The sequence below is a fragment of the Phaseolus vulgaris genome, chromosome 3, assembly GCF_051622355.1.
Source record: "Phaseolus vulgaris cultivar YP4 chromosome 3, ASM5162235v1, whole genome shotgun sequence".
Classification (NCBI taxonomy): Eukaryota; Viridiplantae; Streptophyta; class Magnoliopsida; order Fabales; family Fabaceae; genus Phaseolus; species Phaseolus vulgaris.
Genome location: NC_143500.1, coordinates 38,269,145 through 38,330,092, shown reverse-complemented (window position 1 = coordinate 38,330,092; position 60,948 = coordinate 38,269,145). Strand labels below are relative to the sequence as shown.

Sequence of the window (60,948 nt, the reverse complement as noted above, 5' to 3'; positions counted from 1 at the left end):
TAGAGTAAATAGGTACTAAGTTCTAAAAATAAATGCAGTTGAAAATTATTCTAATTTATTGGTCAGCGCAAGCTAGAACGACAATATTTAGTTATTATAATAATTAGTTATTGCGTTGTGCTTAAGTTGACAGTGAGATTTTATTTCCTTAAAAAAAAAATAACAGAATTTCTTTTTTCGGATACATGAACAGATAGAGATTTATGTAAAAATATAAAGAACAGATAGAGTTATTTGCTAAACAAAGAGATCCAAACAAAATAGCGTTATTATTACCTTAACGTTTTTTCGGGTAAAAAAAAAAAAAAACTAACAGTAGTCGGTGCAATATATCTTAATCTTTGCATAACCATGTTAAATGATTATGATGGCTAAAGTTAAAAGTGATCAGTTATTAAATGCCGATTACGCTCTATAATTCGATGTGATATATATAACAATTCAGTACAGTGTCTGCTTTTTCAATCCTTCCAAACGTTGAGGCAAGAGAGAGAGAGAGAGAGAGAGGAGAGAGAGAGCTTCTGTTATGCGAGAGTTACTTCCCGCAGAAGGTTCTGTGTGGAATCTATAAAACAAAGATGGGGAAAAGAGAAGAATAAATGCATAGGAAGAGAGAGAGACGGGAAGAGAGAGAAACGGTATAATTTTAAATTAGTTGATGCAGTGATTGATTTCTAAGAAATCATCAAAAGGGGGGGTTTCGTGGTAGCCTTGTTCTTCTGCTTAGCCGAGATTCTGGAAAATCAAAATCTCCACGTAATCTTCTTCTAACCATCTTCTTCTTAATCACTCCAAGATTTTCGCCATACCCTTTTCCCTCAACAACCAAACAGACTCTTCTGTACTTCTCAATTTTGTTATATATGCGCTATCACTTGTTGGATTCTCACTTTCCTTCACGAACCGGGTTCCTGGTGGGGTGTAATTCGGGTTTTTTCTTCGCCCTTGTTTTTGGGGTTTGATAGCTTCGTCTCTTTTGGGGCATTTTCTTCATTGTCGCCTTTTCACAACGATAAGGGGTGTTTTAGTCTCGGCCTCGTTGATTGTTGCTCACGTGGGTCTGTTTTCCGAGTTGGGGTGCTTCTAACTAGGGTTTTCGAGGGGATCCGAGGTTAAAGTTCGTGTCTTTCCGCGAATATCTCTGTTGGGTATGTGCAAAGTTGAGCTGTTGTTGCAGTGTTAAGGGCTGAATTGATTCATTAATTCATTCGAAAATTTAGCGTAAAATTTGTTTGGTTGTTTGTTTTCTTCTTCCGTTGGTTGGACTCTTTTCCGGATACAGTAATCTGAGAATTTATTAGGTTCCTAATTGTCCTTGTTCCTTTTCTATAAATTTTATCGGGTGAAGTGTAAAATTGTGTGGTAAAAAAAAGGTTATGCTGGATTTGCCTTGGTGTTCTTCCGTGTTTAAGCTATTGGTGGGGGTGTGATTTGAACCCTTTGTTTGGTTTTGATTGGTTTAATTTTTTGGTGGAGAAAGGGATTGTGATTCATTCTTGCGTCGATTGGTGGAGAAGATGAGTGGCAGCGTGTCTGGAAGTGTAGTCCATCAGAGCCAGTTGCTTGTTCATATTGCTGAGAATGGACACTCTTTTGAGTTGGATTGCAATGAAAACACACTTGTTGAGGCAGTTATGAGGTCTATTGAGTCTGTTACTGGGATAAATTTCAGTGATCAGCTTGTTCTTTGTTTGGATATGAAGCTGGAATCACATCGGCCGCTATCTTTGTACAAGCTTCCATCTGAGGAGAAGGAGGTGTTCATATTCAATAAAGCAAGGCTTCAAAACAATTCGTCGGCTCCACCGCCGGAGCAAGTTGATATTCCCAGTCATTTGGAGCCTCCATCGCCGGCATCCTCCCATGATCCACACCCTCTCGATGATGCTTCAGATCCTGCTCTGAAGGCTTTACCTTCTTATGAGCGGCAATTCAGGTACCATTATCATCGGGGGAATGCTATTTATAGTAGTACTTTGATGAAATATGAGCATTGTAATAGACTTTGGAGAGAACAGATGGTCCAAGAAAGAGCAGTGGAGGTTGCAAGGGGTAACCTGGATCAGTATTATCGAATGATTAACCAAAGCTATGCGGATTTTATGAAACGTTATATGCAACAATACAGGTTGCATTCTGATCTTTTGGTGAATTTTGGGAAGAATGTCGAGAAACTAAGATCCATAAAACTCCACCCTGCTTTGCAAACTGCTAATCGCAAATGCTTACTGGATTTGGTCAAGGAGGAAAACTTGAGGAAGTCACTGGAGAATTGCGCCAGCTCCCACAAGCAGTTTGAGAATAAAGTGTCACAATTTAAGCAGACTTTTGGGGAAGTGAAGCGTCGGGCGGAGGAATTATTGTCCTCCAGGGCTTTCTTGCCCATCAAGAACGTAGAGCAAACAATTAAAGAACACCAGAGATATATAAATGAACAAAAGAGTATCATGCAATCTCTGAGGTAAGTTTTTATATTAACATTTTTCAACTATTTTTTGTGTGCTGTCTTGTTGACGAAGGATCGAAGGTTAATGTGTATACCAAGTTTGATAAGGCATCCTGTTTTTAACTTGTCACTTCTCTCATGACTTCATTATTCAAAATCTGGTTCTCAACTTGTCATATTTTGTGTTAGCACTTAGCAGGCCTGAAATAGTTAAGCACCATTTCTGCAAAGTTCTTTATCCATTCCTTGTTGATTATTTAACGTGTACTTAATGGAATAATACTTGCTGTACTTAATGATTATTGTAATTTGTAACTTAATTTATATCACTTGTCTTCTGAGATATTTTCATCATGTCAAATGTTATCAGAACATCTTATCAATTATATTTTTACGGGATTTTTGCAGCAAAGATGTTAACACTGTAAAGAAACTGGTAGATGATTGTCTATCCTCTCAATTGTCTTCCTCACTTCGTCCTCATGATGCAGTTTCAGCCTTGGGTCCTATGTACGATGTTCATGATAAAAATCACCTGCCCAAAATGCAGGCTTGTGATCGTGCAATTTCAAAGCTACTAGATTTTTGCAAGGAAAACAAGAATGAAATGAATACCTATGTGCACAATTACACACGAAACATAACTTACGTTTCTTATCTCATCAAAGATCAGAAGCTACAGTTCCCTGTTTTTAAAGAGGCAATGGCTCGTCAGGATGGTTTGTTTGGGGATTTAAAGTTGTTCCATGGTATTGGTGCAGCATACAGAGCTTGCCTTGCAGAAATAGTGAGACGAAAAGCTTCAATGAAGCTGTACATGGGCATGGCTGGGCAAATGGCTGAAAGACTAGCTATAAAACGTGAGGCCGAGCTTAGAAGACGAGAGGAGTTTTTGAGAGTTCATAGTTCATGCATGCCTAAAGAAGTATTAACATCTATGGGATTGTTCGACAGTCCGAACCAGTGTGATGTCAATATAGCTCCGTTTGATGGTAGTCTGCTTAATATTGACATATCAGACGTGGATCGTTATGCTCCTGAATATCTAACAGGAGTAACTTCCAAGCTGGAGAAGCTAGGAAGCTTTAAAGGTTCAACTGCTTTAAGTAGTGATAGCTCTCATTTGACTGAGGATGTAGATATTGCTGCTGACTCAATTGAGAGATATGATTCTGAAGGCTTGCCAGATGGCAGTGAATTGATTGAAATTGCTGGAACCTGCAAGATGGAAGTTGAGAATGCAAAACTGAAAGCTGAGCTTGCTGGTAGAATAGCTTTAATATGCTCACTCTGTCCCGAGGTAGAGTATGAGTCATTGGATGATGAAAGGGTGAATAATATAGTAAAAAATGCTAGAGAAAAGACAGAAGAAGCTTTGCATTTGAAAGATGAATATATTAAACATATTCAGTCCATGCTTAAGATGAAGCAGATGCAATGTATGTCATATGAGAAACGAATTCAAGAATTGGAGCAGAAATTGTCTGATCAGTATATGCTGGGGCAGAAAAATTCCAATGTAAATGATGTGACTGACTTTCCCCTTGTGGCTGGGAAGGAAATAAAGTCAGAATCTATCAGCGGGGAAGCTCACATGCCTTCTATATCTACTTCTGAGCCCATGGATGAGGTTTCATGCATCTCAAGTTCCTTGGATGCAAAGCTTGGTTTGTTTACAGAACATACTGGTAAAGTGTTAGATGGGGTGGATGAAAACATGTTGGATTCCTCTGGAGTTCAGAACCCACAGTTGGACTCATCTATGATGGAGCATCATAGGGAAGAAACACAAAGTGCTGATAAAGATAAGAAAGACAAGATAATTGGACAATTAGGCATGTCATTAACACACAGTTCTACTGGTGAGAACATGCCCGTGTCACATGACCTTGTACCTTGTGACTCCACAGTTTGTCAAGATTCGGAATCCAATGTAAATGATGATAATGTTTTGTTGGAACTACGAAGTGCACTTGCAGATAAGTCAAATCAATTGAATGAAACTGAAACCAAGCTTAAAAATGTTATGGAGGATGTTGTTGTGCTCAAAAGGGAGCTGGAAGCAAGTAAAAAACTACTTGATGAATCTCAGGTAATTGTGGAGTTGAATCATACCCATCATTTTAGGGTTGCAATTTTTTTTTTTAATTCTGTTTTGTAATTCTCCTAAACTATTTATTATTTATCTGTTTATTGATATCTCTCACTTTGGCTATTTTAATATCGTTTTTCAGTTTCTAATTTCTGTCCCTGTTTTCTTCCTTCGATTCATACATTACAGAAGCATGCATTCTATTGGTTATTCTTCTGAAAGGTGTTCAAAATTATTCTTTCAAAAACCAAATAAAGAATTTTTTTTATCATTATATTGCTGTTGCCTTGCGACACCACTTTCTTGTTGTATTTTAGTTTCAATAGATCCATTAAAATGATTATAGATGTATTACTAATAGCAAATTTCCCAAGCAATTTATGCATTAATTTTGTTGTTCTATAATGCCATGCGGAGTTTTAGTTGACTCTTGGCAGTTGGCAAGAGTCTTCTGTAGATACATGTTTTAAATCTGTTGGGTATTTTGGTAAAAAGAAACCAAATTAAGTTTCTTTATTAATCCTTTTGGATATTGGATTTGAGATGAAGTTGAATTCGTATGGTGAATTGAGAATTTCGTTCAAAGCCTTGTGTAGGATTAGAAGGATATTGGATGAATGAAGTGTACATGTTGATTTTTTTTTTCCACAATGGCTAAGCTTCATTAACTTAATATACAGTGTTGGTTCAGTATTGTGCTTGCCTTTTATATTCTAATGTACTTTTCCACTTTCACTACAGATGAATTGTGCTCACTTGGAAAATTGTTTGCATGAAGCAAGAGAGGAAGCTCAGACACAAAAAAGTTCTGCTGACAGGAGGGCCTCAGAGTATAGTTCACTACGTGCATCTGTTATTAAAATGCGCAGCTTTTTTGAAAGACTCAAGACCTGTGTTTATTCTCCCGGTGGTGTGGCTGGTTTTGCAGATTCCCTACGTAATTTGGCGCAGTCTTTGGCCAAGTAATTTCCTTAAACTATGCCCATTCCCAAAGATAAAACGATTTATTTTATGGTGGTAGACTTGTAGTGATGAACGCAACTTTTTCACTTATTAGAATTTGAAATAAGGCCCATATTTTAGTACTCTGTTTCTTTTCGACTCTCAGATTTTCAAAAAATTTTATTTCTATTTATCTGTCATTTATGAAGTTCAAAATTACATTACTTATTCTTTTATCGATTATACCTTTATGTCTTCTAATTTTTAAGTGATTTACACATGTATTTATTGTGTGTGGTGCGGGGGAATAGGGAAAGAGGTAAAATAGGAATTTATACAACTATTTTATTAAAATCAAGAAATTTTATTGTATTTCTAAGTTCATGCACCTTAAAAGAGTTAAAGAAGAACGGAGGGAGTAGTAGAAATGTTCATTCATGAAGTTTGATGGTAATGAGCTTATCTATAATAGAGGAATTCATTCCGCAATCACATTGATAGTTTGACGTTTTGAGAGTTTCTACAATTGAGTAAACAGTTTTCGCTCCTTTTGTTCTCTTGCTTGGATGGGATTCTGATATAAATATTCCCAACAAATGTCCTTGTTATTTTTCATGAAATGGAGAAGATTCCAGGCCTTTGTTTTAGACTGATGTGCTTTCCAGTAATATTTTATATTCATTCTCAATGAATTGCGACTAAGAAGGATGATTGGAACATTTTTCTCTTTTTTCAGTTCTGCTAATGACAGAGATGATGATGATATTGCTGAGTTCCGAAAATGTATTCGTGTCTTGGCCGATAAAGTCAGTTTCTTATCTAGGCACCGGGAAGAGCTGCATGAGAAGTACTCAAGAACGGAAGCTGCTAATGAACAGCTTCGGAAAGAATTGGAGGAGAAAATAGACCAGGTCAAAACTTATTACAATAAGCATCAACTTGAGAAACAGGTGATTTATTATCCTCAGTTTACGGTAATTATTAGCTTCTTGTTTTCTTAACGTGACAGTAAAATGTTTGACCCTTCGAGATGATGAGCTAGTTTTTATCTACAAACCAGTGCCTGATGATCACTTGATTGCATGGATGGTTTTTTACTGTATTTTCTACCCATTTGAAAATTCTGGATTGAGTTATATTCTGCTTGTGATTTTTGTACAGGCAAATAAAGAGAAGATTTGTTTTGGTTGCCTGGAAGTTCATGAGATAGCTGCCTTTGTGCTCACTTCAGCTGGCTACTATGAGGCAATTACCAGGAACTGCTCTAATTATTACTTATCTGATGAATCTGTAGCCCTGTTTGCAGAACATCTTCCAACCAGACCTAACTACATTGTTGGACAAATTGTGCATATCGAACGCCAGATTGTGAAGGCGGCACCGCCTCGGCCTGAGCATGATAGGGCTGATAAATTTACCCCTGAAAAAGGGACTGACTGGTTGACCTTGAATTCAGGATCAACTCCAAACCCATACGGTCTCCCTGTTGGCTGTGAATATTTCCTAGTGACAGTAGCCATGTTACCTGATACCACCATTCATTCATCCTCTCCTTCCTGATCCTGCTTCATCCCTGGCAGATTAGACGTGATGGAAGAATTCAATTGTACATAAACTACATTCAAAGTCCAAATGCTCTTTCATTATGGCTGGTTTAACCATTTGTACAGCTGATAAACCAATTTAGTTTCAATCTTCCTCTGTAAATATTTCAACCTTTTATGATATTTTGTATAGATTGTGAATATTATTTACAACTTTTTATTTGGACTTTTGGTGCTCTTTTCCAAAAATGATATTTTGATATCTAAAAAGAAATTTAATTTAGAATTCATTTTAATAATGTTATATATATATTAGTATTTTAAGATAAAAGTTGAAAAATATAACTAAACTATTAATACTAAATGTTAAATGTTTCTTGGTGGGTGAAAGCTTTTTTCTTTTTTTGCAAGAAGTACTTTTCAAATCCACTTGATTTAAGTCGCTGTAACAATGCTCTTTCATGGTTATGGTCAGTGTTCTGAAGCCACAGTTCCCCCCACCTAACAAACCTAACAACTTATTGCCATATAAATATCTCCAGGTGGCACACATCTCAGTCTGATGACATTCCTTTAATATAAAGTCAGGTACGAGGATATCCACTAACCTCCAGTCTCAAGTATGATAAAAAGTTGATTCACCATAAAAAGTAGTTAATTTAGTTGAACAAATTTAATTTAAAACTTTTACATCTCCAGTACAATAACCATTGAAAATAAAGTTTTCATAAAAAGTTGCTCTTATGATAGTATTAAGTTAAAAAAAAAATTATTTGTTTATATTGAAAATCAAATTTTATATTTGAAACTGAAGAGAGAAACTTTGTAGAACAAACCTTGAGATAATAAGACATGTTTATACATAAAGTGAAATTCATTTATCTTCTAATACAACATACCTACCTTCCAGTGGGTTGTTAAAAAACAAGAAATAATGCAAATCCCGGATTCTTACACATGATATACGCACGATTTGTTTACTGTTGAGCTCACATCCACACATCAGAAGGCTGAAAAGAATATACCTGTGTTTGCTAGCCTCTTCATCACTAAAATCTGATGTTGTTTACCATAGTGTATGCTTTCAATACACAAACACACCAATAATTCAATGAAAATGAAAATGAACATTCAACCAAACATGTGTTTGTATCATTGTATTGTAAAAGAACAATCAAAGTAGCTTATATGCAGAGGCATGAGAATAAATTACAGCTAGTCAACGAGCTAGGTCCCGTATCAGAACAATATGCCTTAAGTGCCATGATATCTGACCACTGGATTTCCATTTTGCTCTTTAGTTCACCTTCAAGAACTTCCCAAACTAGCTTTCGTTTAGCAAAGTAACATTTTGCCAATAGCAAGAACTTCACAAAGAGATCCTTGATTTAAAACTCAATGAAAATAACACTTTCCTAAAATTCTTGATACACGTAGTTAAATATACCTCCCACGAAGCAATTCTTAAAAGCGAAGCTAGGAAATTTTAAGCCTTAAGCTTTTCGACAGAGCCTAAGACTTCCCTTTTTGAAACCGGAGCTTAAATTTTCATTGTGTATATTTCAATAAAAATATTCCCTTGAGAAAGCTTCATCTGTATGAAATGTAATAGCAAAGGGTTCTTCCCAGTGGGCTAGGCTCATCAAGTAGTACTGGGGCGGAGAAGCGGAAGATGTACTATTTTCCATTGCTAAACGATTTTAGAAACATGCACAAGAACAAAAGGAAGTTATCAAAGTGAGCATGAAATGCTGAATCGGATTACAAATCGAAACGTTCGTATATCGCAAAAACCCTTAAAAAGTGAGAAAAACGCGGAGAAGATCAAACCAAACACGAGAAAACGGAACTTTTGTTTTAGTTGGATTGGGTTCGCAATTCGCGGAAACACAACAAAACATTCTTCATGCTTCTGAGGTCCAGCGCGTGCAAGTGATCAATGGCGCGTGAATCTTTCAGCGCGGGAATTTTCGAGATCTTTAAAATATTTCTTTATATCTCTTCCTAAAATTTAAATTATGAAGTCTTTTTAAGATCACTTTTAATTAAGATGTTAGAGTAAGATATATTAGTAAAACAAAAATTAGATTAGATATTATATTCTACGTCGTAAACAAGATTTTGAAAAGATAGTGCAAAATATCAATACGAGAAGGAATGGTGATGGACAAAGAAGTATGGTATATGTACTATCAAATCGTATTCCTTTTTAATCATTTTCTTTTTTTCTGTATAAAATTCTCAGAGCTGTTTTTAAGATAGAGAAAATATGGGAACGGCTTTTATATTTTATTAATTGAACATAACAATAAAATAGATATTATTTTCCGTATTTTCGCAAAAAAAATCCGTACCGTTTTGCTGATTAAGGAACGGTACTCCGTGCATCATAATTTTTTACTATCCTTTTTTATTAATGATATTTTTTGGAAATTTTATTAATGATTATTATTTTTTTATCAATGATCATTAACTATGCATTTTACTTTTCAAAGCATACCACTTTAGATGATAAAATAAAATGAAAATTAAAGTTATCGGCAATAAGAAAGCTTAATTTGATATCTTCAAATGAAATTTCGTGTATAAAAAAACAAATGTACAGCTACGCAAACACACATTTGACTGGGATTAATTAAAATTTAAAGAACTTTTAAGAAGAATGCTAGAAACATTATTTTTTATTAATTAACTTTATTAAAAACTTCAAAATCAAGAAAGAATCTTTATACTGAATTTATAACGTTCAATGAATCTCAATCAATAAAAAATATATATTAAAAATATAATTGGATACTTTACATGAAAGGAAAAACACAGTACCCAGGTTCAAGTTATCAACTATATTCCTCGTTAAAACAATGATGAACTGTGTATGACTTAAGTTTTACTTAAAAAAAGCTAGCTACACCATATTTTGCATCATTATTAGATAGAATTATTGAGTAAATTCCATCTAACAGTAAATAGTATTTTTAAAAGAATGTATTAAAAGTAATTTTGTTAATATCCCTTGTCAATGATTAGCAAGTATGCAGTTTTTTTCAAGATCCTTCATTACATCGTAAAAAAAGAAAAAAAAAATCAAGATATAAGCAAGAAGCAAGCTTAATTTTTCTTTAGCAATAACCTGAATTAGAACTTCATGCAAAAAAAATTAAGAAAATTGCACATCCTGAGAAATTCACTTATCATATTGTAAACTAATAATTTGAAACCCTAGAGTAAAAACCCGGAACACCTTGTTTCAACTTATCAAATATGTGAAGTAAAAAAATGCTAGCTACACACTTTAACCACTCTTCATTATTAGATAGAATTCATATGATAGATTCCACATACATAAGTATATCACATAACAGTAAATAGTAATCTGAAAACAAAGTAATGTAGAGTAGTTTGTTAATATTCCTCATTCTACTTAACTCACCAAATAGATTATGATGCTCACATGATTTATCACGGCTTGCCAAACAAATGCAGAGAAAAAGTGGAAGATGGTAAACAAATAGCAATACTGGGATGTCAATAAATACCAATTGTTACATGACACAGGAAGGTGAATCACATTCTGAAGATACTGAAGTCTCAATTAGCCAAAACAAACTGTATTCATTTGAAAGCAGATTGGAGGCGTCACAATTCACGACTAAACACAGCTAGGCTTTTGACTCAGTTTTACAAACACGACATCTATTTAGCATTTCTGTTTACTTTCAGATATGGCAAGGCTCCGATTACGTTGTCATAGTCGCTCCTGCTGACCGGGTGCTGTGCAAGATGATAAAAAGATTAAGACACGAGAAAACCAATCCCATAATTTAATAAAATAGTCCAAATCCTAGCCAAAACTTTTAGTAAAAATAACTCAAGGTCAACAAGCATAACAGCTGAATCCAGCTGTTATTCTAGAAATTCAATTGCTGTTGAGATGGATATGGATTAGGTAGAAGTCCCTAGTTCAAGATGAGAAGAAGCCCCATAGGATTTTCCTAATCAGTGTGGTATTCATTTTATCTCTTATAAAGTAATAAATTCAAATAAGCAACGGTAATATTAGTTCAATTGATAATTTCAATCAGCTTATAAAGTTGCATACTACTTCACTTTCATGCATGCAATTTATGGATAGCTGTATTCACATTAATTTATCAGATAAAATTGAAGAAGTAAATCTTTGTTGATATTGGACAAGAAAATCGTGAATGCTTTGTTAAATTAGGATTTTGAAATGAGTACAGAGCATGTGCAACTTGGAATAAACTGCTCAAGGCAGTTCAGTGACAGTGACTGAGACTTTGGCTATGCAAGCTCTGACTTGGAGGACAAAAAAATAATCAATGACATGCTTTGAATATCAGATGCTCCAAAAGGCTGTTCATCATACATATCATCAAGTTGAAAACTATGTTACAATCTCCAAATTTCAATTATACACTACACAGAACACTCAAAATAAAATAGCTACTTCTGAATAGAATGGCACCTTTGCAGAGTTTTTTACAACATCTCTACAGAGGAAATTTCAGATTATCATACAAACAATGATCAAGAATGCTAACAACTGAATGACATTGATTAAAGAATTAAATATGGAAAGCTTTGACAGGGAAGTGTTAGGAGTGCACCCCTCGCCCCCATCATGACTTCTTATAAAGCTTTCTTTTTATTATTCCTTAACCAATTCCCATAAAGCACTCATTAGTAGGACTCTACAATAATTTTCTGACAGAAGAAACCCATTACAGACAAAGTCCACATGTAGGAGACCCAAGAAATAAGCATTCAAAACTTGAATTTGATATTTGGTGAATGTCCCATTGCACAAAATTAGAATTCATCAAGAAAAAAATGGATTAACATTTCATAGAAAAGGGAGGGGGAAGGTTGAATTGAGTATTTTTGAACTTATTAGTTGTTGCAAGCTCTTTCTTCCAAAAAATTGACGCATAAGATAAAATTTGCTTATAAACATATAGACATTGAATGCAACAAACTACCATATGACATCCATTAAATAAGGATGAACAAAATGCATGAACTGAACTGAACTCTAAAAGTGGTTCATAAAAACTAGATTGAACTGTATACTTGTTTAGATGAAATAAACTGGACAATATATTTTGAGTGAACTGGACTCTAAAAGTTTTTCAGAAAAAACTAGATTGAACTGTATACTTGTTTAGAAGAAATAAACTGGACAATATATTTTGAGTGAACTGAACCAAACTAAACTATTTTGAATTGTTTGAACTATTTGAATTATTACCAATAAACATATTTTTCTCAAAGCACTTATAACAGAAGAAAATAAGAAAGAAAACAAAATAAACTTCTCTACTTCTCGTATTAACTTTTCCAAAAGAAGATTTTTAATTTATATGTACCTAAGCCATAGTTTATGGAGAAGGTTTTGTTCTTTTTATTTATTTATTTCTTTTATAAGTATAGATGGGAAACAGTATCCAAATATATATCTAATCTTGAGTTTATCTTCTTGTGAAATGGGAGAGCATATTAGAAGACGGAATTGACCCTCCAATTTTTGCTTTGATGTCCCAAAAGCAACCCTATTCTTCTAATCTCACAATTAAAACCAAAGCAAAGAAACTAGCAAACACACTAAGGTTGTCAAGTTCTAATGAAATGCGGTCCAAACAAGCAAATCTAACACAATGCACAACCAAGCCCAAAGGCAACTAGGTGAACAATCTAACCAGTCATTGGCCATCACAGAATCCCAGAGAATTCACTAAAAAGGGGTATTGAAAAGTGCGATGGGAACATTGAGTTGATTGGTTTAAGCAAGGAGAAAGTAGAGAGGAGGATAATACGATAAACATGATCTAACCATTTTGGAGAGTCGTAATTTGCGCTTGGTGTTCTTCTTGACAAGCAAATGCTGCTTGCCAGCTCTTCTACGGACAATTTTGCCACGCCCCGTCACCCGAAACCGCTTTGCCGATGCCTTAATCATCCATGAACCAAATTCAATTTCGAAAAACCCCAATGAAGTGGGAAAAATAGAGAAAGAGAGAGAAAGAGACCTTGTGGGTTTTCATTTTGTAGCCCTTAGCGGATACAATGGTGAGAGGGCGAAGTGTTGGAGAGAGAGGGGAAGGAGCTGTGCATAGCTTTTGGCGAAGAAGTGGAGCGGAGATGGAAGCTGAAGAACTAAGGTTGAGTAAGTTGGTGTTGTTCAATGCAGGGAATCGAACTGAAGTGTAAGAGAGACGAGTGAAAGAAGAAGAGCAAGATAAAAGTCCCAAGGACACAGTAGCCATCTTCAGTGTGAGGTGAGGTGAGGTTCGTTGAAGCCAAAGTTCTGGTTTATGGATAAAGAAGTTCTACTCAATTTTTTCTCCCTCACATTCACCTCATCACAATTTCTTTTAATTTATAACTTTGTAATATTTAATAGTTATAAATATATACATTATTTCATCACATTTGACAACAAAGTCAGGATGGCCGAGTGGTCTAAGGCGCCAGACTCAAGTTCTGGTCTTCGAAAGAGGGCGTGGGTTCAAATCCCACTTCTGACATTTCTTTTTGTGATTTTTCTCTTTCTTGAAAGTGTAGATCATCGTGTATTAAAATAAATATGAACCTATATAATTTGATGTTTTAAATATTCTTTAATCAAAATTAATAATGTAATTTTTTTTAACTGGTAAAATAATACATTTTACTTAATACATAGTTGTCAATTTAAGATTAGTATTATAAAAAAATCAATATAAACTTCTTAAATGTTTTATAAAAAGCACCACATACCCATAAAAAGCACTAAACAATGCTTGAAAGACTTGTCTCCCACAAATCAAAACTAAGAAACTAAAATGAGTTAGACTTGTACATTTTAACTAAAATTAGAAAAAGACAACACCAAATCCAATTCCGCAATAGGAAGGGTGTATCTTTAAAAAGAGAAAGGGAAAGAAAGGAGTGAACTAGAGTATTGAATTGAAGGGAAAGTTGAAAAAAATAAGAAAAATATTTATAAAATTTCAAAAACGATAATTTTTATTCTTTCAAATTTCTGTGAAGATATTTGTGAAGAAAGTTGTTTTTTTTTAAATTAATTATATATAAATTGATTATATATAAAATTTATATATTATATAAATATAAGTATAATACTTAATATATATTTTTATATTATAATAAAATGAATAATTATAATAGTAAAAATAATTTAAAATTTAATAATTAATATATATATATATATTTTAATTTTAAATTGTTTATAATTATTTTAAATTTAAGTCATTCATAAACTTTCATACCACCAACACATCACTCAAAAACTTCGATAAACTTTCTTCATAAATGTAGACTAATATTTCTCAATCCAAAATTTTCCTTTCAATCACTTCAAATTCTCTCACTTAAATTTTCTCCTCAATCCAACAAAAGTAATTAAAAGATGCTGAGGGAGAAAAACAAGATAAAGGTCGGATAAGGAACAAAATCTGACAGGCATATCGCTTAGCTTAACAAAATGCAAACATTCCCCTCACACCCAATCGTCCAGGGGCTTCAAATGACAAGGAATGGTTACAAGATTTTACATTTATGCATGGAATTTCAAGAGGAATGAATGGTAGTACGTGCAAAACTAACAAAACCCCCATGGAGTACGATATTGCATTGGGTATTATAACGTTACTCTACAAAAGCATGAAAATATGACTAATTATACTGGACAAATATCATTATTAGGAACACTTTTTTCCCGATGGAAACTCTCAACCAGCTCCATTCTGTCATCTTTATAGGCATCAGTCCCGGCAAAGAGAAAAGTTGTCTAAAAGCTAAGGAATTGTAAACAAATTATAATTCTGGTCATAGTTCACAATGATGTCTGAGTTTAAAAGAAAATTATAATTTTTAAATTTGAAGTTCCAGCCTTTTCGCATGCTGTCAGAACTCTTCCCTCCCCAGCACAAAAACATAAGTTGGTATAACATAGTTAATATGTTATTTCCAAGTAAAAAATGAAGTTAATACGAGTTCACAATAGTGGAAGGTACGGAATAGAAAATGTAACGGGGCAGACTTCCGAGACACAATACTTTTCATTCATAGAATCATTCACAAGCTACATCACCTGAGTCTTCAAACTCCTGTTCGCTTTTCTGCATCCAAATATTGAACTCCAATGGATGTGGATACTACAGGTTGCCTCCTTCTAGAAAGAGACTAGACATGACGGGCATTTGCAGACAGCATGCTTTCGTAAATGAAGACAAATAGTATTAACATAGAGAAAAATGGATAGTTTTCTGTCAAAGGGGAAGCACTACAGTAGATTTGAATAATTGGAGACAATGAAAATGAAAAACTAAAAAACAAATATTACAGCTCTAAATTGAGTAAATTAAACAGATACAGCATCTCATAAGCAGTGTAGTCCATCTCTAGAGTGCAAAAGATGACGAAGATAAATCCTCAGGTGTCACAGGATCATGAAGCTGCACCACAAGCAAATATATAGTAAGGATAAGGTAAACTTAAAAACCTTGGCAGTTAACACTAATTTTTCTATTTATAATATCTTTTGAATGAATTTATTTGTCATATGCTACTATTAGATGCAATGAATGGGATACACACAATAATTGACAAACAACAAAACAGAATCATTTAAGTACAAGTCTCTTCGTTCCCATCAACATTTTATTTACTTTAAATTTTGAATGAATTTGCTGAAATTCAAAAGACAGTGCATGAAGAAGGGCCATAATTTTAGCTTCTGGTGGTGCATCCTCTACCCAACAAGAACTTCCATGCCTAAGAGACTAAGCCGCTAATACATGGGTTACCTTGTTCTCTGCCTCCTAAGTCCTAGCATGCAAACAATTTAAGTTTCTAAACAGAGAGGACAAAGTTCTGGAATCGGAAATTAAGAGAGCAATATGTGTGTCTGGACAATTCCTTTAGATAATCAGGTGGAGACGTTCCAAGTCCAAGCTACCAGCCTCCACAAATGACATCCAAGAAGCAAAATCCCCTTAACGTCTACACAAGTCACAACTCAACAAGATTTAGGCTAACACTCGTAACTAATTTCTAGATTAACATTGTATGATTGGAGACAAAATTTTGAATGATAACTACACTTTTTTGCAGCAGACCTCACAAGATATAATCAAGAAGCAATTTCCCACATATATGGCAAGCAAATACACGCACCCCAAATGTTCCAATGCATAATGAAGAAAAATAACACTGAAAAATTCATCATTGTACAAGTAGTAAATACTGAGTTTTGATCTAACCAAAATGTCCAATAACTAAATCAAACTACCGCACTCCCATAGTGATTCAGAAACGACTTACAGCTTTTGCAACAGTAAGCCAATGAAAAGCTCGGAACATTTCATCGTTATGGGAAGGAACGTAGTCATGGTTCCAATAGGTTATGTCCTGAAAAGTTGCTTTGGTGTCCCAAGAGTTCGAGTTTTGTTTAGAGGATGCAGGCGAAGTTTTCTTAGCCAAAACAAAACCTACAGAGCCACACACAGGAGCAGAAAACATTCATTCATTTGCATCATTTTTTGTCAACAACAAAAAACGGTTAAATTTAACAAATAAATATGAGAGAGATACCAGAGTAACCCTGAGGAAGTTGGAGAGTGGTTCCCTGGAGTAACCTTCCTCTGAAATGCGCTTCTTGTAATGGCAAACCTTCGTCAGAGACGCCGTTGTGTTTGGGTTTGAAGTAGTGTGAAACGGAGGCGGGACCGTCGTGCTTGACGCAGCAGGGGAGTTGATGAACGCGGCCGCTCAGATCTTCTCCGTGTGGCTTAAGATCTACAGTGGCGTTTTCCATTTCGGCTTTTGCTCTTCCAATCCACACTCTTTGGATTCCCTTCAGAGAGATACAACACTGGACGCGCCTATTTTGATTTTGCCGCTAAAATCAAACCCCAATTTTTAATTAACATTCTTTCCTCTTCCTCTGTTTTCCCCTCCTCTTCTTATTCCCTCCCAAATCAAACAGGACTTAGCCAAAATTAATTAAAGTTAAGTTACTTTAAGAAAATCAAATTAGATGAGTAATTTAAAAATAAAATTAACAAATTGTAGTGAAGTCTGAAACTAAAAAAATTAAAATTAAAATACCACTAATTTTAATATAGTGAAAAAAAGTTCGAATAAGTTGAGTTTGTTATATCTTGCTCTCAGTTGAGTTGAATAAGTAGTTGTTGCGTAATTAGGAGTGATTGGTTAAAAATTTAATATATTTTTAGAATTTGAAAATTATAAAAAAACACGGTACAAAAAAATAAATTAAAAATATATTTCATAATTCATAGATAAAACTTAAAAAAAAACAAGACTAACCTTGTATAATCAGTATTCTTATCACATAAAATTCAATAAAAATATAATACATATAATCACAATCTCACTTCCAGTTTAAAAGGGAAGAGCTAAATAATTCAGGGCATTCAAGCTATACAACAATACTATCACTTTCATTTATTTAGAATTCAACAAATACATGTAACATGTTACTGCTATCACGAATTTATCTTCCTTACTTTATTGGTTTGTTTGTTGCAGATAATATGGAGTAAAAAGGAAGAGATGGTGCAGAAAATGGGTGGGCTTCACATCAATTTCTTGGAGAAGAATTCACAAGATCAAAAAATGAAAATATGTAATTCAATTCTGTGCGTTTTCATTCTTTCTTCCAAACATAAATTAAAAAAAAAAATCCTCGTGTTCACCTGCGCATTTCTTGGAAACATCTCATTTCAAACGAACAAATAAATAAAAATCCAAAACTCGGATACCTTGCTCTTCAATTATTTATGATGGTAATTGACCTGACAGGGCAAGTCCATAAAGGAATATCATGCATAAAATAAATTCAGCTTTTGCTCAACTTAAGGACACTCTCTAAAGAGCACTGACTATGGAATTGCAGTTTCAACTCTTGTTTTATGTGATCAGGTTAAAGCAGTGACATCCAGGATAAATATCCCACCATCATTAGCAGCAACGGAATGCATTCTAGATAATTCTGGTGACAGTAGGAATTGCTTCTATGAGTCACTTTTACGAATGCTACATATTGTACAATCCCAAAATCCATTTGCGTGCAAATGGCTTTACAGAAGGAATAGAACATTGGAATACATAAAAAGCACAAATAGTCCGTTAAAAGCTCCACTCCTCGTATCAGTTGCAAACTTATCCTTTTTGAAATTCAAGCCACCAAATGGTAGAAACTCTGAATGTTATTGCCTTGTCAATATGGCCACTGCTTCCCATTCTAAACTACATATCACATCCTGCATAGTAGTCGTATACCATCAGAAAGGAAGTTCCCACTTACATCTTTTACTCACTTTCTCTTTCTAACATTTCTATTTTATTAATTTTAACAAAAACCATTTACAATGTGTTTGTTTCTCCATTTCAAAAATCCTTGGATGCCAATCCAAGGATTTGGTTTCACACTTTCCTAGCAACCAAGGATAGGTGTGACAATGAAGAAACAAGCACACCTGATCTATTTGTAAGAAACGAAAAATTAAGAGCTAAAAGAAATAACAAAATAATTCCGTCATAATAGTAATGCAAAGAATATTAGCTGTCAGCGACTTACAGATGGATTATGTCGATCAATATCAAAGCTGTTGATTGCACAAGCTTCAGCTAGAAGCTCAACAGGTTCCTCGCCTATACAATCAGACATCACAGAAGCACCAAATGTTAGCTTAGTTCAAATTACAAAATTGCCACTTCATTTTTACTGTTTCCTGTACAAATATTAGAAAACTGAAAACAAAACGAAAATAAGGTGATATTTTTGTAATTAAAAGCAAAATATAAGCAATGAAAACAGAACATTAAGAAAAAAATAAATTGTTCCTAAATTTTCTGGTTCCACTGACTTGTAAACAGACCGTAAATTGCACTTTAACATGCTGCAAATTGCAATGAACATGTATACCTTGCTCAATCACAGCGAGAATTCCATCCTCTGAGCAGATCATGGAAGGTAAGATCCGGGTTGATGAAGTGTTTGATTTTATGCAACGGTCATACTGAACCTCCCAAACCTCACTTTCAGATATTGACTGGACCATAGAGTTGCCAACCCCAGTCCCAGCCCCTGCACCAGAAAGCATAATTGGCTGTTGCTGCCACCTAAGATCCCAAGCAAAAACAGTACCCAAGGAGCCACCAGCCTGAGAATATATTATAATCCCAGAAATGTCAGCGGCATACAAGAAAAAGCACTAAGCACCTCTAAGGCTCCAAACCGCCAGTTTGATTTATTAAAATCTTATACAAAAAAAATCAACTATCATTCATTCTTTTATTCATTTATGTCAGAGCAGTTGTTAATACAGAAGTGAAAGACTGCTGATCAAAAAAAAAAAAAAAACAGAAGTGAAAGACAGATAACAGCTCCCATAATGTCATTAAACCACCCTTAAATTTTGTTAGATCGCAGATAAAGCACAATAACAAACAAGACATCATAGAAGTGCATTTTAGTTGTCCTGGCATTATGCAACATTCATAACTTTAGCAGGATAATACTTGTATTCATTCAACTAGAAGTATACTGCTGAGCATAAAGAAACAACAGCATCAGCCATCAAATGAGAAAAAACTATATCTAAAAACCAAAACTATCCCCCAGCTCTTTGCATGAACATTGACGAGGCATGTATTTGTTATCTTATAATCAAATCCACAAAATAACAAGTGGAATACAAGCATCTCACCAGACAGGTGTGCTTCCGTGATGGATGAATGTCAATGGAGTGCACAATCCCTGAACTCATTTTTTTATCCCTGCAAACATAATTACACAACAACCATCAGGCAGATTTCTAACACAAAGTAATAAACTTCTATATGTATATCATCACACACACGTTTAGCCTATGCTGAACTAGTAATCATTGGAATTCAGAAAATGTTCAAGAGAGCCACGGCATCCATGCTCAAATCACTGGTGAAATAAATGCGCTTCCACTTCGGTAACATTTTTCTCTTACCAGTTGCCCTTAAAATTAGAAACAGGTCCTCCCGGTTTCCGTTGGTCCCACCACTGAAGGCTGAACCCGTAACCACCGGTAGCAAACTCCACAGTCGAGGCCCACCTCGCCGCAGTGTACGACACCAAACCACCGCTATCATACAACCTCCGGTAACTCAAATTCGAATCCCCAACACCAACCAAGTTGACCTTCCCATCCTCCCCGGCGGTGACGCACTCGACGCCACCATCCATTAGGTCGACGGAAGAAGCGGGAACAGAATGCAGCGCGCCCTCGGGAAGCGATATCTCAGAGTTGAGCGAGTCGTCAGAGGGATCGGCGAAGAGGAAGTGGAGAGAGCCGGCGGCGGTGGAAGCCACGATGAGGGGTTTCCGAAGGAAGAGCGAGGTCTTGAGAGAGGAAATGCGGGAAGGCAAGGACCATGAGAATTGGGGTTGGAAGGAGAAGGGGTTTGGGGTGAGAGAGTGGATTTGGATGGAGGAAACATCGGAATCAAAGTCAAATAGAGCTAGAACCGCGAATCGATCCAATGGAGATAGTTGAGGAAGCCAACGGACTGCGTCTACGTATTGGTATTGGGGGAACCTGTGTATTGCCGTAGCTGCCATTGCCAGGGTTTCTCTGCAACTGTATCAACCCGGTCAAAACCCAAACCCAGTGTTTAGTTTTCTTCTACAAGTGAATATTTTACACAAAAATTAACAAATATAATCAACATTTTATACTTTTTTTATAAAATCTACTATGTAATTTTTAATATATTTTATCTTTTATATTTAATATTTTGTAATATTGTAAAATAACAATTAAAATATAATTTTTTCAAATATAAAATAAAATAACCCGGAACTTATTTTACAATTTTCATTTTCTCATAGTTTTATGACTTTTAATTATATGAATTTAAAAATATGATAAAAGAATTATGATAGATAACTACATTGAAAAAAATTACATGGTCATAGATGGACAAGTAATTAAGACAAGTTTCTCTTCTACTAACTTTAGTGAAGGGTTTCTGTATTAATCAGTTTGTCTCCTATTTATCTTTCTTGTCCATCTTCTGAACTATAATAAATGGTGAAGGATACAAAAATATTAATAATTAATTAATATTATAAAATTAAATAGGATATTTTTTATAAAATGAGAAAAAAATACATATAATTATCGATTTTTGACTTTTTTTTTTTGGTTTTTACTAAAATGGGATCCGTTTAAAAAAAATTACTAGTTTAGGTAAGTCGTGTCAAATTGGCACGACTTTATATGCACAAATCCTCTCAATTTGACACGACTCTGTCATGTCATAATGAAGTCGTGGCAACTTGGCACGACTTTTGTCCTGTCATACTGAAGTCGTGCCAATTTGGCACGACTTCTGCCACGCCATAATTTTTTTTATTGTTTATATATTGGGTAGTAAGTTATGTAATGTTAAAAATTAATTTGATACATAATTTTCTAAAAGGGTTAGATTTTCTAAAAGGGTTAGTTTTAAGGAACAAAAAATTGGATAATTGTGTATCACAATTATTAATTTTTTTTGTCTGAAGTAATAATTTTTTTTATCACAATTCAAATAATCCATTTTTTAAACTTGTTTATTTTTTTTAATGTCATTTATATTAAAATATAAAAAGGTATAAGTATTGTAATTATTTTGAAATAATTAAATAATTTAAAAATAATTATATAAATTTTAAATAAGTCAAATAATATAAATAATTTGTAATTATTTTGAAATAATTAAATAATTTAAAAATAATTATATATCCAATTTTTTGTTCCTTAAAACTAACACTCTTAGAAAATTATGTATCAAATTAATTTTTAACATTACATAACTTACTACCAAATATATAAACAATAAAATTTTTAAAAAAATTATGACGTGACAAAAGTCGTGCCAAGTTGACACGATTTCGGTATGACAGGACAGAAATCGTGTCAATTTTACACGACGTTAATATGACATGGAAGAGTCGTGTCAAATTAAAACGATTTGTGTATATAAAGTCGTAGTCACCAAATGCATATTAACAGATTTGAAAAGGACGTCGAAAGCATTAGTGTACGACATCATGGGTTCAGCAAGAAAAACCAGGAGAGGTTTATGTAGGTTAAGTAAACTAAGCAACATCTCCACAGTTTTGTGGTTTTCCAATCCTCTTACATTCCAAAAAAAATGAAGAGACCTTCATTGCGACGTTGTAGAGATTAAAAGTAGTTTCTTCATTCCAAATTAAAAGTAGTTTCTTCACCATGGATAATTCTCCAAGATTTGTCACCAAAATTCAAAATATTCTTTCCTATAGTCATGGTTGTTTACCTTTCCATTATTTAGTAGTGCCTATCTTTGTTGGTGCTCCAAAGTGTCGGTTTCTTCAACCTTTGGCTGATAAAGTTAAATTGAAGCTCGCATCTTGGAAAGGTAAATCTCTTAGCATGATGGGTCGAATTCAGCTGGTCAATACAGTGATTACTGGATCTCTAGCTTATAGTTTTAATATGTATAAGTGGCCTGTTTCACTTATTAAGCAAGTTGAGTAGTGGTGTCGGAATTTTATTTGGACTGGTGATATTATGAAAAAAGGTATTGCTACCGTTAATTGGGGGAAAATTTGTTCACCTCTTGAGGATGGAGGCTTGAATATCATTAATCTTCATCATGAAAATAATGCATATCTTCTTAAGCTTGCTTGGAACTTTGCTTATAGCGACAAACCTTGGTCTTTACTCTTGAAAGCCAGGGTTCTTAAATCAAAATATGAATTTTGAACGGTTTATAAATCTTCCTCTCTTTGGCCTGGAATTAAGCAATTTTATTCTACCATACTTGACTATACTTATTGGACTGTCGGTACAGGTTCTTTTATTAATTTCTGGAATGATAAATGGTGCTCTACTACTTCTTTAGCAAATATTGCAGGGTTATCTGGTGGTGTTAGCATTCCGGATACAGTCTCTCAATTTTGGACAGGTTGCGATTGGAATATTCCCTTCTCTTTACAGCAAATGCCTCTTTTTTTTAATCATATCATGATTAGAGAGGAACAGGATATTCCTAATTGGATTCTAAATGAGTCTGGTCGTTTCACTCTTAAATCGGCTAGGACTTTTTTCTTGGAATCAGGAGTTCCAGGTGGTTGGGGTAAATTCATTTGGTCTGCATCTATTCCGCCTTCCAAAACTCTAGTACTCTGGAAAAATTTTCATGGGCGACTTCCTACAGATCAACATATTCAGAATAAGGGTTTGCATATATGTTCTATGTGTTCGCTTTGTGAAAAGCAAGAGGAATCTATTCAACATCTATTTTTTGAATGTTCTAACGCATTGCATATTTGGAGTTGGGTACGACAAATTTTTCTTACTTCTCATTTCTCTAATAAGGATGATATACTTTCTTTTATTAAGAGTGATGGTAGTCCTTTGGTTAAATTGATTAAGCTTGCGGTGATAACCTTTTCTATATGGATGATATGGCGTATGAGAAATTATGCTAGATTTCAGGATAAGATTGGGGTTTCTAAGGCTATTTCGATAATTAAAGATTTAACTTGTCTAGTGGGAAATTCGTCTAAAGCTTCAATGAAGAATGATATGTTGGACTTCAACGTGATTAAGTTTTTCGGTATTAAGACTCGTAGTGGTAAAGTTCTTCGTCCTCTTCCTATTAGATGGGAATTTCCTTCACCAGGCTGGGTCAAAATTAATACTGATGGGGCTGCTAGGGGGTATCCTGGTCTTGCTACTTGTGGAGGTATTTTTCGTGGGAGTATGGGAGAATTTATTGGTGCTTTTTCAGCGTTTCTTAAAGTTCAAACTGCTTTGGTTGCTGAGTTTTATAGAGTTATACATGCTATGGAGGAAACTCAAAAAATGGGACTTACTAATGTCTGGCTTGAATGTGATTCTGCCTTGGTTTGTGCTGCGTTTACTGCTAGGACTAATGTTCCGTGGATGCTTTAGAATCGATGGAATACTTGTCTTAATTTTTGTGGGACAATCAGGTTTAGGGTAACTCATATTTTTCGTGAAGGGAATGCGTGTGCTGATAAGTTGGCTAATTTAGGATTTATTCATAGAGAATCTTTTCATTGGTATAATAGACTCCCAGCTAGTCTGTTCTTAGAATTCTTTATGAATAGGTATAATATACCTATGTATCGTTTGTGTTAACATATGGGTTTTGGTCTAATCCCCCCATATTTTTGTATTTTCTTTCTTTTTTCTTTTTTTTAATAATATTTTTTCATGTGATGGCAGATGATTGTTGTTACTTGAGGTGTCAGCTTAACTGAGAAGTTGCATAGTGATGCCTAACACGAAAACTTTATAAAAAAAAAATTAAAATTAGCACGACTTGTTTGTAATTTTTTTAAAACGAATCCCATTTTAATAAAAACAAAAAAAATAACTCCATCACGTAAAAAAAACCATAATTATCACCAAAAGAAAACTACTTATTAAGTGAAAATTGTTTTCAGTGAGACTCGTGTTGGAAATTACGAAACTACCTTTTGTGTTTGTGTGACTTAAACTAACATGTTTTGGTTACTGTGAAAGCCTGTGGATAAGAGGAAATGGTAGTCACTGGTACGAGGTGTGGTGTTTTGTGTCTCAATTACTGTGTTCCTGTGAGGAAATTTGGAACAACGTTGGCAAAAAGGAAGGATTTTGAGGAGAATGGTAAGCCCCAACAGCGACCCTTTTTTCCTCTGAGGATTTCTAAGTCAATTATCTCTCGGGGTGCCATTGGGATGTTTGGATTAGGGTTCATTGATGCCGGGTAAGTCAGTTAGTATGCTTTCTTTCTGTCTGGTTGAGTCTTCTGATTCATGCTAATGCACAAATGTTGTTTCAGGTACAGCGGTGATTGGTCCAGAATCGGAGTAATAACACCACAGAGTGAAGAATTGCTTAAAGTTGCAGCTTTTCTGGTTGTTCCCTTGTGTATTTTTCTAGTTTTTTTTCTGCCCACAGACTCAAATTCTTGAATTTTTCAACTGAATGAAGTGGTGAGTTTGGTTGAAAATCTTGTAAACACTGAATCGATAGGCTACGATAGTTCATCTAAATCTCAGATCATAATTAGGATATGAGTAAGATCCTTCTAAGCCAACTGAGTTGGAAGGTGAACCAACAGGATCCAAAAATGCTAAACGTTTGAAAGAATGTTACTTGGATGATCAATAGAAAATCATAAGAAATGCTTCTTGAATAATCACTGGGGAGTTGCTATACCAGTTCATAGATTTAAAGAAATTTTTCAAAATCTCTTTAAAGTTAGATTTACTATTGGACTATAGGACCTAGATAACTACAATTGACATCGTCTGTAGTAATGAAACGAGGTTTCAAAGATGTATCTTTGTTTTTCAAGAAAGAAAATGGAAAATTGATTAGAAAGATAAATTTTTGTTCTGATATACAAGAGTTTCAAAGACAACTTTTCTCCACTTAATTCTTGATTGGGGTCTTGTTTATGCTAAATATTTAAAAGTTAATGTTTGTTTATATAATTTTTTTTTCTTTTAATTCATCGAAATATTTTTAAAGATAAAATATAGTTCTGAATTTTAAAACAGAAAATATTTCTTAAATAAAATAGAGTTATGAATTTTAAAATACATTAAAGATAAAATAGAGTTATGAATTTTAAAAGAGACAATATCTCTTAAATGCAATGCAATGATTGATTCTAAGGTTGGTTTAAAATATACAATATTAAAATATTTATTTATATATAATCAATAAAAATAAAATAATTTTTTTCTAAAAGCTAAAATTTGTATATATGAATTATCAATCTTACATGTTATTAAGAAATTTCAGAAGTTTATAATAAAAACAATATCTATTTAATTTTTAATGTTTTTGAAAAAATCATATTAATTACGTCGTAAAATTCTAGCATATCTCTAATTTTTTATATTTTGAAAGTATACTAACTATCATTCTTGTTCCAAAAGCATAATGATGACTCTTAAGTACAAAAGCAAAAGTTTCTTATTGTTGGTATTTTACCTAAACATGTAGTTAATAATTAATGGTTTGGAACATGCCATGTTCCTTGGTTGCAACACTCTATTAATTCTTATATTCTTTAAAGCATTGTGTCGATGAAAACAACAAAAACATCTCAAGATTTCAAAAAAATATTACCACGAGAATGTTTGGATGATTTTTGCATTGCAAATATACAAGAAGAAATGTATACCAACAAACAAGAACATTATATTGTAAAATCATGTAGAGAAAGTGATTTTTTATATTTTTTTTAAAAAGATTTAAAGGAACAGTGTGATAGGGTATGATCAAATGTTATATAGATATTTTGACTAGTATCAATAGGTTTTTCTCTTTATTACTCCAATAACAATAACAAATTTACATTTCTAGTGAGGAATCAATGATTCTTGCTAATAAAGAGGAAAACAATAGTCATTGTAATGGAGGAAGAGGAAGAAGATATATAGGGGCTGAGACTCTGGATGAAGAAATTTTGATTTCAAACAATCTGACAATTGTTATACAAAATATAGTGTTCCTTTTATTTGGAATATGGTGTTCTTTCTATTTACAAGCAAACATGAATTATTAATTGGGTCTTTTTGATGTTTGCAGGTTCAATAATGATAGTGAAGAGAATTTCACTTGCACTTAAAATTTAAAGTTTCACTTTTACTCCTAAGCAACATAAAACATAAAACTTTGTGGACACACTTGCAATATTCTTCTACTCCTTATCTTAAATATTGTTTTTGCCATTGTAGATGTGTTATATGAAGTTAAAATCTAAATCTAGTACCAATATAAAAAAAAAACTTTAATGAATACTATAAAAAGGATCGAATATTTCTCCTCAACAAAAAAATTATTAAAGTTCTTGTTTTTCAATCTAATCTACCAAATTGTTTATGGAACTTTGTTGTTATTTGTATTGTACACTTAATGAATAGATAACAAACTTTCTTTTTAATAGTAAGCCTCTCCTTGAAATTCTTTATAACAAGTTATCTAATTTTTGTTATCTTAAAAAATGTTTAGTTCGATCGATTTTGCATTTAAATTTATTAAAAAGAAATGAAATCTCATATCCAATAAGTGTTACTAATGGATACATTTTAACCAACTTAAAATTTAGATGTATTTTTATATCCAAAAATGTTGTTTTTTAGGAGCATATTTTTTTTCTTCAATAAAATGAATCACAATTTTAGTGATTTTACCTATAATGAAACATACTTCAAATGAGAATAGAAAATGTTTCATATATCCCAATGCCAAGATTCACAATGACTAATTTTAATTCTAAAATTGTTAATGTTGATATTCCTCTTGTTGAACCTGAGATAAACTTTTGACAAAGAAATAAATTTACAAGGATAAGTTTATATTATTCTTAGACAATCTAATCTAATGAGAAAACCTTATTAATTATAATATTATCATTGTATAGTGATTTATTTTTCGGTTTCACCATCACCATCATTTGTTAAGTAATCTCATTTCTTCTTCTTTTTTAAGTAAATGATCTCATGTACATAAATATTTTTCTACTACTTTATCTTATGTTCTAAACCCTCACACTATGAAGATGTTGTTAAAGATAATTGTCAAGGAGATGTTATCAAAACACTTGTTTAGAATTGGGTTTTTCCTAATCTTCCTCGAGGAAAGAAAACCAATAGTTGTAAATGAATCTTTGAAATAAAGTATTTCATTGATGGTTACATCCAAAAGTATAAAGTCTCTTTGGTTGCTAAAGACTTCACAATTTGTAGGTATTGATTATTTGAAAACTTTTAAGCTTATAATCAACATAACCACATTTAGAATATTCTTGTTCATTCGTGCTACAAAAGGATGGTACTTATATCAATTTTATATAAACATATAATTTTTACACTACTTGCATGATAAAGCATACATGAAATTTCAACCAATGTTTTCTATTTCTAAAGAAAGTTCAATTTGCAAACTTCAAGATCTCTGCATAGTATGAAACAAGTCAACAAGCAATTGAATGAAAAATTAAGCTTATTTCTTTTTCAATATGGCTACATACCATCAATGACCTATTATTATTTCTTTACTAAGCCTACATTCATCATTTTACTATTGTTCTTGTACACGCGGGTATCTTATAATTGTAAAAGATGATTTGGATGAGACTAATATCATCATAAACATAATGTGAATAATGTTTTTAAATATTTATAAACTTGAAAATTTTGACATATTATCAAGAAATAGAAGTGGTCACATCAAATCAATAGATCTTCTTCATGATATTGGTTAACATGCTCTAAAATCATGCTCCACACCAATATATTAATAGCTACATAAAGAATTTAGACAACAAAACTCTTTTACCTTATTCTTCATAATAAACATAATATGATAACTCCCTCGTAGTGAATCATTTGAGTCAATGTGTTGATACTAGAAATTGTGTATCAATTGTTATTTTTTCATGGCATCTCCAATCATTTCATGAAAATTAGAAGACAAACTATCTCAATATCGTCCTTAGAGACAGAATATGAATCAATGACTTAAGATACTTATGAATTATAATGACTTAAGATACTTATGAATTATAATGCATAATTTTTTTTATTGAACCTATTGTGTTATGTTGGAACAATAATTTTGTTCTTAATATTGCTAGTAATAATCTTGACTTCCATTAGAGTGTTAACACTTGTAGTAAGATTATAATGTTGTTTGGTATAAGGTTGAATTGGAATTTCTAAATTTCATGTGTCTCAGCATCATCTCAACTAGCAAACATTTTGACCAAGTTTTTTACTTTCCATCTTTTCAACTAGTCTCAATTAGCATGTTTAAGCTTTATATAACAAGCTTGAGGGAAATATTAAACAAGACTATCATTTTCGATCTTTTCAACCAGTCTCAATTTAAGCTTAGCATGTTTAATCTTCATATAATAAGCTTGGGGGAATATTAAATGAAACTTTCATATCATCCTCTGTTACAACTTAACAGTTTCCTCTATCTGTTTTTTTTTTCAGTTTTGTATCCATAATATACAGTTGTATCTTTTATTACAATTAATTGATTTTTTTTGTGCGCATTTTTGGACAACCTTTCTTCCTTACAACGAAGTATTATTCATAACAAGACAATACACTGAAACATTGAGTGCTTGAATATACAACATTCTTCAGAATGCCCTTATTACTAACTTATTACTATCTTTGCAGTTGTGATTACATTTTCTATATGACTATTCCAATGAATAAAAGTTGTAAGAAAATCAGAACTGCTAAAACACAACATCACTGCTACTTTGCTGAGTTAAAAGAAAAAGTTGAAGTGTCACTCTCTATTACCCAGTCATTTCTCACTCCAATAGTATGACAGTTCATGCAACAGAAAACTGACATAATAAATGTTTTGAGGCAATATTATTAATTGACTAATAGGCACAAGTAGGTGACCCCAGTCGGAAATCCAATATGACTAGTGTGGCAACACTGTGGGCCAGTGCGCCAAGAACAACAAAAACATGAAAAATTTGATGGCTGTGACCTGCTATATCAAATGCTCCTGGCTTCCATCGTTCTGGTATTCTAGTAACATAAAATCCAGCTCCAGTGGCATATAGAATGGCCATAACAAGCTCATATCCAAGTGCAACAAATATATGGGGCTGACCCCAGTGCAGGACAACAGCATGAGCCGCGGGAATTACACCTGAAAAGCCCATAGAGAGGAATAAGGTGGCTCTGAGGGGTCGGAACCGAGGGGTAGAAAGTGAAGGTGCAAGCAGGGTAATGATGGCAAGGACTCCCAGTAGAGATATTGCCCCCAAATAAAATAGCCTTGCGTAAGGATTGCAGAAGAAAACATAGTAAATAGGAGCAAAGAAGGAACCGACAATCATAAGAGAAATGCCAGCATAATCTAGACGCCAGAAAAATAGGTTAAAGTCTTTTGAGTGGCAGGCCAGAAGATGGGAAAGAGAACTGCAAGCAAGGCACCCCATTCCTCCAGCTAAGAAAACGAACCATGGCCATCGAGGAACTGTCTCCAGCCCAGATCCTCTCATCTCACCAAGAACGGATGAGTCCATAACCTGTCTAAAATGCAAATCCTGCAAAACATAACAGAGAAACCAGACCAACAAAAGGTACAATAGCTAATAAGTTCTTAGTTATATTATGTTAAGGGCCCACATTGTCCATAACGATAATTATAGCAAAGTAAAATCTAGAAAACATGTTATAACATTTTCTACAAGAAGATGAGTAAGATAACACTATCCTCTATAATGCAATATAACAGATTGTAATGAACATATAAAAGTAGAAGAGAATGTCCATTAAAAACAATTATGCTTAAACTTCCAGAGATAATGTAAAAAATCTCATTACTAAATGAATGAAGCTAAATTGCAATATTGGTCCTCTTTTTCATTACTGAATACTGATTCCTATGTTGTTCTCCAATTTTTTCTGCCATTTTAGTTCTTAAATTTCAAAAATTCACAATTTTGATATAATTCTAAATTTTTGCATATCTTTATTTCTTTTATTTTATTTTATTTTTCAATGGATTAAATTATTTCTGGTAGTATTTTAAATGATTTTTTGGTTTAAAAGATTCAATTGGATCAAAATAAAAATAAATATAAGGCACACAAAATTAAGAATTACACCAAAATCATAGTTGGAGAGGTATTGATGGATAATTAAATGATAGATAATTAAGTCAAGAAGTTATAATTAATGTTAGAAGAAAATTGATATAGTTGGAGAGGTATTGATGGTGTTGCTTCTAATCAAATTTTGATTATTCTCAGTAAATTAAATAATTTTATTAAATACATTGTATAATAGGATGAAACTTAAAATTTGATTGGAAATAAATAAATAATATATAAGATTTGTCCTAAATGTTATTGTACAGTCCTTTTTTGAATCTTCTAAATTTCTTTAAAAAAATAAAGTAAATGCATTTAATGTTAAAGATAAAAAAAAAACTTAATCTGCCTTAAATAGGAAGATTAATAGAAAAATATTTTGGAGATTTTGAATTGGTAAAACTACAATAGGTGCTTTTAGCATTGTTTCTACTTAACATTAAAATTTTACTTTAATTAATTACTATAAATATTTCATACAAACTCTTATTACATAAATTTACCTAATAAAATTCCAAATTTCTAGCTAAAGATAACAATAGAAGCACAAGAGTGACTACATATGAGTTTAGTTTTGTTTCTAGAATTGTTCAATAAACAATATCTGTTACATTTATGGTGCAATGAGACATAATAATGTTTGTCCTTTCCCAATTTATATGCATAAAATAAAATATTTCATCTCTACCATTTTGTTTTCCTACCCCATACACCTTTAACTAATTTAATTTATATCATTACTTTATCAAACAAAATACCTTCTTAAATTAATTTTGCAATACATGCATCATAAATTAATAATCACTGTCACTATTAACATTATTATATGAACAAATTTAAGATGAATTTTTTAAACATTACCAAGAATGCGTCACTGTGAGAGCCATTAATTTCCGCTGTCGTCAACGATCCGAGAGCCGTGGAGAATCTGGCGGTACCATCTCACATTCACACAACATCAGTTCATTCATTCACACTCAGTCTCATACCGAACAACACGATACATAAACATCAAAACGACGGGCTGATCCTGCGTTTAGCATACCTGAGCCAATTCCAGAGCTCCGCGGTGGTGCTCATCGCCGCCATTACAGCGAATATGAGAAAGCCTCCTACGTGCCTGCAGTGGACTAGCTCGAGCAATTAAGCATCAAGCAAGTGGAACAATCGCACTAAAATCGAAAAGGAAAGAGTGGTGGAATTGAATCGGTCACGTACGTCCAAATGTTTAGGGTTTCGTTGTGCCATGCGAGGATGCTCCACAAGGCTTCCTTCACGGGCCACTCGGAGCGGTAATAGTCCAATATGAACTCGCTATCCTTTAAGTACTCCGGCAGCTCCTCGAACTTCACCAATCGCCGTTCGAATCGCTTTGGTTTCGCCGGCATGACTCCGCCGTGTTTCTTGTTGCCGCTCCGGCGAAGGCTTTTCATCCTTATCGTCGCCGGCGAATCTTCGCTCTGGGGCAGATCTATTATACTATTTGCCCCCTTCAAAGACACCTACAGCCCACACTTCATTTCTACAATATCTTGAACATAAAACCGTGGTAGAAAAGATTGATTCCTATGCCATTAACCTTTTCCAGAATAAATTACTATTTACTCTACCAAGTATAAATAATTTATTTAGTTCTACCTGTATTAAATAATTTAAAAAATAAATTATTAATTTCTTATTTTATAAACAGGTAAAAAATTATGTATAATTTATTTTGAATTTATAATATCATGACACATTTCGTACATTATAACCAATCAAATTATCGTTTAGAATAAGAATTTGTATAAATAAAATAAAATATAATAAACTTAGTTGTGTCAGCTAGACTTTCAAAATTAGCATTCCAGTCATTTTAGCTCTTATATTTTAAATTACTTAATTTTATCTAAATATTTTATAAAGTGAATATATTTCATTATTTGATTTTTGTCACCAAAAAATTAATAATCTTTTACTTATCAACCACTTTTAATTGCATATAATGATGTGACAAATTTAATTATTTAATTTGTTTCAAGTTGAACAATTTATGTCTATAAACATCAGGTATTATTTTATAAAGTAAATAATATAATATTAAACACTGTTATTAAATAAAATATAAAATATGAAAATCGTTTAAAAAAATAAAGTTGTTTTTCATTCATTTTCATTTACTCTAAATCTCTTTTTTATTTTTAGTTGTTTACATTAAATAAATTTAATTTTTATTTTAGTTGTCGTCTATTTATATCTATCTTTGAAAACAAGTTAAAAATAAGTTGGCAATTGATAATAATATCTTTGAAAAGCAAGTTGACATTATTTTATGAGATTCATGAATGATATAGAGATTGAGTTCTTCTCTTGTCAAGTCATATCATATTGGTACTTGTGAATGAAGTAATACACGAATCTCTGCAAAAAATATGATATCATTTTTTAATTATGATATTAAACTTAATAAAATTATATTAATAAACAGCACCCATTAATTAAACAGCATCAGATAAGTGCTCGTAAATGAAGTTTTTTAACCGAATCGATGTAATTTTAGAAAAAATTATTGATATACACAGATTTGGAAAAAAATTAATTATACAGGTAACTCATGTTACCATATAGTTATTTCATGTTAGTCTTTCATGATTTTATTGTAAACATACCTTATATAAATTTGAATATGTAAGAGTCAAGTCGTTATCGTTTGATACAATTTAAGAGAAAATTTGTGTTTGACTCATAAAACATTAATTAAAGTTAATCAGTGTTTTTTAGTTTTAAAGAAAGTTGTGTTTGTTTTTATATTAAATTAAAATTGTACACCTTTTACATCATTTATGTATATGATTCTTATAATTTAGTGTATTATTTTTTTAAATATTTAGTACTTTAGTATAAATTATATATAAATATTAATTGTAAAATTAAAAACTAATATTATGTAATTTTGGAAATAAATAAGAGGAGTATGTAATTTTTATCTACACAATTGAAAAATAAATATTACTCATGTGATTTCCATTCGAAAAAAAGAGAGTATGTTTTTAGTTATACAATTACTTTCTTATATAAAACTTTGAATTATCATTACTGTAGTAAGAAAAATATTAGATCAGTTATAAGAATTAATATTTTTTTTCTATTGTTCTATTGTAATCAAATCACAAGTCTTACTAAAGAGAGAAAATGTAAAACAAAAGAATCAATGTATAAAGAAAACAACTAAGAATAAAATAGATGTTAAACACATGTAAAAAATAAACAATAAATAATCAGAAAAGACAAAATAACATAATTGATATTAATTTCCTTCTACAAGTCTTATATTCATCTCCTTTTATATCCTCACAAACTAGGAAGTAAATGAATGAGACTCTTCTTCAAATTTTTTCCTAATAATGTGATAATTTATTTCTAACATTCGGGTATATGAATTAAAGTGACCTTGTTATACTCCTTTCGCTTAAAATGTTTGTGTTGGTCACAACTCTAATTAAAGCAAAGACATATGTTAGTTCAAACAAACTTATATTTGCAATATAATGAAAAATGAAAAATTTTACCCTCATGATAAGTTTTTCATTTTTTGGCTTTTTTTTTTTGAATGAACAAAACCATACTATAGAATAATTTGAATCAACTGCCAATGGGATTTACGATGAATGACAAACATAAAATAGAAGTTAGAATACTAACCCTTCAATTTATGAAGCCAAGTAAATATGTCTTTGAGAGTCACTCATCCATGTTTGTATGTATTGCTGGATTTGAACCTTTGTGTTCACAAATTTCTGGATGGATTGAGACTCAAGAAAATCATATATTTATGATTTGTCTTGCTTCATACTCAAGTTATTCATGTACCTAACACAATGAATTATAAGTTAAATGTGATTCTTACACTACGGAAAATTTAGACAACATTAAATGACTTACATGAATAATTATATCATTGAAATGTTTAGCATGGAGGTTCCTCCAACAACCTCCAATGTGTCCAGTAAGGAGATGTGTGGAGAAACAACAATACTATTGAGGTTAAATACTATGTTCTCCAATGTAGTTGCAATGATTTTCTTCTCAACTTGGGTAATATGGTAAGACGATAGATATTAAACCATGCTAAACTTTTACCATGTCATCATCATCACTAGCAGGTGCTCCCATTACCTGCTTACCACGACGCACATGATTCTAAACAAAAGCAAAATGTTAGATGAACATTGATAGAATTTATAATAAAAATAAATAAATAAAAAATAACGCAATGTACTACATGTGGTCGTGTTGAGATTTACTCGACCAAATGTGAGGGCAAAGTAAAAAATGTGACAAAGCCTCCCCATTAATTGAACCTCTATGTTAGACAAAGGCAATCGAGCCGAAGCATCTTGAGTTTCATCCACCACCACTCGCGTCTAGTCACACTATAGAGGGACATCATGGATGTTTAACCCTCCCTTTATTTTTTGTTCATATGCGATTAGACGTAGGGGATTATCTTTAACATATAACTCACACTAGTTTGGAATATCAGTGTGAGTATAATCCCCTTAGGGATCTGCAAAAGCAATAACCAAATTCCCTTTCGTGCTCACTCGAACAACCTTAGGAAATATAGATGTGCCATGAGTCTGTTGTTGAGAATGAATGGACTCTAACTTCTCATTGAATTCTTACCGTAAGGATTGCTGAATTTTATTAAGTTTCTCTTCAAACTGCATCTCAATCCTCTACAAGGCATCTTGACTGAAAGAGTGGTAGTGGACCAAAGTAATCTCATAGTCCCCACAAACCACCAATATACCACACACATGTCCTAGGTGTTATGGTTCCTTTTGACCACGGGGAACAAATGAGTCATGTGTTTCCTGCTCAACCAAGGAATCCTACAACATAAATATAAACAATAGTTAAGCATAAAATAATACTACTTCACTTAGGAACAAGGGGAAATGAAAATGATAGTATATATGGGTGTTTATATTTAAATTCTTTTGTAATAATTTGGGCAAATTGTGAAGTCACTTGCTTGTATAATTTCGTGCAAGCAACCTTCCATATCTCATAATGATGTGAGTTGATTTTAGGATTGCACATTTTATGGTGGTATTTCGTTTATGAGTTTTTGCTTTAAGCAGAATATGGTGAAAAACCCAAAGAATATTCCCACTGGACACGAACTTAACCAAGTGGTTAAGTAAGTGTGAAGGTTCACTTCTAAAGGGCAAAGAGAAAAACACAATAGAAGGTGATGATGAGGTGTGAAAATTAAAATAACATAAGATGGAAGGAAGCAAGATGATGACCGAATAAAAAATGAAGAACAAGCAAATGGAAATGGAATTATGGAAGACGTAATGGAAGAAAGAAAAAGAGAAAGATGTGAGAAATCTTATGGAATGGAAGATGGATCATGCCACTTGGAAGGATGGGAGCTTCCAAGATGAGTGGTGAAGAGCCGCCACTTGAAGTGCACTATACTCACAAGATAAGACCCAAGAACCTTTAGCAGACTCAGCTCACTAAACACTCTGACATAGTTTCTTTTCTATTCAAAATTCAATGTGTCAAAATACAGAAGGCAAGACACCCTTTATATAGGAGAGAGTGACTTGGGGAGCAAGAGTGAAAGGGGTAGGGATGTCATTTGTGAGAAACCTTCTAGAAGGTAGGTCAAAGAAACCCTAAACCTAGGTGCACGTGTCATGAAAGGTGGGTTTGGCACAAGCCCAATTTACTAAGCACACCCTACTCAAACAACTAAACACACCTTGCTCTAGCTTATTCTTTTATTTGGACCCCCAAAGTGAGCCCAATTTATTTATATAAACATGTCTTTTAAAAAGACCAGAAGAAAGAACATTTGATGCTTTGGCCTATGTCCAGTTCTTCTTTTGTTGAGGTCCTTCTGAAGTTTGGTGGGGCCTAGTCTTGGATACAAAGATGACTAACTTAATTGTGAAGTGTATGTTGTGTCCTTAGTCATCTGTTTGTCAAGATAGTTTGTAGCACATAACGTGGAGGTGGAGGTACAAGGTCAACTCACTTTAGCCCAAATACCTTTATTCGAGCCTTCATAGGGCAGATGAGGTGCATCATTAAGCTTATGCCTCTCTGGACAACTATTCTTTTTTCTTACAATTCAAAACAAAATTACGAGATAACTAAAAAATATAGGTAAAAGTTTGTATAAGTATAAAAATTGTAGAAAACTAACATGCTAAGAAGCTTCCAATCGACTGACACGAAAATACATTTAGTCCTCCTCAATTATCTAGTGCTTGACACAAGGACTCACATCTTTATGTTTTTCAAACATATACTCTCGTATCAAGAAAGTCTTGCAATCCTTCCACCTGGCGGCAATGGTTGATAATACCTTCTTTCTAACCACTTTCCTGTTTGGAATGTCAAGATTTTGCTGTAAAAAAAATTAAAACATTAATCAATTGAGAATGTTAGATAATAACGAAATTAACTAATAAGGTGTTAACATAAAATGGTGTAATACATTAATATCCTACCATATGAGGTTTTTCTCTGTCTCTTCAACCTCAACCCATGATGGAATGACAATAAATACATGTTTTCGAGCTATTAGACCTCTATAACTACTAAACTTTGGGCCTAAGGGCTTACCCAAATGAGGATCCATGTCGACCTACATCATTTCCTTTCCAATCTGTCCCACGATGACTTGAGCCAATCGGGTCAAAAATATACCTGGTTGGTGATAAGTGTCATATTTCAGTAATATTTCATATTAAAATACAGGCACTTATAGATATTAATTGATAAAATAACTATAATATAACTCCTAATTTATGAATTTATTTATTTTTACATATTTTGTGATTATAATATAGATAAGAACGATTTATTCTCAAATTTGTGTTAATTTCAGGATTCTAGGGGAAAAATGATGAAAAGGTAAAAAGAGAATATACAAATAAAAAGGGAAAGTTGAAACACTCCAAATACTCGTCCAAACTCTTCTAAGTCAGAAGCTCTCAGAGGATCCCGCCCAAACAAGCTCAGTCACGCTCAAGCGAGATTACTCTAGAGACGTTGAGCATGTTTTCGTTTAACTCGCCATAGCGAGTTCAATCACGTTCATACGAGAAGTCACTTAGCCCAAACCCAACTAGGTTAAATATGACGCGTGAGACACAACCCTAAACATCAATCAGGAGAATAAGAGGTGTGATGAGCATATATTTATTCACACTCACTAGCCTTATTCATAGATTATTGGACTATAATAATAAATAAATCCATTGTTTTAATTAATATTCTTATAATTGGGTTTATTTGGGCCTTAACTATTATTATTGTTAATTTTGTGTTTTTAGAGTAAATTATCCGGAGGAAGCATCTACCTTTGTGAATGGGCCAAATATGCAAAAGTCCAAGTTGCTTCTTGAACCAAAACAGAAAACAAATTCTGAGGAGAAGAAAGAGAAAATAAATTCTACAATATCTCAGAAACAGAATTGGAAGCAAATCTTCTGCAAAATACAAGAATTCTGGAAAGATGGAAACTTAGAAACGGTTAACAAAATATAAACTACAATATTCTCTCAAGATCCTTGGAGCAGAAAAGCCTATAAAAGGACACAAGCATCAAGGAGAAAAGAGAGAGCTTCATAGGGTTTTCTTAGTTTAGTTTCTTCTTAGTAATTCTTTTGTTTTGCCTCCGCGTGGAAGACTAAACCTTTTTGGTTGATTCATTTGTAATTTCCCATTGAGTTCTGAGGTTTTGTTCAATAAAAGTTTCAATTTTTAATTCTTTATAGCAGTTGTTTTTATTGTCTAATCTTCTGGAAAACTAGTTTTTGTGAGAGGTTGTACTTGAACGCATGATTGAGAGTCTTCCTTATCTTAAACTTTGGTTTCTTAGTTAGTTCACATTGTTCTAATTAATTTCTTGGGCGCATGATTCAAGGGAGAGGAGGTAAGCATTCCCATAGAGTATACGCATGGAACAAAGTGGGTATTGATTAAACTAGTAGACGCATGCTTTACTGGTGAGTTTCAGTTGAATCAGATTGGCGCATGTTCAATCTGGTTTAGCTCTGTTGGAGGATTGAGAAAAGATTAATCTTTAGAGAACCTGTGAAGAATTCAATGGTGGAAGAACTAGGGATCAACCGCTTTTTATTTGCTATTTTAATCTCTTTTATATTTTTTGCACAACTATCTCAAACCCCCTTTATATCTTTATTGTTATTGCTAACTTTTATTGCCTGCAGATAGATTTTAAACCCTGATCAACTGATTTTACTATTGGATTCGTTGGGAGATGACTTGGGGACATTTGTCCACAATTATACTATCATCTCTCTAGTGTTAGACAAGTCTACACTAGAATCATATTAATTTGACAGCAAAACGACAGCTATCAAGGTGATAGAGAACCCTAGAGGTTGAAATCGTCAAGGAGAAACATCTTGAATCTTCTTTTCTTTCTTTCCATACTTGTAATGACGAACATGAGTGGTTTATTCTACCATTTGGGATTCGGAGTAATTTTTTCAAACTGTTATGTATTGATGTGATATTTAAATATAATATTTTGTTCTTGATTGATGATTGGTATTGTCATTTTATTTGTAATGCTTTTTTATCATGATTTAGATCCTTAGATTTGACTGAAAAGTATCTATAATTTTTTTACCCAAATAATAATGTTTGACATATTTGAATGCTAGAAAAAGATTTGAAATGTTAATTATTATCAACATCTAATTGTAATGCTAAAGAGTTTTTATAAATATGCAAGGAATCAATATTTATGAGACTCTTATGCGAGGAATCAATATAAATGAATTTTATATGGGCATCAACATCAATCAAATGATAGAATATTACTATACTTTTCAAAATACAAAAGAGTTAGAAGGATGAACCCTAATCCCAATTTTTCCAATTGAACCAACAAACTCTTTAACTTGCTTTCTTTATAACCAACAAACCCTAATCACACATAACAAACTTCCAACAAACTTTAATATTTTGTTTTCTATTTAGTGAATCTTATACTCAATAATTCAATTGTTTCTTGTGGGTTCGATATCCGTCCTTAGAGACAAATTATTACTTTTGATGCGGTACACTTGCCTTGCCATAAAAGAGTCATCAGTCGACTCTCTCCACTTCCAGATCTAGAGTCCATCATAATCTTTAAAAGCAACAAATTTAGTAACATCTCACAAAATACATCTTATATTTAAACTTTCCCAACAATTTTCCTACAATATATCGTATAAATTACCTATACTTTAGTCTCTAAGATTATAAACAAATCAGTGACTTGATAATTAATTCACTCCTAGGGACTAAAATAATTTTTTCCTAAGTCCCCATCAATTTTTCCTGTCCCTACCATTTTTGCATTTCTAAAATTTAAGTTTAAATTTTAAACATTTAGTAAACCTTCTAATATATTAATTTTAACAATTAATTTCAATATTCAAAATTTCAAATTTCACTACTACAAAAACAATTTATAATGACTGTTAAATAAACAACATTTGAAGATGATTTTATAACCTTCATTAGTGGAGGTTTCGTTATAAATCAATAGATTTTAACTAATTGTCATAATAAAAAATATTATGACACTTAATTCAGAATTGTCGTTAATAAAGATAACAAAAGTAATTTTGAAACCACTTTTAACGACAAGTCTACCTAAGAAACGTCGTTAAAAGTCATCCTGAAACAGTTTTAAAGATGGTTCTATTTATGAATCATCGTTAAAAGTGATTTTTTTATAAAAATAATTCAAATATTCTAATATTCAAATATTACTATATATGCTTTCGTTCTGCATAATGATCAAATTTCCAGAAAAATAATGCATTTTAACGAAATTTTGGATACATATAATATCATAATTTAATATAAGTACAATAAAAAGTTCAACAAATAATTATATATGAAAAAGTTCAACAAAAAAAACTAATAAACTTCGATTCATAGAACTAGTAAATTAAGAAAATATAAATCAAAATTGTCAAAGATCAGACACCCCAAAACTTAGAATGAACACATTCAACATATACATACACATATTTATAATAACATTAATTTAATTAATTAAATAACAAACAGTAAAATCAATAATAACCAGTTTTTAATTACACTTTCACGACAAGAATGTTGCATGGAGGAAAGCAAGAACAATAGCTTGCCGAAAACGAGCGACAAGAGCAATGGCACGCAAAAACGAGCAACAGAAAAGCACGAATGCAACGCATGGTGCTCGACGCTTGATAGAGCAGCGGAACAATGATGGAGGCAGATCGAGCGGCAAAAATGCATTATAGTAGCGCGTGGAAACGAGTGGGATGACACTTGATAGAGGAGCAGAACGGTGGTGGAGGCGGATTGAGCGGCAGAACCGCATGGCAGCAGCGTTTGGAAATGAGCGGGACGACGTTTGGCAAAGGAGAGAAGCGGTGGTGGAAGAGCGACGACGTGAGTAACGATGCTTGGTGGTGGATAAACGAGTGAAGATAGAAGAAGAGTGAAGAGAGGGCACACAAAGTGAAAAGTGAGAGTAAATAGTGATAGAGCGTGGGATTTATTTTCGGCGTCACTTTCAACGATGGTTCATAGTAGAACCGTTGTTATATGTGTTCAGAGGTGCTTTTAACGACATTTCATAGTAGAGTTGTCATTATTTGTGTCTCATTACTAGTTTGAAATCAGGAACCATGTTAAAAAGTTTGAAAAATTATAAAATTGTCACCATCTTTTCTTTTATGACGGTTTTGCAATAAGTTTCATAATTTGAGGTCTTAGTTTTTATATTTTGTACTAGTGTTTATAAATCTAAACAACATAACATGGTTTCAACATCAAGAGTAAGCAATAATAATTTAAGGGGAAAATTTATGCATTGTCGTGATTAAGATCTCCAAAAACAACCATAGTATCAATTTAAAAAAATGGAGATTTGGACACTTAACCTCAACGAAATGAAGAATGTAAACACAATCAATTAGACAAAAATGTTTACTATGCAAAACCTATCAGAGAGCACAAACAAAATTGTTCTTTAATTCACCAATGGAGCCTCCAATAAAGTCATCACAATCGTTGCCAGAGAAGAGAGGTAAAAACGACATTTTTGCAATGAAGGAGTGAGATAAAAAAACAACGCAAATAATTTAAAATGAAAGTTTTACGTCAAACTCTTTATGGTCCAATGTAAACAAAGATCATCTTAATTACAAAAATGTCGTGATTAAGATCTCCAAAAACAACCATAGTATCAATTTAAAAAAATTGAGATTTGGACTCCTAACCTCAATGAAATGAAGAATGTAAACACAATCAATCGAACAAAAAATGTTTACTATGCAAAACTTATAAGAGAGCACGAACAAAATTGTCTTTTAGTTCACCAATGGATCCTCCAATAAGGTTGTTGCTGCTAGATAAAATAGGTAAAAACGACATTTTTACAATGAAGGATTGAGAAAAAATAAAACAACACAAATAATTTAAAATGAAAGTTTTACATCAAACTCTTTATGGTCGAATGTAAACAAAGTTCATCTTAATTAAAAATGTCACCATACTTTTTTTTATCACTTGTTTTTTGGTCCAAATAAATTATCTACATGAAAGTAAGACTAGTGTTGGCTCATAAAAATTAAAGTCCTCCAATGTATAATTATTCATTAACTAAAAACATTCCTGATCTGAGTGCAATAGAGAAAAGAAGTTGAGAGTAGTAAACGGGTTGTTTGGTATTAGGTGTAATTTAGGTGAGGTGAGTGTTTGAAAATGAGCAATGGTTTGCTTACCAAATTTCTACTAAACAGAGATGCATGACTAATTAATGCACATCTTTTTTTGGGTGATAAAACTCATATGTGGTTTACTCATTAACAATCAAGTGTGCAACATGCATGGCACTCCATCTAACTCTCTCCATCCACTATATATAAGAAGCAATATGATCTAATTCTTAGGCCCCCACAACCAACATTAAAGTGTGTAGAAAGCACGCAATTTCAGAAAATGGTGGAAAAAAGGGACACCCCTAAACCCTAAAACTGCATCACCCTTTTAATCCATCACATGGGGTAGTTACACCTACATCGTAACATGGGGCAACTGCTCAGTGTTAAATTCCATGTCTAAGGAGACAACATTAGGTAACTTACTATTATATTTTTCAATTTTCTCTTTCAAAAAACTTCCAATAAATGGTTCAACCACATGTGCATCTTTATAATTAGGTGTAACACCTCATGTTTATATACTTCAAAATCACCCTCTTTAGTTAACCTATATCACTTTAAACATAAACATATAATAATGTGATGTTTTTTATTTATTTATTGAAGTGTGAATTAACTCATTTGAGGCAGTTTAAGAAATATCTGTTGTGAAATATGCAAATGCAAGTTAATCTGCATCGATGAAATTAATGAACTATTGTGTGGATAAACTAATATAAACATAATTAAGATGAAAAATAAAATACAATTGTTGACTGGCTTAACACTGACGTTTACAATATTAATCCCAGATAGTTTTTCATCAAGGTCTAATTAAATATGTAAATTAATTTAAGTTTATAAAAGCAAAGTTATACCGATTAATAATTATTTTTATGATTTAAAAATTATAACTCGTACAAATCAATAATTTACATTAATATAATGCGTGTTTAAATACCAAATATAATTTTCTCATTAATATTTGTATAATGTGAAATGTTTGTTAGATATTTAAATATACACATTTCAAGTTAAAATTTTAACTAATGTACCATTAAAATAGGCATGTTTTTATGCATTTACAAAAGCAAAGTTGACAACTACCTAAATCCTCAGAAAGAAAAAACCTGAACATTGGTAGCAACTTTACTTTAAGCCAATACATCACGTAATTGTAGTCTTAGCACATGACAACTAGATATTTTTAAATCTAAAATCTCGTACAAATATCTAAATCACCACCTATTGTATTCAGTGTCTAATATATTATTGAATTATATATATCAAACCTTTTTTATCTGTATGTTTTGTACATTAATTGAAGTAGATTAGAATTAGCCATACTTAGTATCTCATATTTTAATAAAGATCACGTTAATTAACACTGTTAATTCTCTTTAATCATTCATTAATGTTCATATGTTATTAGTTAAAGTGGAAAAAAATTATGAAAAGGACAGGAAAGAAGATAACATAATTAAAGTGGCAAAATGTTTGTGAGGAACAAGAAATAAAATACAAAATGGAGAGAGTAATTTTAAGAGTTTTCGAAATTACAAATTTTTAATATATAGAAATATTTTTTCATGCATACAAATTAGGCATTAAACCCACATACATTTTAAAGTTAATCATTTGTTAATCACATCATATAATTTCAATAAACTATTTGAAGGTAGATTCTTAGACCCAATTAAAAGACAAGAGAGATAATAAGTGTTAACAAGGGAGAAAAGAAAGGATAATTAAGAAATAAAGTGATATGAAAACGTATTGAAAGGTACATGACATGCAGAAAGTGAGAGTGAAGACAAGAGGGAAAGAATTTAACATAGAGCCGATTTTACAGACGGCCAGAAACATCCATCTTTGAGCCGGCTATCCCCATCTTTGCCAGCACAATCTATTCTAACCCCATCCTTTCCCCATTCCTTTATAAACAAACCCTCTTCACTTCAATCACTTTATATTTCATATTCATATTTCACACACACATTTCTATATATATAAACTTTTTTTCCATCCATGCAATGCACCATTAATATCATCAACATCCATCCATCTGTATCTTATTCTTCTTCTTCTTCTCTTGCATGGTGCAACCTTTTCCATGGCCAAAAAATCACACTCACAGCTCCGAATCCAGAAAAACAATGCAACCAACATTGCCAATAATCTTAATGAAATCAACACTGTCCCCACCAAGGTCAAAAGAACCAGGAGAAGTGTCCCTAGAGACTCCCCTCCTCAACGCAGCTCCATATACCGAGGAGTCACTAGGTTAGTACATATTCTTCAATCTCAATTACTTCTTCGATTTCAGTTACACCTATAATTTAATTTCATGGGTGTTCTTCATCAGGCACCGATGGACTGGTCGATACGAAGCTCATTTGTGGGACAAACATTGCTGGAATGAAACACAGAACAAAAAAGGACGACAAGGTTTCATGCTCTTTAAATACTTCAACGTGTGTGTGTGTGTGTGCAGTTTGAATATGTTTGATGAAGTTAATTTGCTAATGTTTTTAATCTAATTTACTTCCATGTGGTGTTCTCAATCTTCTGGGGTTTCTTCACATATATAATTAACTCAGTCTACCTTGGTACGTATATTCGATTATACATTGATTAAAAAAGAATCATCGTGATCATTTACATGGATATTAAGCAATTAGTTCTGTAATTCAGGTGCTTATGACAATGAAGTGGCAGCAGCACATGCTTATGATCTAGCAGCACTTAAATACTGGGGTCAAGATACCATTCTTAATTTTCCGGTACTTAATTATATTCTAATTATACTGCCCTTTTTGTTAATCTACATGTTCTGTGGTTTTTCATATTATATATGTATATGCATCTTGCTTGTGAATTAGTTTAGAACAAAACACATCAAATTTGTGTTTCAATTGCAGTTATCAAACTATCTGAATGAACTGAAAGAAATGGGGGGTCAATCACGGGAGGAGTATATTGGATCACTGAGGAGGTAAATCTCTAGCAAGCTTCTTTTTATGGTGATGGACATAATTTTTCACCAAAAACTATTCCTTATACACAGAAGAATTTATTCAATATTAAATTGCAGGAAAAGCAGTGGTTTCTCTCGAGGGATTTCTAAATACAGAGGGGTTGCAAGGTAGATTTATATCTATATTATGCATAAACGATAACCATTTCATATTTACATCAGTGGTAATAATCATCTTAATTATATATAACTAATCATATTTTGGTGACTTGTTTTTTTATGATCAGACATCATCATAATGGAAGGTGGGAGGCTCGGATTGGCAAAGTTTTTGGTAATAAATATCTTTATCTCGGAACTTACGGTACGTTCATCACCTAAAATACTTTTAGCCAGAAATGAAATGATAAGAAAATACTGCATTATCATTAGTAATTAACACAGGAAAATGCTTTGGATCTTTAACGTGTTGTTTGTTCTCTAGTATTTGCTATTATATACGCAATGGCAACACTTAATTAGTGCAGAACATTGATGCTGTTTAATTAAAAATAAAGTTTAACCATAGTAATTATCATTACTGATATTCAACGCCTGATTTCTCAAAGATGAAGCTTTTATTTTCATTTTGATGAATCCTTTTGGTACACTTGCATAAAATTCTCCCCATTTGAAACTTATATGAAAGAACTTTCACAGTTAGTATATTGTAAACCAAAAGCATCCAGAAGTAAAGTACGAGTTCAATAAATCTCTTCCATTCATCACATTCAATTCCGTTATTATTTAATCAACTTATTCCCATGCCATGGGTCTGCATGGGTCATGTATGGCAAATTTATCAGCAGTATTCAATGGGGGCAGGCAGAAAAGCCACCAACTCTTAACTGATTTGTTAACTTAACCTTTTCCTGCTACGCACTACACAATAACATGTCATTTTCATTAATAAACAAAGTTTAAATTGATCATATGATAAGCAATCATTGTAAATATCTTAAATCTATATCATCTTTAATTTATATACAATTATCACAGCTACCCAAGAAGAAGCTGCTACGGCCTATGACCTCGCAGCTATAGAATACCGTGGACTCAATGCTGTCACCAATTTCGATCTCAGCCGTTACATCAAGTGGCTTAAGCCCAATAACAACACCAACAGTAATGACCAAATTAGCATTAATCTCAGTCACATGAATAACAATTGCAGTAGCAGCAACTTCACCCCAAACCCTGATCAAGAACAAGAGCAAGAACTAAGGTTCTTCCACAACCAGGATTCACTGAATACTATTGTAGAAGAAGCCACATTGGTGCCACATCAGCCTCGTCCATCAGGTGCCACGTCGGCATTGGAGCTTCTTCTGCAGTCATCAAAGTTCAAGGAAATGATGGAGATGACATCTGTGGCCAATATGTCCGCACAGATGGAGTCTGAGTTGCCACAGTGCGCGTTTCCTGATCACATTCAAACGTACTTTGAGTATGAAGATTCCAACAGATATGAGGAAGTGGATGATCTCATGTTCAAGTTCAACGAGTTCAGCTCCATTGTGCCGTTTTACCACTGTGACGAGTTCGAGAGTTGAAGTGAGGTTTACATATATTTAATGCATGCAGGAAAGAAAATCTTATATATGTTTCTTTATTTATTTAATTGGTTGATTATATCTGTTAAAGACCACTCTCGAATCTTTAGTCAAGTTTAAGGTTTTAGAAGAGGTCATCACCATTCACAAAAATATTATAATAAGTGGACTTATTTTCAATTACTGAATATGAAAAAAATTTATCTGTTAACCATGCTTTTGATAACTCTTTTATACTAATAATAACGTTTAAGTCCATTGATGATGTTTTGACGAATAATTAAATAAGTGATTATTAGTTTTTAATATGTTATAAAATAACTATGATGGTTCATTTTGTTGTGGGTGCTGAGGGCAGAATTAAAGTGCTCCATCAAACCTTATCAATGTCCTTACAACTTATCCATTCACATAGTAATGTTTACCATGATTAAACCAACAATCATGAAAAAAGGAGATGGTGTGAACCATTTGAGGCTAAAATTGAAAAGTGATAAAAATAATGTGGGCACTGAAGAATTTTGCTGTCACAGATCCCTAAAAAAGCATCCTAATGCATCTTATTTTGGCATGTAATAGTCTTATGTCCCACCACCATCTCCATACTGGAGAGTGTAAGAGTACTGGTTTTTCTGACTGGAACAGCTGGCATCTGATGATTGTATTCAATTATAGCAGCTTTGGATGGGGTAAAATATTAGATGAATCTGTAACCAACAACATGATATTGACAAATTTTGGGGCTATACTGGATTTTCTGTTTCATAAACATGATGTTGAATTAATAGAGAAAAATGAATTTATTTGTCTGGGGACAACGTTTGCAGGGGCTGCAACTGATCTGGGGAACATCACTGCCAGTGCCAATCGGCATATAAATTCCACTGCAACACCGAATCGTTTTTTTTTACGAAAGAAAGTGGGTAAAACCTAAATGAGAATATTTGAAAAAAAAAATTAGAAGATTGTGCAAATCGTGATTTAGAACACCATTTACAAAAAATGGGCTGTCAATTTTCAAAACCATTGCAATCTCATAAGTTCCCTGCATTCTTTATAATATCCCTATATTTTCTCATTCCTAATAATTAAAATATGTAATATATTTATAACTCTTTCACGTTTCAAAAAAATATATCTTTTTTCATAAAATTTTTAAATATATACACAAATGTTTAAAATACAATATTCAAAATAAAATAAATATTTTCATCTCTACCCTCTCATTGAGAAGTTATATCATTTGTAACATCATCTGTTCCCGTGTAAATACGCAATCATCACAGATTAAAGAACTATTTTTAAAGGGTAAGCTAACTATTTTTAAAAACTTTTAATATAAATAAAAGTTTAAATATTCACATAGAGTCATCAATTTTCATGCATTTCCACATAATCATCAAGTGTCTAACAAAATTTCACAATTCATTTTTCTCATGTTACACTTTTACTGACTCACAGTATCTCGACTCTACTTCTGGAAGACTCATGTATTGAACTTGACATCAAGAGACATGCACCTGTCATACTACTCGCTGTGAAATCCACACAGTCATGCGCATATTCATCTCAATGTTTCATCATCTCATCATCTCATATGACAGGGTAAATCCATTTGATCTGCTCTGATATGTTCTTTCAAACCTCAGACTCAGCCAAATGGACCTCTTTCGACTTCACCAACTGAATGATTTCATCTATGTGATTCTATTATATCAATAGAGTCATGATCGTCTCATTTACAGGACACTTACAAATCAATACACTCTAATAACAATCTCAACACTATATTTCCTTTCCTGAAAATACTATGTCTTGATCACACTTTCACATCATTCCATATCTCATGTAACACATCAATGCATCATTCAATCACATCATATTTTAAACTTTTCTAAACAATTCAAATATCTCAAAATTCACTTAAACATATAATTAAGTTCCTTTAGTCATATTTATAAATAAAATTTAGAATTTCCACTTAAAAGCAATAAGCAATAATACACTGTGTTTTCAAAAGCAAAATAAAAATTTTAAGTTTTTTTTTACAGAGAGTCTAACTTTAGCGAGAATGGGTCTCGCTTGAGCAAGATTCAACCCGAGAGCACCTAGAATTTCATTTTAGGTCTCGCTTGAGCGAGAATGGACCCGAGAGTACCCCATCTTTCCATTCTATTCTCGCTTGAGCGAGAATTAGCTCGTATGAGCAAGATATGCAGAGAAATCTTCATAATTATGTCTAATTTCATCATTCCTAGCCAAACAAAACAATTTCAATAACTCACTTCACTTCAAAAGTAACATACATTATATCAACTATATAAATTAACCAATTTTTCATATTCAAACAAAAGCATCTATCATAAATCATCCATATCAAAATCAACATATTCACATTTTATCTCAAACAATATTCTGCATTAGTTATAAACAATCAATCTTGCAAATAAAATTTGAAACTAGTGACCACGTCACCCCCACATCCAGATCTTCTAGCCTAGGGTTCTATTAAAAATATAAACTAGTTTCCCTTACATAAACTTAAGCAAACACTCACTAAGAGCTCCAAACCTACCAAAAGCTCAAGGGTAGCTTAACCTGCACCACATAGTCCTTTAAAAAATTTAACTATATGACTAATACCCTGAGCTAACATAGATTAACCCTGAAACTAAAAGAGTCGCATGCAAAGCCTGTGCAAAGACAAACCTAACATGTTCAAAATTTAATTCATAGAGAAAAGTAACAATGAACTAACTCTATTAAAGATTCTGATCGGGCAGTCTTGTAGTATTCACTACCAGGAGTCTGATGGCGGACTCTGATCGTCAAACTGATGAGGAGATCAGAATCTTAGAGAGAAGAGAGAGGAAAGGAAAAATGATTTTTTAGAGAGATGATGGTTCTTTTATAATGAAATCTGAATAACTGAATTTCTATTTATATGCTCTTTTAAATTTAATAATAAAATATTCAGGTATTATTTTAATTATACCACTTCTACTCTAAATCTATTTTTCTCGGTCCTTACGTGAAAAATCAGTTTCAATATTTTAAATTTTTTTAAATAACTCGGGTTTAGATTGGGATAAAATATGTGAGGATTTAAGAAATTGAACTTATGAGGTTTGAGAAAGTGAATATGTGAAGATTTGAGAAGAAAATGGGAAGAAAATAAAGGTTGTTTGGATTGAGATATATTAATTAGGTAGATTTGTGAGAAGAATTTATTGAAGTTTATGAGTGATGATGAGTATGAGAGATTTTTTAATTATTTTAAAAGGTGTAAAATATAAGTTTACAAATTTATCTTTTTAATTAAAAATATTTGAATAATGAAATATAAAGTATTTATGTGCAGATTTGAGTTAATTAAATTTTTTTAAATTATTTTGAGGGTCGTTGAATAATTATTTTGTCTATTTTAATTATTTATAATTAATAAAAGAAATTGATACCTTATAAGAGTTAACTTTGAAAACATTACGAATTATGTAAAATTGTTAGAATATAAAAATTATTAGGTAAAAATAAATAAATAAATTAACATTTATAATTATAAAAAAATAATTAAAAAAGATTTTTATAATTAATATTATTATTTATTTATTTTTATTATATTTAAATTAATTATTAATAATAATTTTATTAAATATTTGTTAAAAATAAAATTAAAATAAAATAATTATTTTTAATATTACAATTATTTAATAAGTTTATTCCTCTGGATAATTTACTTGTTTTCCTCTTTTAAAATCTACTACTCGATTTTATTTAAACATCACGTGAAGGAACAACAAAAAATAAAGGACAGCGAACTAAATGTATATGGGAGGAAACCATCAAACAACCTCTCCCATAATTTTGGTGCTTTTCCTACCTCACAAATCAACTGATGCAAACATAAGTCATTGGTGCTCTTCCATCCGCGCTGGAGTGCTCGAGTTCCCGCATTTTCATACCTCTCTTCTAGTTCCAACACTTTCATTTTTTTTTTAACATTTGAGATAATGATTCCATCATTTAGGCATGTACGAAAAGATTAACGAGAAGATTAGTTATATTTGATGTTACTTAGTGTGAAGATAATTTTTTCTTAATTTTATACTCCATTTTCACACCTCGTTAATTTTTTTCTTTTTAGATTGTGACTTAAAAAAAAATTTTAAAAAAAAAGCCATACAACCACAACAACTAAAAATACCAAAAACCTTATAATAATGGCTTATACCAAAAAACACAAACATGTCACAAATGCATTATGGAGAAGTAATGAAATATTTCTTTAGAAGACATGTAACATGAGTGATAAAATATTTGGACAAGGCAGATTCATAAGTGATTACTTTAATTAAACAAACTGGATTGGAACATATTTTAACTTTGGTAAATATTGACATTAGTCATCATCTCGGCTACAACACAATAAAGAGATAGATAACTAAAATACATACTTTCATTTTTCTCTTGGAGAAGTCACTCTTTTTGTAGAAGATGTGGTATTGCAACTTTATCTCCCTTTGGAGAACCTATAACAGGTGTCGACACTGGCACCTTAATTTTAATGTGTCAATCCTTACGTTACCCATTATCACCCTCAAGTAGGGATGGTAATGGTAATGTAAGGGTAGACTATGTGGGACGTTCCAAAGTCTGCTACCAATAAACATGGGATAGATTTTATTAATCTAGTTTGCTGACCTATTTAGGTCTGTCCCGCATAACTCGCAGCATGTGCAGGCCAACGGCAAGACATGGTGGATTGGTCTACTGACCTGCATAAATAAAAAATAATTATTTTACTTTTTTGTAAAAAAAAATCATACATCATCCTTTTATTATTTTAGTGTGACATTTATTTTATTTTAAAAAAGTTGAATTTAATGTACTAAAAAATGGAATGTTTTATTTTGATCATTTAAAGGAGTTAATATCAAAGAGTGAGACTTAATCTAATGTTAAGTAAAGTTTTATATTTAAAATTTGTTAATAAAAAAATAATATAAAGAAGAGATTTCAATAAGATACTCTTTAACAAATTAGTCATCTTCATTAAAATATTTTATAGCAAAACTTTTATCAGATACTTTGATACATTTACATACATATAAAAGGAAAATAGATGCAAAATAAAATTTTAATTATTTTTAATAGCCTTCTAACAACCATCATACTTGAATTCATATTTTTTATCTTAATTGGATGAATTGAAACATGGATAAAATTTTAATTTTTCAACAGAAGAAATATGCTTTTTTATCCTTTTTTTTTATAATCAATAAAATTTTAATTTTTTTTAAAAAAATATTTTCTTTATGCGAATTGGTCAAAAAGTTTGTGAATTACTTCTTATGCGAAACGGGTCATAAAATGAGCTTACATTCCTTGTGTGAGACAGACCAACCCGCGTTGCCATGTCGAAGTATGATGACATGAAATCCAATAAAATTAAATTATCTTAATTGAACAACACTTTTTCATAAACTTCTTTATCTTACAATTGAGATCATTATAGTTCAACAAACATGACCAAACATTTTAACATTGATAAGAAGTATTTTTTATGTCAGATGCTTCGGGTAACAAAGTTTATCTGACGTATCTGTTGTTAGTCTTATACCTTAATGACATGCCAATTGGGTTTCAATTGTATTGACATGTCTTAATAGAGCTCTAGATCACATAGTTGATTTCAATGAAGAAAATACTAGAAGATAATGTTACTTTTGCAATTTACACCTAAAAAAATTATTATTTTATTATAATATAATATTTTATTCTAAAAACCTATTATAATGTTAGAGTATAAAAAAAACTTTATTCATGACAAAATTGGTTAAAGTTGTAACTCAATTCAGGAATGCTCTATTTATGCATACACTTATCATATAGAACCACTGGAGGGATATTAAATAATTGAAACACAAATTTATATAAGTTCGTTTTTATACCCTGCACGAGTGGAACCACTTCTTCCACCTAACAAATTTAACTGTTTTATAAGTTTACAAAATAACATTTAAATTAAATGGAGAACCAATAGTTTAAAATTTATAAATAATATAAAAGAAATTAATTCTTCATTTTTCTAATATATTTCAACTCTTTAATAAGAGCACATGGCTTGAAATGTGACCAGAGATGATAACGCCCAGGCCTACGGACAGTACCTACCTGCTATTGTTTCTGTCTAAAAATATTTGCCCTATTTACTCTATTCATCTCAATCTGCAAAAACAAAATACAAGTAAAAAAATTATACTCACGGATATTTTTACTTTTTTAATTTTAAAAAAATTTATTTAGAAGCAATTTTTTAAATTATAAACTCAAATTAAAAAAAAACTATAATTCAAATAAAACTACATAATAAAATATTAATATAAACAAATTTGATTTTTCTAAAAAGAAAATTTAAATAAGTTTTAAAAAATATGTTTTTAAACACAACTTTAATTTCATATGTCTAAATAAAAAATATAAATATATAAAATTAAATTCTCAATAATTCTTCGGTGATTAATATAGTGTATTAACTTTATTTTGATTACTTGATTTTCTTAAAAATATACAAATAAAACTAATTAACAATTTTTACTATATTAGATATGATCACTACAAGAAATAATGATGGTAGAGTTCCTAAAAGAGTGATATAAAAAGCAAAAGAGAGACCTACATGGAGCTAGTATGGGCTTAGTATCCCAATAAAAATGAAAGTTAATCTTTTGGTGACTATACCTTAGAATGAACTTTAAGTTTAACTCAACCTCATAAAATCGACTTATAAAGTGGAGTTTGCACCCACTTATATACTATAAAATGTCCTAATGGGTGGTCTAATGTAACAGACCGATAGCAGGTGGTCTGATAAGCCCAACAAACAATCGTTAGGATACACTCGAAGTGACTTTCATACCATATTAAGTGGACTTTAAGTCTAACTCAACCTCATAAAATCAACTTATAAGATAAGGTTTGCACCCACTTATATACTATGAAATGTCTTAATCTCTAGAAGATGTGGGATCTCCAACAATAATTAAACTTAGCGTCGCCTTTAGAGACACTACGTGAGAAAGCAAATATGAGTAAATTGTTACCATTGGAGGAAACAAATATTAGTGTCGCTTAGACCTACACTAAATGTAATAAAATATTAACTTGCATTCTGCAACTTATTCTTTTATTACATTTACTTTGTGTCCTCATTCTGGACGCTAACTTATTATTATTTATTAAAAAAAAAATTATCAAATTATACGCAATTATTGTATGCAATACTGTACGATATTGTACCCAATTATATGCAATTAATTTAATAATATAGAATCTCATGATTAGTGGATCCCTACCTAATTAAATTGTAATTTGGAAAGAGAAAGTCTCTCTACACTAGTATATATATTTCCCATATATGAAGTGATGTAAATATACACATAAGAGAATAAAAATTTCTTCTTACTTCTTACCTACAATTTTCTTATATGGTATCAGAGCACCGATCTTGGTACTTTGACAGTCTATCCATTTTTATCCGCTAAATAAGAGATCATGTCTAGCAAAGAAGACACCAGTAACGAGTCTGATAGAAACCTCATACAAGACTTCACCGCCGAGCAAATTCAGCAATTGGAAAAGACTATTTACTCGCTCAACAATAACGGTAAAAGTGACACGTTTGTTAGCGTTGCATGTTTGTTTGCCCATAACTCGTCTATTAATTCTGCTTTTACGAAACCATGGATTTTGGATAGTGGAGCAACCAATCATTTTGCATCTGATTCACAATTTTTCACACACGCTTCATCATCATTTATTCCAAATGTTAATCTGTCCACAGGCTCGGCTGCGCCCATCTCATCTACGGTCACTAAATTGTTGTGTCGTTTACTCCACATGGTTGCGTCTACGGAGAGGATGATTGGCTCGGGTAAACAACACGCAAGCTTATACTACATGTCCCTCTTCCAAACCAAGCTCACGCATCTTAAATTTCGATCGACTCTGATTTATGGAACAAGCGCCTCGGACATCCTTCTCCCACGTGTCAACAAATTGCATCTTTCTTACTACCTATCAGTAAAAATCTCATTCTCATTCATAATAATTGTAGTATTTGTCCCAAAACTAAACATACAAGCCTACCATTTCCTTTAAGCACAATAAAATCTCATTCTTCATTTAATCTATTGCATTGTGACATTTGGGGTCCTCATAAAACCCCAACTCATTTTGGAAAAGGTTTTTTTTCTCACTATAGTCGGTGACTATACTTGATGTACTTGGTTATTTCTTATGAATCACAAGTCTGAAACCCAACATCTCTTAGAATCATTCATTACTTTTGCAAAAAACCAATTTCAGGCATTTATTAAAACCATCAGCGTTGACAACGGATTGGAATTTATTTCTATGCATAATTTTTTTTCTCAAAAAAGGTATTGAATATGAACGCACTTGTGTCTACACTCCTCAACAAAATGAAGTAGTAGAACGCAAACATAAACACATTTTAAACACAGCATGAGCCCTCCTATTTCAGTCTCATTTACCATTAGAATTTTGGAGAATGCGTTTTAACTACCACATATATCATTAATCACTTGCTAACACCTTTACTCAAAAATAAATCACCTTTTGAGATGCTATATAATCGCCCACCTTCACTTTCTCATTTAAAAGGTTGCCTCTGTTATGCAACTGTTGTTTCACTTAAGAAAAATTTGATCTGCGCGCTCGACATCCTCTCAATAAAAAAACATACAAATTATTTTATATAGATGCAGACACTTTTTTTACAAGTCGGGATGTCATCTTCCATGAAAGTGTTTTCCCATTCTGTCAACAGTCTCAGACGCAATCCTCACCTCTATTACAAGGTATTTTGCCCACTATTGACATTGACTTACCCACTCCTATCCAACATTCACTCGATCAACCTTCTTCTCCTACTCATCACAATGCACCTGAACCTCCATCAAACCAACTTTCTTCTCCTATTCGTTACAATGCACTTGAACCTCCATCAAATCAACCTTCTTCTCCTACTCGTCATAATGCACCTGAATCTCCAACAGACCAACCTTCTTCTCCCACGCCAAGAAGTCTAGCACCCATTACCAACCCTTCTCCAACCGACCTTTTTGTTCGACGATCCAGTCGCACATCAACCCCACCTTCCTGGCTTCAAGACTACATAACAGGATCCCAAGCCAATCATTCGACCACTGCCCAAGACCAACCGAATGGAACCAGATATCCTATGCATCATTTTCTTTCTAATTCACGATTTTTTTCTACACAGCATATCTTCCTAACATCACATCCACCAAAGAACCTCACACTTATGCTCAAGATATCCTTGATCCAAATTGGAAAAAAGCAATGGACGAAGAGCTTTTCGCCTTGCAGGTAAATCAGTGGACCTTGACACCGTTACCCGCTGGGCAGAAACCCATCGGATGCAAATGGTTCTATAAAATAAAGTAGATGGCAATGTGATGACTTTTTACGGCAAGTGCACCACGTTTTTCAGAAGTAATAATTGTCCCTAAGGACGGATATCGATCCCACAAGAACAATGAATTATCGAGTACAATATTCGCTAAATATAACAACAGAACAATTAAAAAAGAGTTTGAAGTGATTATGTTGGCACGAATCAATAAGAAAACAAAAAAAGAATTAGTTGCTTCAATTGGAAAAATTGGGATTAAGTTTCATCTCTCTCACTCTCATGTATTTTGATTAACATGTTAATATTAAGTTCTTTGATTGAAATTGATGCCCGTAGAAAATTCATTTATATCGATCTCTCGCATATAAAATTCTTAAGAATGTTTCCTAAATATCGATCTCTCGCATACTTATAAAAATAACTTAGAAATCACAATCAGACGTTAATGGCAATTAACATTTCAAGTCTATCTCTAGCACTCAAATATGTTAAGTATTGATGTTTAGGTCTGAACCCTAAAAATACCTCTCGGTCAGATTTAAGATTCTCAATTTGTCACGGAAAGTTAAAAGTAAAACAACAATACCAATAATCAATCAAGAACTAAATATTAATATATAAGATATCACCTCAATACATAAGAGTTTGAGCAGATTACTCCCAATCCCAAAGGGTAGAATTAGCTACGCATACTTCTAGCACCTTCCATTCTCCCAATTGGTTACAATTCACTCTAAGGTGTTTTTCTCTCAATCTGGCACACTAAGGTTGAGCCTCTAGCCCTCTATTGATCCTAGTTTTCTAGGGTTAGGTTGTTTATTGTGTTGCGCTAATGGGCTAAATGATAAAACATAAAAAAGGCCCAATCTTTCTTTGCATCTTTTTCCATTCTGGGACCTTCTATCTTTATCTTTTTTGCTCAAATCATTCATCTTTAATCCAAATCTCCAATCTTCCTTAGAAATCTGCAATTAACACCAAATTTGGGAATAAAATACTCTTATTCAAATAAAGATCATAAAAAATGTAAAAGGTATAAATTCATAAATTAGGGATTATTTTATATGTAAATTAGCAATAAATCCTCATAAGTGCCTATATTTTAATATGAAATATTACTTAAATTAGACACTTATCACAATGTCAACACATATAAAGCGCGCCTTGTTGCAAAGGGATACACAGATTGAAGGTGTCGACTATTCTGAAACTTTTTCACCAACAGCAAAATTAACAACTTTGAGGTGACTCCTCACCATTACAACAGCCAAAAATTGGTTTACTCACCAGCTAGATGTGCAAAATTCCTTATTAAATGGCACATTGCATGAAATTATTTACATGGACTTGTCACCCGGGCATCATCGACAGGGGAGAACATTGTATGTTGACTCAACAAATCCCTTTATGGTCTCAAACAAGCATCCGGACATGGTATTCAACATTTTCTCATGTGATTAAATATGTAGGATTTTAACAGTCCAAGACAGGCTACTCTCTATTCACAAGACAGAATAACTCATCATTTACTGTCGTTTTGATTTATGTGCATGATATTCTTTTGACAGGAAATGATTTGACAGAAATTCAGCATGTTAAAGACTGTCTATTAAAATAATTTCGCACTAAAGATCTTTGAGACTTAAAATATTTTCTAGGGATTGAATTTTTCAGTTCCAAAGCTGGTATTTACATGTCACAAAGAAATGATGTGCTTGATATTTTGCAGGATACAGGACTCACAAGTGCTCGTCCAGATAAATTTTCAATGGAGAAATACCTAAAACTCACACTAGACGATGGAAAGTTATTAAAGGATCCAGTCAAATATGGGACGACTGATATACATCATGGTTACTTGGCTTGACATAGCATTTTCGGTTTGGACCTTAAGTCAATATATACAGCCTCCACGGAAACCTTATTGGGATGTCGCAATTCGAGTCCTAAAGTACATCAAAGGATCAACGGGACAAGGATTGTTATTGCCATCCGAGAACAATCTGACATTGATAGCTTATTGCGGGAGGTTGTCAGACAACTTGGAGATCAGTATCTGGGTATTGCATTTTTCTTGGTTCTTCTATTATCTTATGGAAAGTCAAAAAAACAGACAAAACGTATAGCGGAAGCAGAATATCGCGCGATGGCCAATACTTGTTTGGAGATAGTTTGGTTAAGATATCTATTACAGGATTTAATGATATCATGTAACTTGCCAGCTCAACTTTTCTGTAACAATCAAGCGGCATTACATATAGCAGCAAACCCAGTATTTCATGAATGCACAAAACACATTGACATAGACTGCCACATTGTGCGAGAAAAATTACAAACCGGATAGTCAATCCTTCATATGTACCGACACAAGATCCCTACACTAGTATATATATTTATTATACATGTAAATATACACATAAAAGAATAAAAACTTCTTCTTACTTCTTACCTACAAGTGTGAGTTAAAGGTCTCTATTGTGGATATAATATTTGATATTTATTTTTTTTCAATTTGAGTAAACTTCACACTAGCGATTTTTTTTTATAGTCTTTTTTTTTTTATTGACAACTAAAATGGATTTTTATGTAACTCTTGGACTTGCAGTTTAATTTATTATTATACTAGATTGTTTAAATTGAGTAGTTAATTCTTTTTAGGATAAAATAAAATTCTTGCTTATGGATATTCAAATTCATATTGAACTTTGTTAGGATGTGGAGATATTATGATATTGATATTATGCATCTAAGTTGAACTTTGAGTTGTTTTTGTATAAAAGATTTTCTCACGATAGTGTGATTGAGTTTATGAAAGTATAAAAAGACTTGTTAGTGTAGACATTTGTATTGAAATTATGTGTCCACATGGATGAGACTGCATCCACAATGGTGTGGAATAAGGCTCGCTGATAAAAATTTAATTCATAGGAATGTGGTTGAATTTATAAAGGTGTGAAAACCTCACTGATATAGATATTTGTCTTAAAGTCTAGTCCATAGAAATACAGTTGAACCTACAATGTGAAAGACAATTGAAATAAACATTCACTTAAAAGGGTGTGTCTATAAACATAGGAACTAATGCATGTAGTACTATTTCCCCTTGAGAAAGCTCCTACAAATCATTTTCCAGCACTCCTTGTCTGGCTCAGCATACTCAAAGCGACACTTCAAATCTTCTGCTAATCCTTTCTGTATCATAACCATAAGTATGATTCACTCATACATTCGAAGAATACAAAAATAAAAAAACTGTGAAATGGTACTTAATAATAGTGCAATGTTACCTCTATGACATTCATGTTGAGAAGGCGATCAATGAGATTAAACAGTATATCTCTGGTGAACTCAGGATGACCCTGAATTCCAAGAATGTGGTCTGCAATTGCAAACATTTCCACCCCAGTTTTTTCTGAAGATGCAATCACTTCTGCACCCACAGGAACCTCATAAACCTCATCTTGGTGCACCTCTATGATCGAAAGGAATGATGACATTTCATGATCATCTAGGTAGCTATAAGATCCAGCTAGATCTTTCATGAAATGCACTTCTCTGAACCCAATATCCCACCCTGTGTTCGATTTCCCTACCCTTCCACCCAAAGCCCTGCATAGTACCTATAAGATCAAGGTCAATCACAAAATTATACAAGTCCAAATTGAAACCCAGATAAAACATTTGAAGGATTCAAAATTTAATTTGTATGTATTATCATAAGTTATCTCAGAGAATAAAAGAAAATCATAGTTTCTAGGATTGTTAAGATAATTACTGCAAAATGAACAAACTGTGAAAGTTTCTAATTTGATGACCCTTTAAACTAAAGTCTATACATTTGTTGAAATTGTGAAGTGAACAACACATATACCTGATGACCAAAGCAAATGCCAAGGAGCTTCTTCTCCATAGCATCAATGATTCGTACCATGAAACAAAGTTTAAGGATCCAGTAATCATTTCCATAAGCATCACTGGGGCTACCAGTGATCACAAATCCATCATATTTATGCAGATTATTGAATTCAGGAAAATTCCCCTCATAGACTCTGAACAAATCCCATTTATCTCCCTCTTGCCCAAAGGCTTCTACATAGAGGTTGTAGTAGCCACCATACACTTTCTCCACATAGTCAGAATCATGCGCTGCTTGCAGCACAGCATATCTTCTACTTTCCCCATCAATTACCATCTTCAAGCTAGCTGAAATGAAGAGCTGAGTTTGCAAAATGAGTTGTGTTGTGGTTGTGAAATCTAAAAAAGAGAGAGAAACCAGATTGTTGTTGTTGGGTGGTTGAGTAAAAGGTGTTATATAGATGGCAATTCCTTTGTACATGATCTAAATGTATAACTTGTTTTTGGAGTCTCTCTAACTAAGACCAGACATATTCATGGACCAATGTCGGAAGAAGTTTATACTATGGTGACCACTTGTGACACATGCAAAACAT

The 60,948-nt window shown here is 32.5% G+C and overlaps 8 protein-coding genes, 1 non-coding gene and 1 pseudogene across 10 annotated transcripts; 4 read left to right on the top strand and 6 right to left on the bottom strand.

Annotated features, from left to right (window-relative positions):
* The first annotated feature begins 443 nt into the window (after positions 1 to 443).
* On the top strand, positions 444 to 7,250 carry LOC137807417 (autophagy-like protein). Of its 2 annotated transcripts, none has more exons than XM_068608051.1 (5): positions 444 to 2,461; positions 2,855 to 4,538; positions 5,280 to 5,500; positions 6,217 to 6,430; positions 6,642 to 7,250. In XM_068608051.1, the coding sequence occupies exons 1-5, from the start codon at positions 1,518 to 1,520 to the stop codon at positions 7,038 to 7,040; spliced, it is 3,462 nt and encodes a 1,153-aa protein (XP_068464152.1). In that variant the 5' UTR covers positions 444 to 1,517; the 3' UTR covers positions 7,041 to 7,250. The 2 variants fall into 2 exon arrangements, with proteins under 2 accessions (XP_068464152.1, XP_090156950.1); XM_090300824.1 differs by having other exon boundaries at positions 598 to 2,461; positions 2,938 to 4,538.
* Positions 7,251 to 10,525: 3,275 nt separating this feature from the next.
* Positions 10,526 to 13,407, bottom strand: PRPL35 (Ribosomal protein L35). Its single transcript, XM_068608050.1, has 3 exons — positions 13,072 to 13,407; positions 12,876 to 12,992; positions 10,526 to 10,795 (listed from the first exon to the last, which is right to left on the bottom strand). Exons 1-3 carry the CDS (start codon positions 13,306 to 13,308, stop codon positions 10,718 to 10,720), a joined length of 432 nt encoding a protein of 143 aa, XP_068464151.1. The 5' UTR covers positions 13,309 to 13,407; the 3' UTR covers positions 10,526 to 10,717.
* Positions 13,408 to 13,485: 78 nt separating this feature from the next.
* On the top strand, positions 13,486 to 13,569 carry TRNAL-CAA (transfer RNA leucine (anticodon CAA)). Its single transcript has one exon. It is a non-coding gene; the product is annotated as a tRNA-Leu (tRNA).
* Positions 13,570 to 15,086: 1,517 nt separating this feature from the next.
* Positions 15,087 to 16,992, bottom strand: LOC137807413 (ribonuclease H2 subunit C-like protein). The gene is made up of 3 exons (XM_068608048.2): positions 16,640 to 16,992; positions 16,370 to 16,536; positions 15,087 to 15,501 (listed from the first exon to the last, which is right to left on the bottom strand). Exons 1-3 carry the CDS (start codon positions 16,860 to 16,862, stop codon positions 15,448 to 15,450), a joined length of 444 nt encoding a protein of 147 aa, XP_068464149.1. The 5' UTR covers positions 16,863 to 16,992; the 3' UTR covers positions 15,087 to 15,447.
* Positions 16,993 to 18,031: 1,039 nt separating this feature from the next.
* Positions 18,032 to 20,764, bottom strand: LOC137807414 (Transducin/WD40 repeat-like superfamily protein). Its single transcript, XM_068608049.1, has 5 exons — positions 20,059 to 20,764; positions 19,783 to 19,852; positions 18,999 to 19,236; positions 18,651 to 18,724; positions 18,032 to 18,333 (listed from the first exon to the last, which is right to left on the bottom strand). The coding sequence occupies exons 1-5, from the start codon at positions 20,667 to 20,669 to the stop codon at positions 18,280 to 18,282; spliced, it is 1,047 nt and encodes a 348-aa protein (XP_068464150.1). The 5' UTR covers positions 20,670 to 20,764; the 3' UTR covers positions 18,032 to 18,279.
* A 3,843-nt stretch (positions 20,765 to 24,607) lies between these two features.
* On the top strand, positions 24,608 to 25,102 carry LOC137807412 (DNA-directed RNA polymerase subunit beta). The gene is made up of 2 exons (XM_068608047.2): positions 24,608 to 24,856; positions 24,932 to 25,102. Exons 1-2 carry the CDS (start codon positions 24,651 to 24,653, stop codon positions 25,062 to 25,064), a joined length of 339 nt encoding a protein of 112 aa, XP_068464148.1. The 5' UTR covers positions 24,608 to 24,650; the 3' UTR covers positions 25,065 to 25,102.
* Positions 25,103 to 29,394: 4,292 nt separating this feature from the next.
* LOC137807411 (heptahelical transmembrane protein 2) lies at positions 29,395 to 32,313 on the bottom strand. Its single transcript, XM_068608046.1, has 4 exons — positions 31,961 to 32,313; positions 31,788 to 31,862; positions 31,604 to 31,670; positions 29,395 to 30,193 (listed from the first exon to the last, which is right to left on the bottom strand). Exons 1-4 carry the CDS (start codon positions 32,173 to 32,175, stop codon positions 29,516 to 29,518), a joined length of 1,035 nt encoding a protein of 344 aa, XP_068464147.1. The 5' UTR covers positions 32,176 to 32,313; the 3' UTR covers positions 29,395 to 29,515.
* Positions 32,314 to 34,410: 2,097 nt separating this feature from the next.
* On the bottom strand, positions 34,411 to 37,385 carry LOC150028834 (uncharacterized; annotated as a pseudogene).
* Positions 37,386 to 44,248: 6,863 nt separating this feature from the next.
* On the top strand, positions 44,249 to 47,248 carry LOC137807410 (AP2-like ethylene-responsive transcription factor At1g16060). Its single transcript, XM_068608045.2, has 8 exons — positions 44,249 to 44,751; positions 44,834 to 44,916; positions 45,069 to 45,077; positions 45,163 to 45,251; positions 45,390 to 45,463; positions 45,563 to 45,613; positions 45,733 to 45,809; positions 46,484 to 47,248. Exons 1-8 carry the CDS (start codon positions 44,582 to 44,584, stop codon positions 47,035 to 47,037), a joined length of 1,107 nt encoding a protein of 368 aa, XP_068464146.2. The 5' UTR covers positions 44,249 to 44,581; the 3' UTR covers positions 47,038 to 47,248.
* A 12,156-nt stretch (positions 47,249 to 59,404) lies between these two features.
* Positions 59,405 to 60,919, bottom strand: LOC137805904 (gamma-glutamyl peptidase 3). Its single transcript, XM_068605786.2, has 3 exons — positions 60,369 to 60,919; positions 59,785 to 60,117; positions 59,405 to 59,689 (listed from the first exon to the last, which is right to left on the bottom strand). The coding sequence occupies exons 1-3, from the start codon at positions 60,831 to 60,833 to the stop codon at positions 59,591 to 59,593; spliced, it is 897 nt and encodes a 298-aa protein (XP_068461887.1). The 5' UTR covers positions 60,834 to 60,919; the 3' UTR covers positions 59,405 to 59,590.
* Between the last annotated feature and the right edge of the window lie 29 nt (positions 60,920 to 60,948).

Excerpts from the sequence above, each read along its gene's own strand:
- LOC137807417 (XM_068608051.1), top strand. The coding sequence starts at position 1,518 with ATGAGTGGCAGCGTGTCTGGAAGTGTAGTCCATCAGAGCCAGTTGCTT. Across the intron at positions 4,539-5,279 it reads AACTACTTGATGAATCTCAG|ATGAATTGTGCTCACTTGGA; the intron begins GTAATTGTGGAG and ends CTTTCACTACAG. Across the intron at positions 5,501-6,216 it reads TTGGCGCAGTCTTTGGCCAA|TTCTGCTAATGACAGAGATG; the intron begins GTAATTTCCTTA and ends CTCTTTTTTCAG.
- LOC137805904 (XM_068605786.2), bottom strand. The coding sequence starts at position 60,833 with ATGTACAAAGGAATTGCCATCTATATAACACCTTTTACTCAACCACCC. Across the intron at positions 60,118-60,368 it reads GCATTTGCTTTGGTCATCAG|GTACTATGCAGGGCTTTGGG; the intron begins GTATATGTGTTG and ends TTGATCTTATAG. Across the intron at positions 59,690-59,784 it reads TCAACATGAATGTCATAGAG|AAAGGATTAGCAGAAGATTT; the intron begins GTAACATTGCAC and ends GTTATGATACAG.
- LOC137807410 (XM_068608045.2), top strand. The coding sequence starts at position 44,582 with ATGGCCAAAAAATCACACTCACAGCTCCGAATCCAGAAAAACAATGCA. Across the intron at positions 44,752-44,833 it reads ATATACCGAGGAGTCACTAG|GCACCGATGGACTGGTCGAT; the intron begins GTTAGTACATAT and ends GTTCTTCATCAG. Across the intron at positions 45,252-45,389 it reads ATACCATTCTTAATTTTCCG|TTATCAAACTATCTGAATGA; the intron begins GTACTTAATTAT and ends TTTCAATTGCAG.
- PRPL35 (XM_068608050.1), bottom strand. The coding sequence starts at position 13,308 with ATGGCTACTGTGTCCTTGGGACTTTTATCTTGCTCTTCTTCTTTCACT. Across the intron at positions 12,993-13,071 it reads ACAAAATGAAAACCCACAAG|GCATCGGCAAAGCGGTTTCG; the intron begins GTCTCTTTCTCT and ends TGGATGATTAAG. Across the intron at positions 10,796-12,875 it reads AATTACGACTCTCCAAAATG|CACCCGGTCAGCAGGAGCGA; the intron begins GTTAGATCATGT and ends CATCTTGCACAG.
- LOC137807412 (XM_068608047.2), top strand. The coding sequence starts at position 24,651 with ATGGTAGTCACTGGTACGAGGTGTGGTGTTTTGTGTCTCAATTACTGT. Across the intron at positions 24,857-24,931 it reads TTAGGGTTCATTGATGCCGG|GTACAGCGGTGATTGGTCCA; the intron begins GTAAGTCAGTTA and ends ATGTTGTTTCAG.
- LOC137807414 (XM_068608049.1), bottom strand. The coding sequence starts at position 20,669 with ATGGCAGCTACGGCAATACACAGGTTCCCCCAATACCAATACGTAGAC. Across the intron at positions 19,853-20,058 it reads TCTAATTTTAAGGGCAACTG|GGATAAAAAAATGAGTTCAG; the intron begins GTAAGAGAAAAA and ends TTATGTTTGCAG. Across the intron at positions 18,334-18,650 it reads TTGATCGACATAATCCATCT|GATGTGATATGTAGTTTAGA; the intron begins GTAAGTCGCTGA and ends ACTACTATGCAG.
- LOC137807411 (XM_068608046.1), bottom strand. The coding sequence starts at position 32,175 with ATGAAAAGCCTTCGCCGGAGCGGCAACAAGAAACACGGCGGAGTCATG. Across the intron at positions 31,671-31,787 it reads GAGCTCTGGAATTGGCTCAG|ATTCTCCACGGCTCTCGGAT; the intron begins GTATGCTAAACG and ends TGGTACCGCCAG. Across the intron at positions 30,194-31,603 it reads CTCACAGTGACGCATTCTTG|GATTTGCATTTTAGACAGGT; the intron begins GTAATGTTTAAA and ends TATGTTTTGCAG.
- LOC137807413 (XM_068608048.2), bottom strand. The coding sequence starts at position 16,862 with ATGGAAAACGCCACTGTAGATCTTAAGCCACACGGAGAAGATCTGAGC. Across the intron at positions 16,537-16,639 it reads ACTTCCTCAGGGTTACTCTG|GTTTTGTTTTGGCTAAGAAA; the intron begins GTATCTCTCTCA and ends GTGGCTCTGTAG. Across the intron at positions 15,502-16,369 it reads GGCTTACTGTTGCAAAAGCT|CTTCATGATCCTGTGACACC; the intron begins GTAAGTCGTTTC and ends CTTGTGGTGCAG.